Below are 72089 nucleotides of genomic sequence, written 5' to 3'. Positions count from 1 at the left end.
TATTGAGTTGCAACCGGGCACCTCACCCATTTCCAAGAGACCGTACCGGATGCCACCTGCAGAGCTGGCAGAATTGAAAACTTAGATACATGAGTTGTTGGAAAAAGGTTTCATTCACCCAAGTACATCACCTTGGGACTGTCTAGCTTTGTTTGTGAAAAAGAAGGACGAGAGTCTGCGTATGTGTGTGGACTATCGACCTCTCAATGCGGTGAAGATAAAGAATAAATACCCATTACCCCACATTGATGTTCTGTTCGATCAGTTAGCTGGAGCCAGAGTATTTTCCAAGATTGATCTTCGTTCCAGCTACCATCAGATCAAGATCTGACCGTGTGATATTCCTAAAACTGCTTTGTCTACACAGAATGGGCTCTACAAGTACCTAGTCATGTCATTTGGGCTTACTAATGCGCCGACTTATTTCATGTATCCCATTTTTGTGTTCATACCCGAACTTGACAAATTCATCATGGTATTCATCAATGATATCCTGGTACACTAGAAGAATGAGGAACCCGTGTGTCGCTTCCTGTGTCGGCCTTCCCCATCAATTTCCTAACTCGTGTCGGGCCCATTTCCTTTGGTGCAAGGTTCCACAGACCCGGCCTCTGCCGTTCTGTGACCACACTTGCCACCACGTGTGGCCGCAGGGGAACTCCGTTCCAAGGACAATGGGGCGACCGCTCATGTCTAGGTTCAATCCGGTACTAGGCTTCCCCATCCCATACTGAGTATGAGGTTAGTACTTTCAAACACTTGATCACGAACACCACCACTGTCGGGCCTTAACAGATTCCATAGACAGACGGGGCGATCAGCCGACCACCAAAAGAGTTAACCACAACCCTGCCCCATCCATCGTCCTTATAGTTGTAACAAAAGGAGAAACAACCAACTCCTATAACTTGCGAGTGACAGGAAATCACTCGACTTTTACCGATTCCCTATTTAAGCATAGCAACTACTCGGTCCAACAAACTAGTGTTCAGATCAAAGGAACTACGTCATGCATCTACGGTTGCAAAAAAATCATATACGTAAATGCACAAACATGATGAAGAAAGCATGTGCGAGTTTAGGAAATTGGGGTTCATGCTTCGGGGCTTGCCTTCAAGCGAGGAGGAAGGGAACTGGTCTTCTGCTGGGGCGGCTTCGACTTCTAGGAGCGGTAGCTCGGCTACAGCTCTGTCTTCGGGCGCCGGGTATAGCTTGTAGACGCCGTCAACGAGATGCAACTCTACACGAATGCAAAAGCAGGAGTTAGCACTTAGACGGTTAAACCAACAACGCTTGTAGTTAAAGCTCGGACGCTGGTAGCAAAGCTACAGAATAGGTGGGGAAGTGTACTTGGGTTGGTGGAGAGCAAAATAAAAGGGTCAGATGGGAAGAAACTTATGATCTGACCCTTAGACTAGAGGAATAGCTGTGCTGGGGGTCCTCAGACTTAGCGCAGAGAAGTTCCTGATTTTCACACATATACCCTCGGGGCAAGGAAAACGATACAGCCGAGTCCTCGTGCGAGGCGGAAAAAGGGGTCGGACGAACAGACAGGGTCGGGCGAGACGAAGAAAGGGGTCGGACGAACAGACAGGGTTGGGCGAGACGGAAAAGGGGTCGGACGAACAGACAGGGTTGGGCGAGACGAAAAAGGGGTCGGGCGAACAGACAGGGTCGGGCGAGACGGAAAAGGGGTCGGGCGCACTGACAGGGTCAGGCGAGGCGGAAAAGGGGTCGGGCGCACTGACAGGGTCAGGCGAGGCGGAAAAGGGGTCGGGCGGACTGACAGGGTCGGGCGAGGCGAAAAAGGGGTCAGGAACCTACCTTTGGTTTATAGGTGAAGCTTGGAGTTGGGAAGGAGCAGACTTGGGCGGAAGGATTGAAGCACTAAGACTTGGGCAGCGGCGATGTCCGGTGGTGCTCCGGCTGAGGCGGTGCTTCTTGTGGACAACAAGCAAGCTCTAGCACAGCGCGGAGGAGCAAGCGGCTGGGTGGATTGGGAAGGGCGGGTGTTGAGCGGAGAGGAGAGTTCCTCAGGAACTTAGGTGGCAGCGCTCGAGCACGAAACAGAGGAATGGCGGTAAGGCAGCGATGGCGAAGGAACTCCGGTGGGACTCTGGCATCCCCTTTTATAGCGGCGTGGAAGGGAGAGAGTTGGAGCAGCGCAAAGACCGGGAAGAAAAGAGATGGAGTGCGCTGCCATGGCGGTGATTGAGCAACGATGGGCGGCGGAATAGGACTTCAGGGATGACACCTTCGGCCATTGGGCACTGGAGACAGGGCGGCGCAGGCGCGGTTTTGCCGGTGGTTGCGATTTGGCGGAGGCGACGTCGTCGTGTGGCGGATCTGATGGGTGTGACAGGGGGAACGACGCTGTGAGCGAGGTTGCACAGGTGAGAAGACAGGTGGGTTGCTGCTGCACGGGCGAGCGCGAAACAGCGGCATTGCCGAGGCATAGTTCTGGCAAGGTGGAAAAGGAGCTGTCGCGGCCGGGGTCGGGGTTGGCGAAGGAGGAATCATCGCATAGCGCATTTAGGGCGGCGCGACTGTGGAGGGGCGGCGGAAAAGCCGGGAGGCATCGGGCCTTGCAGCCGGGGGTCCGGCGAGGTGATGATGGGCGCGAGCTGCGAGGCGCTGCAGAAAGGGTTGTAGAGGGGCTTCCACTGCGATTGGGGAAGGGGGTGCGGGAATCCATCCGGTCGTGGCCGGCGACGGGGCGGAGCGGCGGGGGTCGGAGGAGTTGAGCCACGCGGTGGAGAAACTCTGGAGCGAGCATGCTACTCGAGTGCGTCTGCCTCGGGAGATCCGGGGAAAAGATTGCAGGTCCACCAGTTAGTCTCGGTTTGTCCTCTGCTCAAGATTGAAGGAGACACTGTGGGTGCGACTTTGAAGGATCCGGCGGGGTGGGTTGGGGGTCTTCAGGGGTCGGAGCTGGGAACCGGCGGAGAGGGGTCGGGTTCTCAGGGGTCGGGACGGGAACTAGAGGGTGAGCACTTAAACTCAGGGAAGCTAAGATAGGGGGATCAGGGACTCAGATAAGATTAACTCGAAAGATTTGGGGTCGGTCGTCACAGCCTACCGCCCTTAAAAGAATCTCGCCCTGAGATTCGGGTGTAAGAGTAACCAGTGGGGGTGTGCAGTCCTTACCTCCTTGGCTGGAAAGAAAACCTTGGAAATGCTTGTTCAGATACTCTTCTGTCTCCCATGTTGCTTCATCCTCTGTGTGGTTATTCCATAGGATCTTATACATTTTCACCACTTGGCGTCGGGTGCGCCTCTCCTTATGGTCAAGAACTTTGGCCGGGTACTCAGCATAGGTCAAGTCAGGTTCCACGTGAAGTTTCCCTTGTTCTAAGATCTCGGTTGGGACTTGGACACATTTCTTCAGTTGAGATACATGGAAAACATCATGTATGGCCGAGAGCTGTTCAGGAAGTTGGATCCGGTAAGCAACGGGTCCACAAATTTCCACAATCTCATGAGGGCCAATGTAACAGGGAGCCAATTTCCCTTTTACTCCAAACCGTTGCACTCCTTTGGTCGGGGAGACTCGAAGATATACGTGACCACCAATGTCAAACTCCAGGGGCCTTCTTCTCTTGTCGGAGTAACTCTTCTGTCGAGATTGGCGGCCTTGAGATTTGCTTGAATTATCTTCACTTGTTCTTCTGCTTCTACTACTAAGTTAGGGCCATAGGTCTGTCTTTCGCCAGCTTGTGACCAATTCAGCGGCGTCCGACATTTCCGACCATATAGGGCTTCAAATGGTGCCATCTTCAAGCTAGTCTGGTAGCTATTGTTATAGGAGAACTCTGCCAATGGTAAGCACTTATCCCATTTTTTGTCATAATGGATGACACAAGCTCTCAACATGTCTTCAATGATCTTATTTACTCTTTCGGTCTGACCATCAGTTTGAGGGTGATAGGTAGAGCTACGAATGAGCTTGGTGCCCATTGATGCTTGTAGCTATTCCCAAAAACGTGCTACAAACTGAACTCCTCGATTAGAGATGATCGTCCTAGGCAGATCGTGCAGGGAAACAATGCGGTCAAGGTACAACTCCGCATACTTCTTGGCCGTGTAGGTGGTGTGGACAGGAAGGAAGTGGGCATACTTGGTCAGGCGGTCCACTATTACCCATATGGAGTCATGCCGCTGCGATGTAAGGGGTAGTCCAACAATGAAGTCCATGCTGATGTCTTCCCATTTCCAAGAGGGAATAGGTAGGGGCTGCAGGGTACCTGCTGCCTTTAAATGAATGGCCTTGACGGAGATCATGATACATCTTATTGCTGCCAGGATGGATTGAGAACTTGGAGAGATGAGCTTCATCTAGGATATTCTTTCTCAGATTAGGGTCCGATGGTACAACAAGCCGGGTTCCATAATACACTTTCCCAGTCTCATCCTGTCGGAAATGCTTATACCCTTCATCCTTCAATGAAATCTTCCTTTTGATTCGCCTCACTTCCGCATCCTCTAATTGTGCTGACCCGATTTGGTCTTCCAAAACAGACTCAAGGGAGATGTGACCGAGGGTTCCAGGGGAAACAATTTCCAACTTAAGTTTTCCCATCTCATGACATAGAGTCTCGGTTAAGTTGGTTGTCGACAAGCAATTGCAAAGGGTCTTGCGGCTAAGAGCATCTGCCACGACGTTGGCCTTGCCGGGGTGATAATGCACTTCCAAATCATAATCTTTAATCAACTCCAACCATCTTCTTTGGCGCATGTTGAGGTCAGCTTGAGTAAAGATATCCTTGAGGCTCTTGTGGTCGGTGTAGATGTTGCAGTGGGTGCCCATCAAATAGTGTCTCCATATCTTTAAGGTATGAATCACTGCTGCCAACTCAAGATCATGGGTTGGGTAGTTCAGCTCATGAGGTCGTAACGCCCGTGAGGCATAGGCAATGACTCGGTTGTCTTGCATAAAAACACACCCAAGTCCAGTGGCAGAGGCGTCACAGTACACGTCAAACGGCCTAGAAGGGTCGGGTTGAGCCAACACCAGGGCTGAGGTCAGCAAGTGCTTCAGGGTCTTGAAGGCTTCTTCACACTTGTCGTTCCACACAAATCTGACCTCTTTCTTCAGCAGCTCAGTCATCGGCTTAGCTATCTTGGAGAAATCTGGTATGAATCGCCGATAGTAGCCTGCTAGTCCAAGGAAACTTCGGATCTGGTGCACTGAGGTGGGAGGCTTCCAGTCCATGACTTCCTGTACCTTGCTGGGGTCAACAGCTATGCCATTTCGAGAGATAGTGTGTCCCAAGAACTTGACACTATCTAACCAAAATTCACACATGGAGAATTTGGCATAGAGCTGATGATCTCTCAACCACATCTCGGTTTCCTTGGGTAAGAGCCAGGAACTCGTTGAGCTTGCGTTCTAGAAGACCTTCTGGAATGTGATGCCCTCTGAACGCGGTCTTGAACTCGTTCCAGCTGACAGCATGGTCAGCCGGCAACATAGCATGGTAGTGATCCCACCAAAGCCGGGCGGAACGACGCAGCTGCTGAGCCGCAAACCGGGCTTTGTGGGCACGGGGCGGTGAGGAGCTCGAACTTGGATTCGATCGTACGAACCCAGGCGCCGGCATCGAGCGGGTCTTGTGTCTTCTGGAACAAAGGGGGCTGCGTCCCCAAGAAATCCTCATAGCGAGCAACATGAGGCTGCAACTGAGCCCTTCCCCCATGGGGCTGCTGCTGTTGTCCTTGTACAATATGCCTCAGCAGCTCGGTTTGAGCCGCTAAGATCGCCTCCAGTGAAGGCGGGGGCGGGGGCGGGGGAAGATCCTGCCTCTGCTCGCTGCTGCTGGGCACAGAGCCAGATCTGGTGCGATGCGCCATCTGCAAGAGTCAATGTCCCATTAATTCCATAACCTCAGAAGTATTCCAATTATGTGGGAACGCATATGTTAAATCCTCAAATGCAGCTCTTGCCGATAAGGTGACACAACCACAACTCTTATTAAGGAGATACACACTTCCCCTTGCCATCTTAGTTAGCAACTATCTTAGTTCTGCACACAACTTCGGGCGAACCATAACCATATCCCAGGAGTTCCATTATATTCGACCTTAGGCCAAGGGGTCGGCTAAGCGAAACAGCACAAGAAGGGGTCGGGCGAAGCAAACCACACAAGAAGGGGTCGGGTGAAGCGAACCGCACAAGAAGGGGTCGGGCGAGGTAGAGAACTGCCTCGAGGGGTCGGGCGCATCCGACCTCGCGACCCGGGGTCGGCCAAACTTTGGACAGACCCACAGAAATGAGTGTCTGGTCACAGCACAAACTCACACAGTCTGGCATCCCAAGCGTGTCGCAAAAGAGTCAAAGGTCAAGCTAAGATCTGATTTCACTGAGATCCTTACATTGTTGTTCCCCAAAACACAGGGGAATACTCAACTCAAGGCTAACCTATTACACCACTATCCAAAACTCAGGTTGCCGAGGAGTACAACAAAAGATTGGCTCCCTACAACTCTCAATCTATGAGGGTACACTGTTAGTCAGCGAAGGGGCGTCGCCGTCCTCAATGTCCATGCTGGATGCTCCTATGACTTCCTCGGGATCTTCTTGCTCGTCCAATTGCATCTGAAGGGCATGCATAGCATCAAACTCGGCGTGGTGCTCGTCCAGATGAGCATTAGCAACTGCTAGCTCCATCTCGACCTCCATCTTTTCTTCGGAAAGCTCAATCATGCCATCCACCAGGTCTGTCACTTCTCCCTTGAGTTTGGAGATTCGGTCTTGCATGTCGTGGATTTGTATGCCTCTCCAGATGAGTTGATAGGTTTGTCCCACCAAGTCTCTCTTGGCAGCGTTGAAGTGCCCCTGGGTGTCTATGGCTATCCGAGCCAAGACAGCCATGGCTCGGCCTTGAAGCTCGATCAGCCGATATAAGGCTGACATGCATCTGATGGTGGTGGAGATGGTGACCAGCGAGTGGGATGTGGCCAACACCTCAATGTTGTTGACACGATCAAGCCAAGCCGGGTCCATCCGGTCTGTGGCAGGAAACAGGCCGATTGGGTCCAAGGTGACCTCAAGCGGGTGTAGTTGATAGAACTGGGTGAGGATCTGCAAGGCAGCTGATTCCCACGTATCCTCCAGAGCGTGTCCGTAAGCCGAGACTCCGAGCTGGGGCCACTCGGGCCACACAAGGGGTGGAGGTACCACCGCCTGCACGTTGCACCTCTGTACGACGTGCTCCTGGTACAGCCGTCCCACATACAAGGGCGGGGACTGATACCCGAACCACCTTGAGGTGTCCCACAGAATAGCAGGAAAACCCTCATAGTGTAAGCACGTCGAGTGGGAGAAGCCATCGGTGCCGTACAACACGTGTCCGGGGGTGGCCATCTGGAACCAAGAATCAAAACATCATGAGATAGAAACTCTAAGAAGAAAGGGTTGGACAGAAAAGTACTCGGATTTGACCGAGCACAAGCTGGAAGAAAGCTAGAAATCCTTAAAACCGAAGAAGAGCTTTTCCAAGGCAAGGTTATTTTAGGGAGGTGGTTTCACAGATTTTTGTTGATGACGCATGCACGGCCTACCACATCTTCTCAACCAAAACAACTGCCAAACTTTGGTCTTACGCAGTCAGTGCCGGTGGCAAGGCAACCAGTACTGTTGGAGGTATGCCCTAGAGGCAATGATAGAGATGATGATATTCCATTTGTATCCATGATTTGTATGTTGTGTTCATTGAATATCCATTAAAGGCTACTTGAATTGATTTGCAATTACGTGAATTGTATGTGAAACTCTTTACTTGTATGGTTATTCTAAAGTTGTCCCTAGTCGGAGTTCATGTGAGGACACACATGAATATTAGACTAGCACAAGTATTAGTTGATGACTATGTTTCACAAGTCATGGACATGGAGATGTTGAACTAATAATGTGGACACATGTGGAGACATGTGCTAGGACTGACCCAACACGAGAAGTAGTTCTCTCTTTAAACAACATATACGCTTTGTCCTTAGACCTGAGATTGTCGCATGTATTCTAGATGTGGATCGACCTACTTAGGGGCTATCAAACGCTACGCCGTAACAGGGTAGTTATAAAGGTAGCTTTCAAGTTTGTCAAGAAACATGCTATGAGACATGGTCAATCAAGATGGGATTTGCCCCTCTCTGATTGAGAGTGATATCTCTGGGCCCCTCGAGTGATCGGATCCGAAAATGCATGGCCATGCTACGTACGGTTAAGAGTTAACCTACAAAGGGATTTCGAATCACAGGATCGAGAAAGAGCGGTCGGCTTGAAGCTAGACCAAATATCGTGAGGCAAAGGGAATAGCATGTATATTATGTTGTGATGGTTCGTCTGATATGATCTTCGTGTGCGTATAGGAGTTGGCACGTCTTGCTAGAGGCCGCTACCGACTATTGGGCCGAGTAGGAGTACTCGGGCCATGTCTATACGTATCCGAACCCATAGGGTCACACACTTAAGGGGCTGGAAGCCCAATTCAGATCTGATCCGAGTTGGATTAGGTTTAGAAGTACTAATGGGCCTCGGATCCAGAGGCCCGTCAGGAACCTCTATAAATAGAGGGGTGGGGGCGCCCTAGGGTTTACACCTTTTTTGCGAAACACACCTGCCGTGCCTCCCACGCCCTCGCCTGTTGCAACTCGCGGATCTAGCAGTCCGGCTTGCGACGCTTTCTCCCTGCACGTGTGGATACCTTGGAGGTGTTGCGCCTGCAGCACTTGGACGAGCCGCCGACGAGCCGCCGACGAGCCACGACGAGCCAACGACGAGCCGCGGTACCGGAGGCGATCTTGCTGCACGTGGACGAGCTGCTGAGGAGCTGCTGGACGTGATCGACTACGTACGACTACGTGATCGTCTTCACTGCATCGACGCATATCTACATCTTCCGCACCAGTAGTGCGTCGAGTGGTAATCCCATGATCCTTATACGGCAGTTCTTCCTGGTTATACGCGGTAGAATTTTTGAATTGCGCTAGTGTAGCCTACCTCGTATCCCGACAGTGGTATCAAGAGCCGTAGCTGCTTAGTTTTGGATTTGGGATGTGTGCATATGGAGATATGCGTGTTTTCCGTTTGATCTATGTCCTGGTTTCGTGCCCTTGCTGCAATGGTAGTGTAACGACATACTCCTACCGGTCGGTTTCCGCCATCGGAGTTAAGTGATACACGTAAATCCAGTTGCAGTGAGCGAAGATCAATATGATTGGTCGAATCGAGATCCAGGGTCATACGCCAGGCGCATTAGATGTGCAATAGTAGATGGGATCTACTGCCGGGGTCGGGATTTTTGCCGTATGCGCATGCTTCGGTAAATCAGCCGTAACTTTTCGGTACGATCTCGGATCGGGGCGAATTTTATATGAAAATTGATCTACAGAAAAAGTTACACATGAAATTCAACCGCTTTGCCATTTTCGGCGAAATTAGATTTCCCAAATTCGGCTTGGAAGATGGAGTTTCGGGTCTCCGAAGTTTGGAACGTTAGGACGCTTAACTCTGTTTTGCAGGATGTATGTGTGTATCTTGTGATCAGTATGGCCCCCTTGTGTATGTGATGCATGTGTGTAACTCATTCGTGACCTGCGTGTCGCGCGTACAGCAACACGGCAGGAGCCATATATGTTGTCACTTTATTGTATTTAATGGTCTGCGTACCAATCTGTGATGATCCAAGCAACTATGTAATCTTCATTACTAGCTTCTTTACTAGCTATTAGGCGTAATAGCATGTTCTAGTTCTTGGAGGACTCATCACCAGGAGGATGGCGCACATGGAACATGGAGATGGAGATCACCATGGTGAACAGGTTCTATGGAGATGGAGATCACCATATGAAAATGGGCCATACTGTGTCACAACTATGTGAATGCTATTCTGTTTATGTTTTACTTTCTGCATGCTGTGATGTTAGAAGTAGAACGATCCCTCACAAAGTTTAAGTTAGTATGCCCTCCCAACTAAAACTTGCACCATCCCATATCTTGTACAATTAGTGGTGGGTCTATGAAATTAGGGTGCCACTAGTTTTCCTTGACTAGACGGGTTTGTGTCGGACACTTACACGCATAAGGGTTGTTTGCTTAACAAGGTTAACTTAACGGTTAAGGACCTTGGGGCATAAAGGTTGGGCGCCGAGACATAGAGATGTCACCCAACAACAGGAGTCATATGTGATATGATTAGCAAAAGTTGCTTACCGATCTACCTCGTTTGCTAGCGGTGATGCTAAAGCTCACTAGTGGACTTGTTAGTTGTGGATCCTGAATCACAAAGTTTCAATAGAGGGATATTGATTTTAGTGGGAGTAGATTCTGTTAAAATAGTTTAATGTAATTTGCTCTATCATGGATACGTTTGTCTTAGTGTATTTTGCATTACTTTTGTTGTAGATTAAATGGCACCTAGCAACACCACCACATCGTTTGCTTTGCGTTCGGTCCTTGAGAAGGACAAGTTGAATGGAACAAATTACTCGGATTGGATCCATAACCTGAGAATTGTTCTCAGGGCTGAGAAAAAGGAAGATGTTCTAGACACCCCACTACCACCATTACCTGTTGATGATGCATCTGCTGCCGTTAAGGCTGCTTACAAGAAGGCATTTGATGCTAATCTTGAGGTAAGCTGCCTTATGCTTGCTTGCATGGAACCCGAGCTGCAGATGCAGTTCGAAACAAATCATGAGGCACACGATATGATCGTGGCGCTCAAGGATATGTTCCAGACACAGGCTAGGACCGAAAGGTTCAATGTGTCCAAAGCCTTTCTGGAGTGCAAGTTAGCAGAAGGCGCAACAGTAGGACCACATGTAATCAAGATGGTTGGTTACACTCAGCGATTGGAGAAGCTGGGCTTCCCAATGGGCAAAGAGTTGGCCACTGACTTCATTCTTTCATCTCTTCCGCCTAGCTATGGGAACTTCATCTCGATCTACCATATGCATGGGACGGAGAAGGGTTTGAATGAACTGTGTGGTATACTCAAGACAGCAGAGGTAGACATCAAGAAAAACGCTAGTACCAGCCATGTGATGGCTATACAGAACAAGCCTAGCTTTAAGAAGAAGGGCAATTCTTGGAAGAAGAAGGGCAAGGATGGAACGTCCAAGCCAAACCCAGCGCCCAAGGTTAAAGCTGGACCTGGACCTGCTCCAGACAAAGAGTGCTTTTACTGTCATGAACTTGGTCACTGGAAGAGAAACTGCAAGCAGTACCTAGCTTGGTTGAAGAATGGCAGAAGTAAGAGTACTTCTACCTCAGGTACGCTTGTTGTTAATGTTATAGACAACATATTTCTCGCTGATACAATTATTAATTCTTGGGTATTTGATACCGGATCGGTTGCTCATATTTGCAATTCGATGCAGGGAATGATAAGAAGTAGAAGCGTGGAAAGACGAGAAGTTGATTTCCGCATGGGCAATAATGCAAGAGTTGCTGCGTTGACCGTTGGGACGATGCAACTCCACCTCCCGTCAGGATTTATTATGGAGTTGAATAATTGTTATTTTGTTCCTAGTTTAAGTCGAAACATTTTGTCTCCTTCATGTTTGATGAAGGATGGTTATTCATTTGCGAGTGAAAACAATGGTTGTGTGATCTCTAAGAATAATATGTTTATGGCTTTTGCACCCATTGTGAATGGATTATTTGTTTTAAATCTTAATGGTTCACCTGTCTGTAATGTAAGTGCTAAAAGGCCTCGGCCTAATGATTTGAGTCCTACCTACTCGTGGCATTGTCGTTTGGGTCATATAAGTGAAAAGCGCATGAAGAAGCTCCATTCTGATGGACTTCTAACTTCGTTTGATTTTGAATCATACGAGACATGTGAGGCTTGCTTGCTAGGCAAGATGACCAAGACGCCTTTCACAGGATTTCCTGAGAGAGCAGTAGACTTGTTGGAACTCGTACATAGTGATGTATGCGGATCAATGAGCACGACGGCTAGAGGAGGATTCCAATACTTCATAACTTTCACTGATGATTTTAGTAGATATGGCTATGTCTACTTGATGAGGCACAAGTCTGAAACCTTTGAAAAGTTCAAGGAATTTCAGAATGAAGTTGAAAATCAGCGTGGCAAGAAAATTAAGGCCTTACGATCTGATCGTGGAGGCGAGTATTTGAGCCACGAGTTTAGCAATCATCTAAAGAGTTGCGGAATTGTTCCACAACTTACGCCGCCTGGAACACCTCAGAGAAACGGTGTGTCCGAGCGACGTAATCGAACTTTGTTAGACATGGTTCGATCAATGATGAGCCAGTCGGACCTACCGTTGTCATTTTGGGGATACGCTCTAGAAACAGCAGCTTTCACACTTAATAGGGTACCATCTAAATCCGTAGTTAAGACACCATATGAGATATGGACTGGAAAGGTTCCTAGTTTGTCTTTTCTAAAGATTTGGGGATGTGAAGTGTTTGTCAAGCGACTTCAGTCGGACAAGATCACACCCAAGTCGGATAAGTGCATTTTCGTGGGCTATCCAAAGGAAACTTTGGGATATTATTTCTACAACCAATCAGAAGGCAAAGTGTTTGTCGCTCGGAATGGGGTTTTCCTAGAGAAAGAGTTTCTCAAAGGAGAAAAGAGTGGAAAGACAGTGCATCTTGAAGAAGTTCAAGATGAGCCGATCGGGCAAGAATCAATGAGTGATGCTAACGTAGCAGAACAAGTTGAGATACCCATGGCAAGAGAAGCACCGCCACAACCACGAAGGTCAGCAAGGCTCCGCGAAATGCGGGAAATATTATTGTTGGACAATGATGAGCCTGCGACATATGCAGAAGCAATGATGGACCCAGACTCCGAAAAATGGCAGAATGCCATGCAATCCGAAATAGAGTCCATGGGAGACAATCAAGTTTGGAACTTGGTTGACCCGCCTGATGGTGTTAAAGCCATAGAGTGCAAGAGGATCTATAAGAAGAAAAAGGACATGGATGGAAATGTTCACATCTATAAAGCACGACTTGTCGCAAAAGGTTTTCGACAAGTTCAAGGAGTTGACTACGATGAGACCTTCTCGCCCGTAGTGATGCTTAAGTCCATTCGGATTATTCTAGCTATAGCTGCATATTTCGATTATGAGATATGGCAGATGGATGTCAAGACAGCTTTCCTGAATGGAAACCTAACTGAGGACGTGTATATGATACAGCCCGAGGGTTTTGTCGATCCGAAAAATGCTAGAAAGGTATGCAAGCTTCAGAGATCCATTTATGGATTGAAGCAAGCATCTAGGAGTTGGAACATTCGTTTTGATGAAGTGGTCAAAGGGTTTGACTTCACCAAGAACGAAGAAGAGTCTTGTGTTTACAAGAAGGTTAGTGGGAGCTCTGTAGTATTTCTAATCTTATATGTGGATGACATATTACTAATTGGAAATAACATTCCTATGCTTGAGTCCGTAAAGACTTCACTGAAAAATAGTTTTTCGATGAAGGACTTAGGGGAAGCGGCATATATTCTGGGCATTAAGATCTATAGAGATAGATCGAGAAGGCTTATAGGTTTAAGCCAAGATACTTACATTGACAAAGTGTTGAAGCGGTTCAGCATGGAAGAGGCAAAGAAAGGGTTCTTGCCTATGTCACATGGCATACATCTCAGCAAGACTCAGTGTCCTTCGACTGCTGATGAGCGGGATCGCATGAGTAGAGTGCCATATGCCTCGACTATTGGATCTATCATGTATGCAATGATAAGTACTCGCCCAGATGTTTCATATGCGCTAAGTATGACAAGCAGACACCAATCTGATCCAGGTGAGAGTCACTGGACAACGGTGAAAAATATTCTTAAGTACTTGAGAAGGACTAAAGATATGTTCCTCGTCTATGAAGGTGAGGAGGAGCTCGTTGTAACAGGTTACACGGATGCTAGTTTCCAAACTGACAGAGATGATTCAAAGTCACAATCAGGATTTGTGTTCACGCTAAATGGTGGTGCTGTTAGTTGGAAGAGTTCCAAGCAGGAGACGGTGGCCGATTCTACGACAGAAGCCGAGTACATCGCGGCTTCGGAATCCGCGAAGGAAGGTGTTTGGATAAGGAATTTCCTCATTGAGCTTGGTGTGTTCTCGAATGCGTCCAGCCCATTGAATCTCTACTGTGATAACAATGGGGCAATTGCGCAAGCAAAGGAGCCAAGGAACCACCAGAAGAACAAACACGTAATGCGGCGATTTCATCTCATTCGAGACTTCGTTAACCGGGGTGAGATCAAGATATGCAAAATACACACGGATCTGAACATTTCTGATCCGTTGACAAAACCACTCCCGCAGGCTAAGCATGATGCGCATGTAAGAGCTATGGGTATTAGGTACCTTCTAGATTGACTCTAGTGCAAATGGGAGACTATTGGAGGTATGCCCTAGAGGCAATCATAGAGATGATGATATTCCATTTGTATCCATGATTTGTATGTTGTGTTCATTGAATATCCATTAAAGGCTACTTGAATTGATTTGCAATTACGTGAATTGTATGTGAAACTCTTTACTTGTATGGTTATTCTAAAGTTGTCCCTAGTCGGAGTTCATGTGAGGACACACATGAATATTAGACTAGCACAAGTATTAGTTGATGACTATGTTTCACAAGTCATGGACATGGAGATGTTGAACTAATAATGTGGACACATGTGGAGACATGTGCTAGGACTGACCCAACACGAGAAGTAGTTCTCTCTTTAAACAACATATACGCTTTGTCCTTAGACCTGAGATTGTCGCATGTATTCTAGATGTGGATCGACCTACTTAGGGGCTATCAAACGCTACGCCGTAACAGGGTAGTTATAAAGGTAGCTTTCGAGTTTGTCAAGAAGCATGCTATGAGACATGGTCAATCAAGATAGGATTTGCCCCTCTCTGATTGAGAGTGATATCTCTGGGCCCCTCGAGTGATCGGATCCGAAAATGCATGGCCATGCTACGTACGGTTAAGAGTTAACCTACAAAGGGATTTCGAATCACAGGATCGAGAAAGAGCGGTCGGCTTGAAGCTAGACCAAATATCGTGAGGCAAAGGGAATAGCATGTATATTATGTTGTGATGGTTCGTCTGATATGATCTTCGTGTGCGTATAGGAGTTGGCACGTCTTGCTAGAGGCCGCTACCGACTATTAGGCCGAGTAGGAGTACTCGGGCCATGTCTATACGTATTCGAACCCATAGGGTCACACACTTAAGGGGCTGGAAGCCCAATTCGGATCTGATCCGAGTTGGATTAGGTTTAGAAGTACTAATGGGCCTCGGATCCAGAGGCCCGTCAGGAACCTCTATAAATAGAGGGGTGGGGGCGCCCTAGGGTTTACACCTTTTTGGCGAAACACACCTGCCGCGCCTCCCACGCCCTCGCCTATTGCAACTCGCGGATCTAGCAGTCCGGCTTGCGACGCTTCCTCCCTGCACGTGTGGATACCTTGAAGGTGTTGTGCCTGCAGCACTTTTACGAGCCGCCGACGAGCCGCCGACGAGCCACGATGAGCCAACGACGAGCCGCGGTACCGGAGGCGATCTTGCTGCACGTGGACGAGCTGCTGAGGAGCTGCTGGACGTGATCGACTAAGTACGACTACGTTGATCGACTACGTACGACTACGTGATCGTCTTCACTGCATCGACGCATATCTACATCTTCCGCACCAGTAGTGCGTCGAGTGGTAATCCCGTGATCCTTATACGGCAGTTCTTTTTGGTTATACGCGGTAGAATTTTTGAATTGCGCTAGTGTAGCCTACCCCGTATCCCGACAAGTACGTCTCTCCCTATAATAGCTAGTCGGGTTCTAGTAGCGTCTCCTAAGCGAGCGCGGTTAGTGTACATGCAGAAAACACAACCACATGAACCTTTTGTGCCAGCACCCACGAAAGCGTCCCCAAGCATTACCGTTCACTATAGGAACGGCACCCATGTGTTCAAGGCTGCATGGACAGCACAACAACCGTGGAAATAGTTCCCCTTTGAATGGAACCATATAACCCTTCGCATACTCGTGATGCGGAATCAGCGCACGTATAATAGACGTGGGCGAACAACCGTGATGATAGGCTCGTTGGAATCGAACCATACCACCCTTCGTATGAATTAGCATACGAACCTGCGCACGTATGATAAACGTGGGCAAAACAACCGCGATGATAGGGTCCTTTGAATAGAACTCCCTATCAACCCTCGCATACTCGTGATGCGGAACTTGGCACACGTATGATACACGTGGCGAAGTGCTGGGGGTTAGCAAGATAACCAATAAATAGTAGCCACCTGAAACAACCCAAAATCCCCTAGGGCCTCTCGTGCTAAAGTCATCCTTAACGACCATACGAGATTTTTCAACATTTTTCTTGCAATTTTTATTTAAAAGAAAGTGTTTAGGACCTATTGTGTTCTCTGTCTTGCTAAACCAGCTCTAGTACCAGCTGTGGCGGAACCACCTCGGATTAACTCAACTAAAGCACAGTTAAGTCGCTTTAGATGCGATACTCATGCCTTAATCGTGCTAACTCGAGATGCCGTCGGATTTCATCCGATTTAACCACTTTGACAGGACTGAGTTTAGCAAAACCCACACGAAGGTGAGTGGTTCCAGAGAATACAATAGGTCCAACAGTAGATTACAAGTTGTTACACACTTGGTTAAAATCAGAGTTTTACTGGTTCCGAAGAAAACGACAGAAGGTAAACACAAGCGGAAAACTAGCGCCGGGGTCGGATGTCCTTGATGAGGCCGATCAGGACATCAGTGATCCCTTTCCTCACCGTCCGAGGAGGGATCCCACTCGACCGTCCAACCCGGAGGGAGTTGGGGCGGCCAAGTGCCAACCGGAGCAGACTCAGGAGCTGCGACTTCATCTGAAAAGAAAGCCACAAACAAGGCTGAGCTACTAAGCTCAACAAGACTTAACCGACCGGGAGTAAAACTACTCCACCACTTCTAGACATGCAAGGCTCTTTGGCTGAGGGGTTTGTTTGCCAAAAGCACTAAGTAGATCCTTATTTTCAAAGTTTTAGCTCAGATTCTAAGTTCATTAACCGGTCTAAGTCGGCAACTTATTCTAAGCAACATAGATCAAACCAAAAGGGTATATAAACATCATCAAGACCATGTCATCATCAGATTCCTTTATTACTCAGTGTAGCATAGCGATCAAGCAGTCTCAAACTGTGAGAGGCAGATGAATCAATTCGAGTTCTTTAACCATGCATGGTGATGAGGACACCACGAGTACATCTACACCAGCAGCACCTCAGGCGCCTCCAGTTGCTCCTCCACCTCAGGCGCCTACAGTTGCTCATCCAGTTGGGCCAATCACTCGAGCCCGTGCGAGAGAATTAAACTTCATCATGCTGTTAAGGAACGAAGGCCCATCGGAATAAGAAGATGGCCCAACAGGGCAGCCCAGGTGGGGCGCCTAGGGTTGGGCGCCGTGACCCCTTCGGACTCCAGGGGCTGCGCCCCCTTTATTTAGTCCGAGTCCTTTTTGTTTACGACTTGAGTTTTGTTTTACATATAGCTTTAGCTACTCTTGAACACGCGCAAATACGCGCTGTCCTTGTGATTCAGAACTCCACCTTCGAGTGATATTTAGATTGCTCGCCTCTCTTTCTTGTTCGTTCTTCGATTGCGGACAGGAATCGATCTTCGTGATCAGGCTGATCTCGCACCAGCGAGGTTGGTAACCATCGGGAGTTGGTTCAGCGATTGCATTGGCGCTTCGGGTTCGCTCGTCGTAGTTGGATCGTGAGGGTCTACTTCCACCAAGTCGAATTTATCTCCACTCACCGAAAGATCGGGCACTCCGACTCTATCAAGTGGTATCAGCTTTCCAGGTTGATCGGTGAGTTTTACCGAGTGTTTTTCCCTTCCTACAGTCCACAAAAACCAAAACAAATTTTTTCAGGTTAGATCCTTTGTCCCAGCAACCGTTTAGCCTCGCACATTCTTTCAATAAGTGTCTTTGTTGAATTTGTGTGCCTACTCGTTCAATTGTTGCTGGTTACTTGTGTTTAATCTTTTGTTTCTCGTTTTTCATCTAACCCTAGTTTTCGCCGCCGCCGCCGTTCCGCTACTTGCCAACCCTACCAGCCGCGCCCACCGCACCTCCCCCCGCGACAACCGCGCCGCGCCATCCCACTACTCCGATCGCCCCTCCCCTGTCAAAAAAAAAAGATCGAAAGCAATCAAAAAAAAAAGGAAAGTGCAAAAAAAAAAAAAGGAAAGAAGCAAAAACAAAAAAAAGACGAAGAAGAATCCAACAGGGAGAAGGAAGGTGATTCGGATTTGTTTCGGTGGAACCTCCCTTTGCGCGCGCCGTGACTCCTCCTGGGTCACGACTCTCTGGTGTTAATTCCCCCCTCCCCCACGCATTCCGTGCCAGCCTTTCACATCCGTATCTCTCTTTCTTGGTCCTTTATTATTCTGAGGTCCGCCTTACTCTAGAGAGAGAGAGAGAGAGAGAGTGCCGCCATTTGATATTTGAGATCCTCTGTGTTCATATTATCAGTTTTGGGGCACCCTCTGTGAAAAAAAAAAACAGAAATAAAAAAAAAAAGAGGTGCGCCCTCTCCACCTTGCCTCTGTTCTTTCGATTTTTCCTTGTTACCAGCAACTCTTGTTACGTGTTTGGCACTATCTTTCAACTTTGCATTATTGTTTGATTGTGCTAATCCTTCATTTGAGTGCAGCCTTCCCAGAACTCCACATAGTTCTACGACGAGCATATTTTGTTTCTCCAGGCAATCGCTCCTCCAATCTTTCGTGAGTTCCACCGGTTGGTTGCAGTTCGCCCCTGTGTGCGTGGTAAGAACGGATAAGAATTTGATAACAGCACTAGTGTGAGCGCCTTGTGAGCTGTTACACCCCTATTTTGTCGTCGCTTGTGTTCTTGTCTTTGCGCTAACCATGGCAGATGATGTCGACGCGGGGGCTAACCAGCTGCAGGGCATACGGGCGCAAGTTGAAGGGCTTGTCACCGACATTCAGACGATTCATGAACGGCTGGACTCGACGATCTCCTCGACGACCGAGCGGTGTGATCAGCTCGACCTTGCACAGACGGCCGCTAAGGCCACACTCGACTCAGTTGTGGCAAGACTCGATGCATTGCACACTACAGTCGCAGAGTTGCAGCAGGGTTATGGTGGTGACTCGGACCAGGACGATGGCGACCGCCGAGGCCGTGCCCGCCGCGTGCCACGCCGTTCCGGTGGTAATGATTCCTTTTCCAAGATTAAATTTAAAATCCCACCTTTTAATGGCAAATATGATCCTGCTGCATATCTTGATTGGGAATTAGAAGTTGAACAGAAATTTTCATGCCATGATATTCTTGCTAATTCTCAAGTTAAAGCTGCTATTAGTGAATTTACTGATTTTGCTTTAATTTGGTGGCGTGAATATAAACACAAACATCCCAATACCATTCCAACCACTTGGGAGCAATTAAAAACTGCTATGCGCCACAGATTTGTGCCTTCTTATTATGCTCGCGATTTGCTTAATAAAATGCAACGTTTTCAGCAAGGTTCCAAATCTGTTGAGGAATATTTCCAGGAATTACAAATAGGCATGATTCGTTGTGGGTTATTGGAGGAAACTGATGCTGCTATGGCACGTTTTCGTGGTGGTTTGAACCGCGAAATTCAGGATATACTTGATTATAAGGACTACACAGATATGACAACATTATTTGAATATGCTTGCAAAGCTGAACGTGAAGTGCAGGGACGCCGCTCGAAGACATATTCTAACTCTTTTGCAGGAAGAAGCTCGACATCCAACTCCGCACCCGCTCTCCCTGCGCCACCCACGCCCACCACTACACCGCGCGAGCGAACGGCCAAACCTGCAAGCGCTGCCCCTTCCACAGGCGCCGCCCCTCCCACAGGCCGTACACGGGATATTCAGTGTCATCGTTGCAAAGGATTTGGCCATGTGATTCGGGACTGTCCGAACAAGCGCACTTTGCTTCTTCGTGATGATGGTGAGTACTCTTCCGCTAGTGATTCTGAAGATACTCGACATGCGATGCTTGCCACTGACCATGCAGCTATGGAGGTACATGTCAACCCGGGTGACGCCGATAGGTATGAAAGTCTTGTTGTGCAGCGTGTTCTTAGTACACAGGTCGCACCGTCCGAGAAGAATCAGCGACACACTCTTTTCCATACCAAGGGCGTTGTGCAGGAGCGGTCGATTCGCATCATCATCGACAGCGGCAGCTGCAACAATTTGGCGAGTACCACGCTGGTTGAAAAGTTGTCTTTACCCACTCGTAAGCATCCACATCCATATCACATTCAATGGCTTAATGATGGTGGGAAAATTAGAATTACTCGATCAGTCCGTGTTCCTTTCTCCATGGGTGCTTATTCTGATTTTGTCGATTGTGATGTTATTCCCATGGAAGCATGCTCTCTGTTACTTGGGCGACCTTGGCAATATGATACTGATAGCTTGCATCATGGTCGTTCAAATCACTATTCTTTCATGTTTAAGGGTCAGCAAATAATTATACATCCAATGACACCTGAACAAATTCTTAAAGATGATCTTGCTAGAGCTGCGAAAACTGCTAAACAACTTGAACCATCGACATCTCTTAATTCTGAAATCAAGTTGAATGCTCCTGTTTTGCTTGCCACACGTGCTGATTTTGATGAGTTACGCGATGCTCCTTTGCCATGCTATGTCCTTATATGCTCTAGTGTGCTCGTTTCACTTGATGATGCACCATCTTTGGATATTCCCCCTGCGGTTGCTAACATTTTGCAGGAGTACGCTGATGTCTTTCCAAAAGATTTGCCACCGGGACTTCCACCACTTCGTGGCATTGAGCACCAGATCGACCTCATTCCCGGCGCACAGCTTCCGAACCGCGCACCGTACCGTACAAATCCGGATGAGACGAAGGAAATCCAGCGCCAGGTACAGGCGTTGCTTGACAAGGGTTATATTCGTGAGTCTCTTAGCCCTTGCTCCGTTCCTGTGTTACTTGTTCCAAAGAAAGATGGCTCATGGCGTATGTGTGTAGACTGTCGTGCTATTAATAACATTACCATTCGCTACCGATACCCTATACCACGCCTTGATGATATGCTAGATGAGCTTAGTGGTGCCATTATTTTCACTAAGATTGATTTGCGTAGTGGCTACCATCAGATTCGCATGAAATTAGGTGATGAATGGAAAACGGCTTTTAAAACGAAATTTGGGTTATATGAATGGTTGGTTATGCCGTTTGGTTTGACAAATGCTCCCAGCACATTTATGCGTTTGATGAATGAAGTTCTGAGGCCCTTCATCGGATTGTTTGTAGTTGTCTATTTTGATGATATCCTCATTTACAGCAAGTCTATGGAAGAGCATTTAGAACATTTGCGTGCTGTTTTTGATGCATTGCGTGCGGCCCATTTATTTGCTAACCTCGAAAAATGCATGTTTTGCACACAACGTGTCTCGTTTCTTGGCTATGTTGTTACTCCACAGGGCATTGAGGTGGATAGCAGCAAGATTGATGCCATTCGGGAGTGGCCTACACCGACGACGGTCACACAAATTCGAAGCTTTCTTGGCCTTGCAGGTTTCTACCGCCGGTTTGTTCGTGATTTTAGCTCCATTGCAGCGCCTCTACATGAGCTTACAAAGAAGGATGTTCCCTTTGCTTGGAGTGATTCGCAAGAGGTTGCGTTCAGCACCTTGAAAGATAAGTTAACCAATGCTCCTCTCTTGCAGTTGCCTGATTTTACTAAAGTGTTTGAGCTTGAATGCGATGCTAGCGGTATTGGGCTAGGTGCTGTTTTGTTACAAGAAGGAAAACCGGTTGCTTACTTTAGTGAGAAATTAAGTGGTGCTAGCTTGAATTATTCTACTTATGATAAGGAGCTTTATGCTTTAGTGCGCACTTTGCATACTTGGCAGCACTACCTTTGGCATCGCGAGTTTATAATTCATTCTGATCATGAGGCTTTAAAACATATTCGTACCCAAACAAACCTGAACCGTCGTCATGCTAAATGGGTAGAATTCATTGAGTCTTTCCCTTACATTATTAAACACAAGAGCGGGAAGGAAAATGTCATTGCTGATGCTTTGTCTCGTCGCTATACCATGCTGTCACAGTTAGATTTTAAAATCTTTGGCTTGCAAACTGTGAAGGATCAATATGTGGATGATGCTGATTTTAAAGATGCTTTCGCCCACTGTATTCATGGCAAACCATGGGGCAAATTTCACATCCAGGACGGGTTCCTGTTTCGCGCTCACAAGCTGTGTGTTCCAGCTAGCTCGGTTCGTCGTTTGTTGTTACAGGAAGCGCATGGAGGCGGTCTCATGGGGCACTTTGGCGTCTACAAGACGCATGAAGTGCTGGCTGCCCACTTCTTTTGGCCCCGGATGCGCGCTGATGTTGAGCGCCTTGTTGCCCGCTGCACTACTTGCCAGAAAGCTAAGTCACGATTAAACAACCATGGTTTGTACATGCCTTTGCCTGTTCCTACTTTCCCTTGGCTTGATATTTCTATGGACTTTGTTTTGGGATTGCCTAGAACTAAGAAGGGGAGGGACAGTATTTTTGTGGTTGTTGATCATTTCTCCAAAATGGCTCATTTTATACCTTGTCATAAGACTGATGATGCTAGCAATGTTGCTGAATTGTTCTTTCGCGAGATTATTCGTTTGCATGGTATTCCAAATACAATAGTCTCTGATCGTGATGCTAAGTTTCTCAGTCATTTTTGGAGATCACTATGGAATAAAATGGGAACTAAATTGTTGTTTAGCACCACTTGTCACCCTCAGACTGATGGACAAACTGAGGTGGTTAATCGAACCTTGTCCACTATGCTTAGGGCTGTTTTAGATAAACACTTGAAACGTTGGGAAGATTGCTTGCCTCATGTTGAGTTTGCTTATAATCATGCAACGCATTCTTCTACAAAGATGTGTCCTTTTCAAGTTGTTTATGGTTATATTCCTCGGGCGCCTATTGATTTGTTTGCACTTGATGCCGAGGACACCCCACACATAGATGCCGCTGCACATGTTGATCAAATGATTAGCTTGCATGAGCAAACTCAACAAAACATTGCTGCTGCTAATGCTAAATATCAGGTTGCGGGTAGTAAAGGGAGAAAACATGTTACTTTTGCACCGGGTGATCTGGTTTGGTTGCATTTGAGGAAGGATCGTTTTCCTACCTTACGTCGTTCTAAATTGATGCCACGTGCTGCTGGTCCTTTTAAAGTGCTAACCAAGATTAATGATAATGCTTATATCCTTGACCTGCCTGCGGAGTTTGGTGTTTCCACGAGTTTTAATGTTGCAGATTTGAAACCATATGTGGGCGAAGATGAGGAGTTGCCGTCGAGGACGACTTCAGTTCAAGAAGGGGAGGATGATGAGGACACCACGAGTACATCTACACCAGCAGCACCTCAGGCGCCTCCAGTTGCTCCTCCACCTCAGGCGCCTACAGTTGCTCATCCAGTTGGGCCAATCACTCGAGCCCGTGCGAGAGAATTAAACTTCATCATGCTGTTAAGGAACGAAGGCCCATCGGAATAAGAAGATGGCCCAACAGGGCAGCCCAGGTGGGGCGCCTAGGGTTGGGCGCCGTGACCCCTTCGGACTCCAGGGGCTGCGCCCCCTTTATTTAGTCCGAGTCCTTTTTGTTTACGACTTGAGTTTTGTTTTACATATAGCTTTAGCTACTCTTGAACACGCGCAAATACGCGCTGTCCTTGTGATTCAGAACTCCACCTTCGAGTGATATTTAGATTGCTCGCCTCTCTTTCTTGTTCGTTCTTCGATTGCGGACAGGAATCGATCTTCGTGATCAGGCTGATCTCGCACCAGCGAGGTTGGTAACCATCGGGAGTTGGTTCAGCGATTGCATTGGCGCTTCGGGTTCGCTCGTCGTAGTCGGATCGTGAGGGTCTACTTCCACCAAGTCGAATTTATCTCCACTCACCGAAAGATCGGGCACTCCGACTCTATCACATGGTGAACCTAACCTCACGTCATCCGCGCACCACCGAGGGTCGCTTCCTGTGTCGGCCTTCCCCATCAATTTCCTCACCCATGTCGGGCCCATTTCCTTTGGTGCAAGGTTCCACAGACCCAGCCTCTGCCGTTCTGTGACCACACTTGCCACCACGTGCGGCCGCAGGGGAACTCCGTTCCAAGGACAATGGGGTGGCCGCTCACGTCTAGGTTCAATCCGGTACTAGGCTTCCCCATCCCATACTGAGTATGAGGTTAGTACTTTCAAACACTTGATCACGAACACCACCACTGTCGGGCCTTAACAGATTCCATAGACAGACGGGGTGATCAGCCGACCACCAAAAGACTTAACCACAACCCTGCCCCGTCCAACGTCCTTATAGTTGTAACAGAAGGAGAAACAACCAACTCCTATAACTCGTGAGTGACAGGAAATCACTCAACTTTTATTGATTCCCTATTTAAGCATAGCAACTACTCGGTCCAACAAACTAGTGTTCAGATCAAAGGAACTACATCATGCATCTACGGTTGCAAACTACTCCTATACGTAAATGCACAAACATGATGAAGAAAGCATGTGCGAGTTTAGGAAATTGGGGTTTATGCTCCGGGGCTTGCCTTCAAGCGAGAAGGAAGGGAACTGGTCTTCTGCTGGGGCGGCTTCGGCTTCTGGGAGCGGTAGCTCGGCTACAGCTCCGTCTTCGGGCGCCGGGTACAGCTCGTAGACGCCGTCAACGAGATGCAACTCTACACGAATGCAAAAGCAGGAGTTAGCACTGAGACGGTTAAATCAACAACGCTTGCAGTTAAAGCTCGGACGCTGGTAGCAAAGCTACAGAATAGGTGGGGAAGTGTACTTGGGTTGGTGGAGAGCAAGATAAAAGGGTCAGATGGGAAGAAACTTATGATCTGACCCTTAGACTAGAGGAATAGCTATGCTGGGGGTCCTTAGACTTAGCGCAGAGAAGTCCCTGATTTTCACACATATACCCTCGGGTCAAGGAAAAGGATACATCCGAGTCCTCGGGCGAGGCAGAAAAAGGGGTCGGACGAACAAACAGGGTTGGGCGAGACGGATAAAGGGGTCGGACGAACAGACAGGGTCGGGCGAGACGGAAAAGGGGTCGGACGAACAGACAGGGTTGGGCGAGACGGAAAAGGGGTCGGGCGAACAGACAGGGTCGGGCGAGATGGAAAAGGGTCGGGCGGACTAGTAGGGTCGGGCGAGGCGGAAAAGGGGTCGGGCAGACTGACAGGGTCGGGCGAGGCGGAAAAGGGGTCAGGAACTTACCTTTGGTTTATAGGTGAAGCTTGGGGTTGGGAAGGAGCAGACTTGGGCGGAAGGATTGAAGCACTAAGACTTGGGCAGCGGCGATGTCCAGCGGTGCTCCAGCGGCGGCGGTGCTTCTTGTGGACAACAAGCAAGCTCTAGCACAGCGCGGAGGAGCAAGCGGCTGGGTGGATTGGGAAGGGCGGGTGTTGAGCGGAGAGGAGAGTTCCTCAGGAACTTAGGTGGCAACGCTCGAGCACAAAACAGAGGAATGGCGGTAAGGCAACGATTGCGAAGGAACTCCGGTGGGACTCTGGCATCCCCTTTTATAGCGCCACGGAAGGGAGAGAGTTGGAGCAGCGCAAAGACCGGGAAGAAAAGAGATGGAGTGCGCTGCCATGGCGGTGATTGAGCAACGATGGGCGGCGGAACAGGACTTCGGGGATGACACCTTCGGCCATTGGACACTGGAGACAGGGCGGCACAAGCGCGGTTTTGCCGGTGGTTGCGATTTGGAGGAGGCGGCCGTCGTCGTGTGGCGGATCTGATGGGTGTTACAGGGGGAACGCCGCTGTGAGCGAGGTTGCACAGGTGAGAAGACAGGCGGGCTGCTACTGCACGGGCGAGCGTGAAACAGCGGCATTGCTGGGGCACAGTTCTGGCAAGGCGGAAAAGGAGCTGTCGTGACCAGGGTCGGGGTTCACGAAGGAGGAATCGTCACGTAGCGCATTTGGGGCGGTGCGACTGTGGAGGGCGGCAGAAAAGCCGGGAGGCATCGGGCCTTGCAGCCGGGGGTCCAGCGAGGTGATGATGGGCGCGAGCTGCAAGGCGCTGCAGAAAGGATTGCAGAGAGGCTTCCGCTGCGATTGGGGAAGGGGGGCGTGGGAATCCATCCGGTCGCGGCCGGCGACGGGGCGGAGTGGCGGGGGTCGGAGGAGTTGAGCCATGCGGCGGAGAAACTCTGGAGCGGGCATGCTACTCGAGTGCGTCTGCCTTGGGAGATCCGGGGAAAAGATTGCGGGTCCACCGGTCAGTCTCGGTTTGTCCTCTGCTCAAGATTGAAAGGAGACACTGTGTTGCGACTTTGAAGGATCCGGCGGGGTGGGTTGGGGGTCTTCAGGGGTCAGAGCTGGGAACTGGCGGAGAGGGGTCGGGTTCTCAAGTGTCAGGACCGGAACTGGAGGGTGAGCACTTAAACTTGGGGAAGCTGAGATAGGGGGATCAGGAACTCGGATAAGATTAACTCGAAAGATTTGGGGTCGGTCGTCACAGTGAGCTTGTTCCTCCAAATTTTTGAATTAAACTCAATAAAAGTCCTGAATAGAAATTGGAGTCCTAAGATCGAAGAACAATTCCTTCAAAATCACCTTGGTCTAATTCGACTCATAAGCTAACCAAAATTTGTGTCAAGACAGCCAAATTCCTGAAATTCCACCAAATCGGCTGAAATGTTCTAAGTCAGGGATATCTAGTTTTCTGCAAACTTTGGCTCGAGTTATCTCCAAATCCATTCAAAATCTGGAGAAACAACTTTAGTAAAGTTTGAACTTAGACCATAGGACTACAAGTTTGGTAAAGGGGTATTCGAACGCTTAGTTTGAAAATTTTGAGTAAAAGGCCCCAAAAGGCGACCACGTTCCTGCCCTGCCTTGCCTCGACGCCAGAGCGTGCCCGCACATTCGCCAGCGCTCTGACCGCCATGTGGTCACCGTCCACCAGCAAGCTCGCCGTCGCCCAACCGGCCGTCGCGACAAGACCCCTCATGCGCCCGGCTGCCCGGTAGGCGAGCGCGCTTATCCCACCCCTGGCGTTACGCATATCTTCGCCCCGTCCCGAGCAAGCTCCACCCACCGGAGGAAGCCACGCTGCTGCCTCGAACCAGCCAAGCTCTGACCGCCTATCGCCACCCGGACAGCTACCACACACACGACTCACTCCGCCAACCCCCGCCTGCAGCAAAGCCGCGCTTGCACGAATTGCTTTCCCCAAGGCCAATGACCGGGAGATCCTATCCCACAGTCTCCGCACCCCAACCAATGGTGTCGCCGCCAATGGAGCTCCAGCCCGTAGCCCACTGAGTCCTCTGATCCTATCCGCCCGTGCTTGAAGCTCTGCCCCGCTCCCCCACACTTCCCTGTCCCTGTATAGGACTTGTGGCGCCACCTACGCTGCCCTATATAAGTGCATGATTGCGTGTCAGGTGACTTAAGTGCATTTTAGTTAGGTTAATTTGGGTGGTCTTGCCACACTAACTTAGCAACTGTTGGCTCACAGGTCCTAGGATCGAAACCTGGCTCTGATACCAGTTGTGGCAGAACCACCCAAATTAACCTGACCAAATTAAAAATTCATCAAAATTTTTGGCGAGGTCTTCCAACGCTTTGCACTAGAGCTTGATCATTGAGAGCTTCTTCTCTAGGGCTGATGCGATGTAGCGGTGGAAACTTCCGGTGCCATCCACCACGCAGATAGAAGAGCTGAAGACGAATGTCGCCCCCTCCTTGAATGCGACGACGGGATTGATGACGACTTGTGCCATCAAGTTCGCCAGCGGATTCTCGGTGAGAGCCCCTACCAGTTACACCAGCTAATGGTGTTTAGACCCAGCAACCTACCGAGGGGGGTGCCCGAGGTAGTGTTTTGGTTGGTGGCACTCATCAAGATCAGGAACTCGAAGGTAAATGCAGACACACAATTTAGACAGGTTCAGGGTACTGAATTGCTTTGGAGAGGGTCCCTGCGTCACCTTATATAGTCGGGGGCAGGGTTACAGGTCAGTTGATTTACAAGAATACTAGTCGGATACGATTAGAGGAGTTCTACTCTTATTACAGTGAGTACTTTACTAATCCTCGACTAGTTCTTATCTTTCCATGTAGACTACGCCACCCTGCACCATGGTCTCCATATCAGATGCGTCTCGGTGTTCAACCCCATATTTGGGACTGTCCAAACCTTCGGGTGGGTCCATAGATGTATGTATGACATCGTCACCCCCGTCCCCATGGCACCTCCCCACCGTCCCCGTCCCTGTTGCCAACCGCCGCCACCCCGGCCCCTCCGGATCTGTTACCAGCTCGTTGCCACGCCTCTTCCCTCCCCATCGTTGACCAGCGCTGCCTTGTCCCGGTCCTGGCCCATCCCCATCGTTGATCGCTACCACTTCTTCCCCATCGCCGTCCCGTACTGCCCCGACCCCTCAGTGCCACACCATTGCCCTGTCACCGCCGCTGCCCCGGCCCCTTCGGATCCATCGCCACCCTGTCGCCACGCCTCTGCCCTCCCCCAGCATGCTTTGTCTCTCCCTCCCCTGCCGCCGCGCTTCCCCAGTAGGCTCCGCTAGATCCAGCACCCCTTCCCACCACCAAGCCACCCCTTCCCCAGTTAGTTTTTCTTTTTTTTCATAATTTTTATTTTGATGCATTAAAGTATTTTTTTAATAATATCATGAATTTCTGCTAATATTAAGTCATATGGCAACAATAAAGTTTTCGTCAAAATTATTATGGTGGTCTATTAAGGTTGAATAAAAGATTGTTAATCTTATCCTACGGGATATAGTGGGTCACTAATCTTTCTAGCTAGTGGTGTGTGTATATGACAATGTATCATTAGTATGTAACTGTATATCACCGATGGGGAAAATTATATGGTTGCCATATGTTCTAATTAGGGGGCAACCATATCGTGATTTTTAATAATATTGTGAAGTTCTGCAAATATTAAATCATATGGCAACCATATGACAGAGAGTGCAAATAATATGATTTTACGGCATAATTATTATTGCTATCTTATTACAATTTTGTTTGGATAGTTTGGGCAACAATTTGATTGGAATGAAAAATGTTATGGTGATATGATTAGTTATCAAAATGTACATGAGATCTAAACCAACAATTGTAAATTTCTTCAGTTATTTATAGCCTATCTTTTATTCTTAGAAGTATGGACGATCTTTAGTTTGAACAATTTAATTTTTTACTTTGTAGGATTTCTTTTATTCTTAGAAGTTTGGGCTAACTATGGCAAGTGGACGTTCTTTTTTCCATGGTGGTGGCGGCTGTGGAAGTGGCAGGGGACACTACATTTTAGAGGAGCTATTGTTGGCTTATCCTCCTGGACCTCACTTCCCTAATCGCATCATTAACTTGCTAGAAGGTGATCGAAGCGACATAGTAATATTGTTTCCTTCTTGTAATTGGTTTTTTTATACACATAAATAATTCCTAAATTTTACTTACATACAATGTAGCTTATCAACCCTATTAAATGGCTCAATGATATCGAAGATATGGGTGGTACTTCTCCATTAGTGTAATCCGAGGTTATTGGTGAACCTCATTTTAAAAGAGGACATATCTCTTTTCAAGTACCTGTTCGAGAAAGACAATTCACCTCGATGTCACCAGGACAGGCCATCCCGATGGTTTCGATTGTCGCATAGGGTCAAGTAGCACCAAATAGGGTAACTTTGTTAGGACTGTCGTGGAGGCCTACCTACAACAGCTTAAGGATCATAGGTACTTTGAGCCAGACTTCTCATATTTTCAAATAAAGCAGCTCGAGGAGGGAGAAAGCAATGTGATTGTAACTACTGAGAGGCTGTGTCGACTGAATCAACATGACATGGTATGGAACATTCTTTTATCATTCTAATCATTCTTTTATATATCTTTAGTTATGTTACATCTTTTAACATTCACCACGTTATTCTCATCTACCATTGCATCAATGAGCTTTCATGCGATTGTGGCTCAAGTCTTAGATGTGGTACTACCATTGCATCAATGAGCTTTCATGCGATTCTGGCTCAAGTCTTGGATGTGTTGAATTTGAGTTACATGGGTGGAAACCCGATACGCACCAGAGATTTTAAGCTCCAGGCTCATCTCACTCTCTACAGGCTACATTAGTTTACCTCTCCTTGTTCGAGATTTATGGTAGTGTATGTGACCATCCATGTGAAGCAAAAGAGAGTTTACTCATCCATACTGTATCTTATATTGATGAAGTTCTAGGCTTTAGAATTGGACACCTTAACTATGTTCCATATCTAAGGAAGCAAAGCGGAGTAGTATGAAGTGTCATTAATAATAAGAATGGTCAGAGTGTGTCATTTGTACCTGTTAGAGTGTGGCATTCTACGGACTGTGGGTCTATGCCTATGTTTGCATTGGTGTCATTTGTAATAAGAACGGTCATGTTTATCGATGTTCTAAGACACATTGTTGAATTTGTAATTGGTACATTGATGTTGCTTAAGATATCTTCTTGTAACAAGTTGGAAATAGGTAGTGGGGAAGGGGGAAAGTCTGTTGCCCAGATTGTTAATAGACCAGATGATAGCGCAAGCAATAGGCCTTCTTTGTCTCACAACAGTTGTGTAAAGCATCCACAATTGAAAAAAAACTTTTGTGAAGAAGGGGGAAAGTTTGTTGTTCTATTTTTGAGCTGACTGGATGAAAGTGCAAGAAATAGGCCTTCCTGGTCTCAAAACAGTTCTGCTAAGTTCGACAAAGGGAAAAGTCTGTTATTTAGTTTTTGAACAGACCGGATGAAATTGTTACCAATAATAATGCTACTTAATTAAACCCATCTTACTAGCAAAAGAAAACTGCATCGCAAAAGGATCTAGATCCAAGATGACAACAGATTATTACCACTACAACTACTACCACTAATTCTTCTTCTACTACTACTACTAATTCTTCCTATTCTTCCCCCACTAATTCTTCTTCTTCTTCTACAACTACTACCAGTGTTACTACTACTACTTCTACTAGTACCACTAATTGAGGCATCGCTTCTTGGTTGATGGTGTGTCTGAGGCCTTGATGCAGCAGCCTGACGATGAGGCTGTCCCTCCATTGCCACTGCCCGTGGAAGATCGCAGACCTCCTTGGCCGCCGCCCACAAATGAGGCCGTCCCTCCATTGCCGTTGCCCACGGATGATGATGCCACTCCATGGTTGCCAGTCGAGGACCATGACAAAGGTCCATGGCTGTAATAACTCTACCTTAATTAGCTGTAGTTAAACTTAAGAAAGTCATTAGTCACTAAGTAGAGGAAGTCAAAGGTCCAATTTGCCCCTAACAAGCTCTTTTTGGAGTTAAATAGGAAACTTGAGTTTTTGTATACAAACTTGAATTTTTTCCCAAATAGGAGTTGTAAAACTTTTAATTTCAAACAACTTTTATAAATAATACTTTAGCTAATTTGGAGTGGGAGAAGGTCAAAAGTAAGAATCAAATCAGGAGTACATAAAATTCCTACAAATGACCAAAGTCGTGAAATTCATGTTTTTCCTCAACTTTGCAACCTGTTATCTCACAATTCTATATCTAAACTCAAGTCAGACACCTAATAGAAGTTGTAGTGCTACGAGTGTGTTACAACTTTGTTATACTGACCCAAGTCTAATTCACAACCAAACCTATTCAAAATCTTGGTCAAAGTCGCTCAAAATAGTCAAACCAGCACAAATGCTTTTCTGCGCTAAGTCTGGAAGGACACCCAGAGCGCGCATCTTGGCAAGCCCGTTCCTCCTTTGAACTGAACCTAAGAAAATTCCTTACTAGGAGTTGGAGTCCTAAGATCGAAGAACAATTCCTTTAATTGCATCTTGGCATGATTCAAATTGGAAGCCACTCAAAAACTTAGCCAAAGTTGGCCAAAATGCTGAAACGCAATATTTTTTTTTTGTCTAAGTCCCAGGAGGCTGGCATTCTGCCGAACTTTGCAACTCCATAGGTTCAAATCTAGTTCTAATTTAAGCAAACTCTTTTTGTAAAGTTTGGAGCTGGACATTAGGGCTACATGTTTTACTTTTGGAGTTTCACGAGTTCTTTTGAAAAATTTTGAACAAAAAGCCCCCAAACCCGGCCTTTTTCCCCTACCTCGCGACGCCCTCGGCCAGAACGCACCGCGATGCACATTCCCGCACGCTGCCCGCCGCCTGGCCGTTGCCCACTAGTGACTCGCCGGCGGCCAACCGGCAGCCACGAGTTGACCGCACGACGCCCCCAGCCACCCAGTCATCGCACAAGCATATCCTCCCTCTGCCACGCCATCTTCGTCGACCAACCGAGCGCTCCACTCCGCCCGCTGGAGGACGCCACGCTGCCGCCTCAGACCAGCCAAGCTCTACCAGCCTACCGACGCTCGGACAATGACCGCACGAGCGCCTCGCTCCGCCAACCCACGGCCACGGCAAAGCCGCGTTTGCACGCTCCGAATCCCCCAGGCCAATGACCGAGGGATCCTATCCCACGGCCTCCGCCTCTTCGGCCTATGGCGCCCCACCGCCAATGGAGCTCCGGCCCGCAGCCCCACCGCTCCCTCCAGTCTTATCCACCTGCTCCCCATCCCCGCCTCCACTCCCCCACTCAATCCCCACGACTATTTAAGCCGATGCGCTGCCACTCACCCTTCCTCCCCTCTCACCAAAGCCACACCACCCTCTGCTTCCAAGCGCCGCCGCTTGGGTCTCCCATGAAGCCCCCACCTCCGCACCGCCCTGCACCTCGCCGACGCGCCCAGCCGCTTTGCCGCCACCTCGCGGAGCTGCTGCACCCGCCCGTCGCCTCCGCCTGGCCCCAGCCCCGCCAGAACACGTCCAGAACGCTGATGTCGCGCCCGAGCCTGCCGCTGCATGCCATCCTTCACCGTTCCACCCCCTGGCCAAGCCTCCCCGACGCCCCAAGCTCGTTAAATAGAGCCCAGGTGAGCCTGTGAACCTTCCTAGCTGCTCCCCGCGCTGAAACCGCCGGCGCATCACCAGGATTTTCCATCCCGCCGCCGCTGTCATTGCCCGAGAGCACCCTTGCATTGATTGAGTTTTATCCAGGGGCCACAGTGCAAAAATTAGGGACCCTTGCATGATTAAACCGTAGACTTGAGGCTTAGATTGCAAGTTTGCCTCAGTTTATTATTTTAAATTGGTAGAAAATAGAATAAACTTTGTAAACGCACCATAAATCATAGAAAAATCAGAAAAATTCCAAATAAATTTTGTTGGACTCAGTGAGTTGTATAGTTTCATATAAAAATAATCTTGCCCATGTTATTGGAAACAATACCCTATAGTTTTATCTCTTGCTTAGTGTGGCGGAACCGCCCAAATTAACCTGACTAAAATGCATTGAAGTCTGACACGCGATTATGCACTTTAAGCAAGTCAACTTGGTCGACCGTCGGATTTCATCCAATTAACCACATAAACAGGATCGAGAAGCATCGCTCACGCGAAGGTGAGTAGCACAGAGGTTACAACATTCTGTCACGACAACATAGTTCAACATTTTATTACATCAGAGTTTTCGAAATTCAGACCGAAATGCGAGGTTCAAAAGTCAAATAAAACCAGCGGAAGCTAAACGTCGATACATGACATCACGACGGAGCCGATCATTGTTGTGATACGAGGTAGGCTACACTAGCGCAAATCAAAATTTTCTACCGCGTATAACCAGGAAGAACTGCCGTATAAGGATCACGGGATTACCACTCGACGCACTACTGGTGCGGAAGATGTAGATATGCGTCGGTGCAGTGAAGACGATCACGTAGTCGTACGTAGTCGATCACGTCCAGCAGCTCCTCAGCAGCTCGTCCACGTGCACAGCAAGATCACCTCCGGTACCGCGGCTCGTCGTCGGCTCGTCGTGGCTTGTCGGCGGCTCGTCGATGGCTCGTCCAAGTGCTGCAGGCGCAACACCTCCAAGGTATCCACACGTGCAGGGAGGAAGCGTCGCAAGCCGGATTGCTAGATCCGCGAGTTGCAACAGGCGAGGGCGTGGGAGGCACGGCAAGTGTGTTCAGCCAAAAAGGTGTCAACCCTAGGACGCCCCCACCCCTCTATTTATAGGGGTTCCTGACGGGCCTCTGGATCCGAGGCCCATTAGTACTCCTAAACCTAATCCAACTCGGATCAGATCCGAATTGGGCTTCCAGCCCCTTAAGTGTGTGACCCTATGGGTTCGGATACGTATAGACATGGCCCGAGTACTCCTACTCGGCCCAATAGTCGGTAGCGGCCTCTAGCAAGACGTGCCAACTACTATACGCACACGAAGATCATATTAGACGAACCATCACAACATAATATACATGCTATTCCCTTTGCCTCACGATATTTGGTCTAGCTTCAAGCCGACCGCTCTTTCTCGATCCTGTGATTCGAAATCCCTTTGTAGGTTAACTCTTAACCGTACGTAGCATGGCCATGCATTTTCGGATCCGATCACTCGAGGGGCCCAGAGATATCACTCTCAATCAGAGAGGGGCAAATCCCATCTTGATTGACCATGTCTCATAGCATGCTTCTTGACAAACCCGAAAGCTACCTTTATAACTACCCTATTACGGCGTAGCGTTTGATAGCCCCTAAGTAGGTCGATCCACATCTAGAATACATGCGACAATCTCAGGTCTAAGGACAAAGCGTATATGTTGTTTAAAGAGAGAACTACTTCTCGCGTTGGGTCAGTCCTAGCACATGTCTCCACATGTGTCCACATTATTAGTTCAACATCTCCATGTCCATGACTTGTGAAACATAGTCATCAACTAATACATGTGCTAGTCTAATATTCATGTGTGTCCTCACATGAACTCCGACTAGGGACAACTTTAGAATAACCATACAAGTAAAGAGTTTCACATACAATTCACATAATTGCAAATCAATTCAAGTAGCCTTCAATGGATATTCAGTGAACACAACATACAAATCATGGATACAAATGGAATATCATCATCTCTATGATTGCCTCTAGGGCATACCTCCAACAATCATGACATCAAAAATTCCTTCCTTCGCCGTCCGAGGAGGGATCCCACTCGACTGTCCATCCTGGAGGGAGCTGGGTAGGCCAAGTGGCACCAGCAGCCAAACTATTGACATTACCTGAAAAAGATTAGCCACAACAAGGTTGAGCAACTAGTACTCAGCAAGACTGACCCGTCGGGGAAAAACACAACCAAGACCTAGACATGCAAGGCTTTCTGGCTCTGGGGTTTTCTTTGCCAAAAGCATCTAAAGTCAGTCCTTACTTTCAACATTTTAGCTCATGTTCTATGTTCTTTATCCAGTCTAGATTAGCAACTTTTACTGGGACTTATTAAGCATTGCAACTACTCGACCTTAGCAACTAGTATTCAAATCAAGGTACTAAGTTCATGCATCTACGGTTCCAATCAACTCCTACCAACATAAATGCACAATCATAAGCATCAATAAGTGGCATAAAAGTAAAACAGGGAATTCATGCACCGGGGCTTGCCTTCAAGAAAAGTTAGTGGGTCCTCGGGGTCTTGCTCCGGTTTGGGCTCTCCTTCGAAGGGGTGAAGCTCCTCAGCGGGGTCTTCTTCCGGTGCCGGGTGGAGCTCGTACGTTCCGTCGGCGAGATTTAACTCTACACGGAAATGCAATGCAGGGGTTAAACATTTTAGATGGTTATTTCAACACACTCGCATGTTTTAACTCAGACACTTGTAGCAAAGCTACAGGAAAGGTGGGGGAGTCCAATTTTAGTTGGTGGAGGACAGGATAAAAGGGTCGGATTTGGAGAAACTGATGGTCTAACCCTCAGATTTAAGGAAAAACCGTACCAAGGTCCTCAGACTCAACACAGAGAAATCCCCGAAAAATTTCACCGATACCCTCGGGTCAAAGAAAAAGATACAACCGAGTCCTCAGGCGAGGCGGATAAGGGTCGACGAAACTGACAGGGTCGGGTGAGACGAAAGGAAAAAGGGGTCAGGCGAGACGAATAGAAAGGTGTCGGGCGAACCGAAACAAAAGGGGTCGGGCGAGCAGAACAGAGAGGGGTCGGATGAACCAAACGAAAAGGGGTCGGGCGAACCGAACAGAGAGGGGTCGGGCGAACTGAACGAAAAGGGGTCGGGCGAACCGAACGAAAAGGGGTTGGGGGAACCGAACAGAGAGGGGTCGGGCGAACCGAACGAAAAGGGGTCGGGCGAACCGAACAGAGAGGGGTCGAGCGAACCGAACAAAAAGGGCTCGGACGAACCGAACAGTGAGGGGTCGGGCGAACCGAATGAAAAGGGGTCAGCGGCTTACCTCCAGGTCTGCCGGTGAAGCCTTGGGGTCGAAAAGGAGTAGACTTGGGCGGAAGGTCGTACGCACTAAGGCTTGGGCGGTGGCGAGGCTTTGACGGTGCTCCGGCGGTGGTGGTGCTTCTTGTGGACAACAAGCAAGCTCTAGCACCGTGTGCTGGAATAGGCGGCTGACGGGTTGGGAGCAGCGACTTGAGCGGAGAGGGGAACTTCCTCAAGAGTGTGGCGGCGAAGTTGTCGGACTGCGGGATGGCACAAAGGGGTGAGCTCCATGGAAGCTCAGCAGCGGCGCAGAAGAGAAAGCGGTGGCGCGGGTGCGGGCGGTGGCAAGGGGTGGCATTGTAGATGAGGAGGTCCCTTTTATAGAGCCGTGGTGGGGCGGAGGGTCGAGGCGGGGCTCCGGTAGGGAAAGGATAAGGTTGGGAGCGGCAAGTGTGCGGGCAAGGCGGCCATTGGCCGGTGGCGCCATTGGGCAGAGGAGGCGGAGCTCCGGGTGGTCTTCGGTGGCGATTGGCCTTGGGCGGCGCGCGTCTTGGGCTTCCGATCTATCGGGCAGGCGAGGCGGAGGGCTACCGTGGGGGTTGGGCGAGCAGGCGGAGGCACGGGACGTCGTGGGCGTGCCAGCTTTCCCGGCGGACAGGCAAAACGGGGTTGGCGGAGCAGAGCCGTGGCAGGCGGAAGGCGGCACGCGCGCGACCGGTGGTTGGCTAGCCCAGCGTTCGCCCTGTTCTGTCGCGGGCGTGGGTTGGGCGCCGTGGCCTTCGTCCTGTCGCTGTGGCGCTGGTGATAGGGCGCTAGTGAGCTGCCGGTGACCGGCAGCCACGCGGCGTGCGGGCGAACATGCTCTGGCGCGCGGGTGTCGAGGCTCCCTTCGGGTAGCAAGCCCGACCAGCTTTGGGGAGATCTTTCTCCCGATTTTTCAACACAACTTCCAAAACTCTTTTAAACAAACTTGCTCAACTCTAGACGTCCTTCGAACTTTGTTTAAGGTGTCGGTTTAGATTGTGAAAGGATTTGAAGATATTTCATGCCAAAGTTAGCCAAAAATCTGGAATTCCAGACTTAGAATTTTTAGGCATCAGGGGTGAGTTGACTGTTTTACCTCGCTTTGACCGGGGTTTTGAACAGGTTCGGGACCAATTTGGATCTGGGTCAGTGTAATAAAGTTGGAACACACTCAAGGTACTACAACTTTCATTCAGGCCCTGACTTGAGTTTAGATAGGAATTTGTGATATAAAAGCTTGCAAAGATGAAGGAAAACTCGAATTCCAGGACTTAAGAGATTTTTAGGGTCCTTTAGTAAACCGGTTTTGGATTGCTGTTTTTGACTCCCTTCCGCTCCGAATTAGTCAAAGTGTCTTTAACAAAAGTTATTTGAATTAAAAAGTTTTACAACTCTTATTTGGGCAAAAACTTATGTTTGTATATAAAATTTCAAGATTTATTTCAAACTCCAAAAAGAGCTTCTTAGGGTTATAAGGTCATTTCACTTCTTTAATTAGGGATTTATCACTGGTTTATAGTTAGAAGCACTTAATTTAGGTAGGGTTGTTACAGCCTACCCCCCTTAAGGGAATCTCACCCCGAGATTCAAGTGCAGAAGGAACTAGTGTGGCTGGTGCAACGTACCTCCCTGATCGAAAAGAAAACCGCAAAAGTTAGCGTTGAGATACTCTTCCGTCTCCCATGTCGCTTCGTCTTCCGTGTGGTTACTCCACTGGATTTTGTACATTTTTACCATCTGTCGACGAGTATGTCTTTCCTTCCAGTCAAGGATCTTAACAGATTACTCCTTATATGATAAATCAGGTTCGATCTCCAATTCTTCCGGGGCAATGATTTCAGTTGGAATTCTGATGCACTTCTTGAGTTGCAAGACATGGAAAAGATCGTGTATTGCTGCGATCTTCTCTGGAAGTTTAATTCAGTACACTACAGGTCCACACACCTCTACGATCTCATAGGGACCAATATAGCGCGGAGCTAACTTTCCCTTTACTCCAAAACGTTGTACGCCTTTGGTCGGTGAAACCCGTAGGTATACAAAATCCCCAACCTTAAATTGGATGGGTCTTCTTCTTTGATCGGAATAGCTCTTCTGTTGAGACTGGGCGGCCTTGAGATTTTCACGGATAACTCTCACTTTTTCTTCGGCCTCCATGACTAGGTCAGGTCCATACACCGTTCGCTCTCCGGGTTGCGACCAGCTCAGTGGGGTTCGGCATCTACATCCATACAAGGCCTTGAAAGGTGCCATTTTCAGGCTAGCTTGGTAACTATTGTTGTAGGAGAATTCTGCTAATGGCAAACACTTGTCCCAGTTCTTGTCATAATGAATAGCACAGGCGCGTAACATATCCTCGAAAATCTAATTAACCCTTTCAGTTTGCCAATCAGTCTGAGGATGATATGTGGAACTACGGATCAATTTAGTGCCAAGTGAAAACTGCAACTGCTCCCAAAAGCGTGCTACAAACTGACTACCTCGATCAGAGATGATCGTTTTAGGTACACCATGCAAGGAAAAAATCCGATAAGGGTACAGTTCTGCATATTTCTGTATGGCATGGGTGGTGTGTACTGGAAGAAAATGTGCTATTTTGGTTAGTCGGTCCACTATAACCCATATGGAGTCATGCTTGCGGGAGGTATTGGGTAGTCCGACTATAAAGTCCATGCTTATGTCTTCCCATTTCCACGAGGGAATAGGTAGCGGCTGCAAGGGGCCAGCTACCCTCAAGTGGCTTGCCTTAACTCGCTGACAGGTATCACACTCTGAAACATATCGTGCAATGTTGGGTTTCATCCCACTCCACCAGAAATTTTGTCGGAGGTCGTGATACATCTTGGTACTATCGGGGTGAATCGAGAACTTGGAAAGGTGTGCTTCGTCCAGAATTTGTTTCTTAAGCTCGGGATCATTTGGAACTACAAGTCGAGCTTCATAATGTACCACTCCTTTCCAATCCTGTCGAAAACGTTTATATCCCTCATCCTCCTGTGCAAGTTTCCCTTTGATAAGGTTTATGTCTTTGTCCTCTAGCTATGCTAGAATTATTTGGTCAAGCAGGGTGGGTTCCAGAGAAATATGACTTAAGGTGCCATGGGGAACAATTTCCAAGTTGAGTTTAGCCATTTCGTGACACAGGGTCTCGGCATAATTACCCGCCGATAAGCAGTTACAATGAATCTTGCGGCTGAGGGCATCTGCAACTACGTTGGCTTTACCTGGGTGATAAAGAACTTCTAGGTCATAATCCTTGATTAATTCTAGCCATCTCCTCTAACGCATGTTGAGGTCTGCTTGCGTGAATATATACTTAAGGCTCTTGTGATATGTGTAGATGTTGCATCGGGTTCCCATGAGATAGTGCCTCCATATTTTCAGAGCATGAACGACTGCTGCTAACTCAAGATCATGAGTAGGGTAATTCAACTCATGTGGCCGTAACGCTCGCGACGCATAGGCAATGACTCGGCTGTCTTGCATAAGAACACAACCAAGTCCAGTGCCAGAGGCATCGCAATACATGTCAAATGTCCTAGTGGTGTCGGGTTGAGCTAAAACTGGCGCAGAAGTCAATAATTGTCTCAAGATGTGGAAAGCTTCTTCACATTTGTCGCTCCACACAAACTTACTTCCTTTCTTCAGCAGTTCCGTCATTGGTTTATCTATTTTTCAGAAGTTAGGGATGAAGCGACGGTAGTAATCGGCTAAACCAAGAAAACTTCAAATCTGATGAACTGAAGTGGGCGGCTTCCAGTCCATTACTTCTTGCAGTTTGCTTGGGTCTACTGCTATACCATCTCGGGATATGGTGTGTCCCAAGAATTTAACACTGTCCAACCCGAAGTCACACTTAGAGAATTTGGCATAGAGTTGGTGGTCTCTTAAACATTGGAGTACAGTATGTAGGTGCTCTGCATGTTCTTCCTCATTCTTCGAGTACACCAAGATATCATCAATGAATACCATGACGAATTTGTCGAGTTCGGGCATAAACATTGAATTCATGAGATACATGAAATAAGCCGGTGCATTAGTAAGCCCAAATGACATGACTAAGTACTCGTAGAGTCCATATCGTGTAGAAAAGGCAGTCTTTGGAATGTCGCACGGGCGGATCTTGATTTGATGGTAGCCAGAACGGAGGTCAATTTTGGAAAACACTCTAGCTCCAGCTAACTGATCGAACAGAACATCAATGCGGGGTAGTGGGTACTTGTTCTTTATCGTCACCGCATTGAGAGGTCGGTAGTCCACACACATACGCAGACTATCGTCCTTCTTTTTCACGAACAAGGCGGGGCAACCCCAAGGTGATGTACTTGGGCGAATAAAACCCTTTTCCAACAAATCATGCAACTGAGTTTTCATTTCTGCTAGTTCGGCTGGTGGCATCCGGTATGGTCTCTTTGAAATTGGGGCAGTACCTGGTTGCAACTCAATGGCAAACTCGATATCTCTCTCAAGCGACATACCCGACAAATCATCTGGAAACACATCTGGATACTCGCATACCACTGGAATATCTTCCAACCGGGCTTCAGACACGGGATAGGCACAAGAAGTTTGGCACTCTCGGGGAGGTAAGTGTATAGTTGAGCTACCATACTTGAGTGAATTTATATGGATTGCCCTGGCAGGGATATCTAGGGTCACTTGGTTTCGGGTCATCCAATCCATACCCAAGATAACATTTATTCCTTCTATCCCAAGGGTAAGCAGGTCTTCCTTAAGAAGGGTTCTCCCTAACTGGATAGATACTCTACGGCTCACTTGGTGTGAAGCTACCTTTCCACCCGGGGTAGAGATTATGTAGGTACCTTTGGTGTCTTGTTACAGGGGCAGTCCTTGGCAAAGTGTCCTGGGTTCCCGCAGGTGAAAAAGTGATTTCCAGTGACTGGGCGCGGCGGCATCGGAAGAGCAGGTTGGGGCCCTTGCGGCTGGAATCCGGGGAAACGAGGTGCTGCCTGCAGTGGAGGTCGAGCAACCCATCTCCCAGGCTGTGCGGGCCTGCGAGGCGCTTGTGGGGGAACCATTCTGTACTTCTGGGTAGGTGGGCCGGGTGCCAGCATTGGGGCCTTCCTCTTCATGTCGGCCTTGAGGGCCCTCATGCAATCTTCCTGGGAAATTGCCAGGTTCACCAGTTCATTGTAGGAATCCACTTTGATGGGATTCAACCTTTCCTTGAGCTCCAAACTCAAGCCTCTACGGAAACGGTCCCTCTTCTTCTCATCGGAGTCCGCATGATAGCCTGCATAGCGACACAGGTCATTGAAAGCCTGCGCATAGTGAAGGACATCGTGGCCTCCCTGGGTGAGAGCCAGGAACTCATTGAGCTTGCGCTCCAGAAGACCCTCAGGGATGTGATGGCCTCGGAATGCCATTCCTCCCAACCGACGACGTGGTCGGCCGGCTGCATGGCGTGGTAGTGTTCCCACCACAGGAGAGCAGAACCACGCAACTGTTGCGCGGTGAACCGAACCTTGTTCTCATCCGGGCAATGGGCGGTGAAAAGGGAGAACTTGGACTCGATAGCGCGAATCCAGGCATCGGCGTCAAGTGGGTCCTCCATCTTGTGAAACAGAGGAGGCTGGGTCCCCAGAAAATCCTCGTAGCAAGCAACATGGGGCTGTTGATGGGCCCTTCCTCCGTGGGGCGGATGCTGCTGCCCCTGAGCGATGTGCCTCAACAGCTCGGTTTGAGCTGCCAAGATCGACTCGAGGGTGGTCGGAGGCGGAGGTGGGGGAGGCACCTCACTGCCACTGGGAACGGAGCCGGAGCGTGTGCGATGCGCCATCTGCAAGATTCACCTTTCCATTAGTCACATAGCCCCAAAATCTTGTTCAACCATAAGGAAACATTATGTGCGGAAAGGATAAACGCTAGTCTTGCTGATGGTGCAAAAGCAACAATCTACTTTATTGAGCAGGTGCATATCTCTTCTTTGAAGGGCACATGGTTCTCATCCTTAAGCGAGGGTTAGCATATGTCATTCACAACCACTTTCATGTTACGCTTGTTGACTGAAAAGGTTGCTGTCCAGCTGATTTTTCAGCAAGCTGAGCAGTGGGATTTTGGCTCCAGCGGGTGGTTGACAGATCCGAAAGAGTTCAAAATTTATGAGTAATTAGGACAGAAGTTTCCGCACGACTTTGGTATTCAAACTTTGGCTCAAAAACGAGTGGAGATAGGGTTAAAACTAAGGAGAAACCGTCACTGCAATTCTGCCATAATTTTAAGACATTACACCAGAGGTAGCAATGACAATCCTACATAGAATCAGTTTTTCTAATACCCAAATACTCAACTCAAGCTAACCTATTACATCACTGGCCAAAATATAGGTCACCGAGGAGTAAAAACAAAAGAGAACCGCTCAACCTAGGTCGACATAACTAGAAGTCGTCAAGGTTGCCCACGGAGGCAAAGCTAAGGACCGGAGAATGAGCATCACCAACTGGAGGCTGCGGAGAGGCATCCTCATAGTCCATGCTCGAAAAGCCTTCGATCTCCTCGGGCTCCTCCCCCTGGGCCATCGGCTCATCCTGCTGCACCTCTAAGGCATGGATGGCATTAAGCTCATCGTGATGCTCCTGCAGGGGCTCATTGGCGTTCGCCAGCTCCATGTTCACATCATAGAACTGATCAGCCAAGATCTCCATATCGTGCTCCATATCCACAATCTCCTCCTCCAAACGAGTAATCTTGTCCTACATCTCAGCAATCTGGACATCCTTCTGTACCAGCTCGAGCGACTGGTCCACCATGCCACTCTGCACGGTAGACAAGGCAACCTGGTTGGCCACTGCCATCCCGATCACCGTAGCCATCGCTCGGCTCTGCAGCTCAACCATCCTGTAGAACACATTTAGGCAACGAGCTGAAACAAAAATCGTGTGCTGTGGATCCATAAGCCCAAGAAAGTCCATATGCTCCATACGATCCAACTAGTCCGGGTCCCTCGTATCCCGGGCAGGGAACAACCCAATCGGGTCCAGCACGATCTCAAGAGGGTGTGCCCGGCAGAACTGTGTCAAGGTCTGCAAGGCTGCAAACTCCCAGGTGTCGTGGAGCGTGTGTCCCTCGGCCACCACCTCCAACAGCGGCCACTGTGGCTGATCCGGAGGCGGGGGTACCCGCACATGCACGTGGCTCCGCGGAATCCCGTGGTCCTGGTACGCACGTCCCGCATAGACCAGCGGCGACTGGCGGGTTGGGAGCAGCGGCTTGAGCGGAGAGGGGAACTTCCTCAAGAGTGTGCGGCGAAGTTGCTGGAGTGCGGGATGGCACAAAGGGGTAAGCTCCACGGAAGCTCAGCGGCGGCGTAGAGGAGAAAGCGGTGGCGTGGGTGCGGGCGGTGGCAAGGGGTGGCATTGCCGGTGAGGAGGTCCCTTTTATAGAGCCGTGGTGAGGCGGAGGGTCGAGGTGGGGCTCTGGTGGGGAAAGGATAAGGTCGGGAGCGGCAAGTGCGCGGGCAAGGCGGCCATTGGCCGGTGGCGCCATTGGGCAGAGGAGGCGGAGCTCCGGGTGGTCTTCGGCGGCGATTGGCCTTGGGCAGAGCGCGTCTAGGGCTTCCGGTCTTTCGAGCGGGCTAGGCGGAGGGCTACCGTGGGGGTTGGGCGAGCAGGCGGAGGCACGGGACGCCGTGGGCGTGGCAGCTGTCCCGGCGGACGGGCGGAACGGGGTTTGCGGAGCAGAGCCGTGGCAGGCGGAAGGTGGCACGCGCGCAGCCGGCGGTTGGCTAGCCCGGCGTTCGCCCCGTCCTGTCGCGGGCGCGGGTTGGGCGCCGTTGCCTTCGTCCTGTCGCTGTCGCGCTGGTGATAGGGCACCGGCGAGCCGCCGGTGGCCGGCGGCCACGCGGCGCGTGGCGCGCGAGCGAACATGCTCTGGCATGCGGGCGTTGAGGCTTCCTTCGGGCAGCAAGCCTGACCAGCTTTGGGGAGATCTTTCTCCCGATTTTTCAACACAACTTCCAATACTCTTTTAAACAAACTTGCTCAACTCTGGACATCCTTCGAACTTTGTTTAAGGTGTCAGTTTAGATTCTGAAAGGATTTGAAGATATTTCATGCCAAAGTTAGCCAAAAATCTGGAATTCCAGACTTAGGATTTTAAGGCATCAGGGGTGAGTTGACTGTTTTACCTCACTTTGACCGAGGTTTTGAACAGGTTTGGGACCGATTTGGATCTGGGTTAGTGTAACAAGGTTGGAACAACTTTCATTCAGGCCCTAACTTGAGTTTAGATAGGAATTTGTGAGATAAAAGCTTGCAAAGATGAAGGAAAACTCGAATTCCAGGACTTAAGAGATTTTTAGGGTCCTTTAGTAAACCGGTTTTGGATTGCTGTTTTTGACTCCCTTCCGCTCCGAATTAGTCAAAGTGTCTTTAACAAAAGTTGTTTGAATTAAAAAGTTGTACAACTCTTATTTGGGCAGAAACTTAAGTTTGTATATAAAATTTCAAGCTTTATTTCAAACTCCAAAAAGAGCTTCTTAGGGTTATAAGGTCATTTCACTTCTTTAATTAGGGATTTATCACTGGTTTATAGTTAAAAGCACTTAATTTAGGTAGAGTTGTTACACTTAGGCCTTTTAAATCATAGTAAATCAAAGAAAAATGCTAAAAAGGTAAATCCAACTCTGTGGTGTATGTTTTTGAGTATGGAAGCTTGGAAAAATAGTGAAGACCCTGGAGTAGAACTTTAAATCACTGTTTTAGCTTTATATTTGAAATCTAGGGTTAAACCTTTCTTTTTGCGTAATTTTTAATCCAGACCTGAGAAAAATATGAAACCACTTGGAGTAGCTTAGTTTTGAAGTGTAGTTCACAAGAAAATATGAAACCGTGATTGAAACTTAACAAAACCCACCTTCCTTTTTAGAGCAAGATAAATAGGAGTAAAATAGGGGAAATAGTTGTCCTTCACTGGAATCATGAAAAATTCACGAAAGTCTCTGTAACACCTTCAACCCATTGTTAAAGTTTCACCCTCAGAATCACTGTAGGTTTTGAGATAAAAATGGTTAAGTACATGCTACCCTTGGTAATAAAATAATTTTATTTCTTTTTGTACTAATCCAATGGATCCCAAATTTTTACAGTAACTCATTGATGACATGAGTGAGGTACTGCTATTTTCTCAGTGTCATACATTACTGTTTGATTGTGGAAACAAATTTTGGATGAGGAATCGGTTTAAATGAATAAGAAATGTAAGTCCTAGTAAACTTAATTGGTAATATTTTTTGGAAGAGGTACAAAAAAACATTCAGAAATAAATGACTCTCCAAATGAACCCCAAACAATCCTAAAAGCACCCCACCTTCCTTATGAACTCTAAGTTGTAAGGATCTTAAATATGTACACAATCACCATCAAAGTCAACCTCGAGTTTTAAACCACAACACACCTTGCTCCATGAAGATAATGAAAGTTTAGAACCTTGTTAAGGTGAATGTGGTTGAAATGCAACTTTCATTTCAGCAATAAGTCATGTCATGCATCCTTCATGTGAAAGCATGGAAAGTTTGCACTCTCTGCATGTGCATGTCATGTAGAAGCTAATATCACCGACGGAACCTACGAGCTCCACCCTATGCCGGAAGAGGAACCCTCCGTAGAGCTACATCACGTGGAAGTTGAGCCGAAGCTAGATCATGACCCCAAAGACCCGCTATCTTTTTCTGAACCTGAAGGCAAGCCCTGGTGCATGCTTCCCTATTTTAAATTTTTGCAATATGTTGATACTTATGATTGTGCATTTACGTTTATAGGAGTTGAATGACACCTTAGATGCATGAACTTAGTACCTTTGATCTGAACACTAGCATGAGAAGTCATGTAGATGCAATGCTAAATAGGACTCGATAAAACTCGAGTGATTGCCTGTCACTCGCGAGTTTTAGGAGTTGTTGTTTACTCATACTACAACTATAAGGGTGGCGGACAGGACCGGGAATGGTTCCGATGTGGTGGTTTGCCCCGTCTGTCTAGTAATAAACTTGCTAAGGTCGAAATGTGTCGGCGTTCGTGATCAAGTGTTTGAAAGTACTAATCTCATACCTAGTATGGGATAGGGAAGCCTAGTACCTGATTGAACTGGGGCATGGCTTATACTCCTACTGTCCCTGGAACAAGGTTCCCATGGTGCATCATGTGGGTGCAAGTGCGGTCACAGTATGGCAAGAGATCGAGACTGTGGAGCATTGCATGCCATGGGAAGTTTGGCCCTGTCACGTGCTTGGGGATCGATGGGGATGGCTGACAAATGAAGCGACCCTTCATGGTGCATGGATGTCGTGGGATTAGGTTCGCCATGCATGGTTAATAAATTCGAATCAAGTCATCTGCCTCTCATAGTTTGGGACTGCTTGATCGCTATTCCACACTGAGTAAAGATGGAATATGATGATGATTTTAATCTTGATGCTTGTTCTTTAATTGTTTGGAAACTATGCTTGTTTATAAGTTACTAATCTAGACTGGTTAATGAACTTAGAACTTGAGCTAAAATATTGAAAGAAAGGACCAAATTTAGTCGCTTTTTGCAAAGACAAACCCACAGCGAAAAAAGCCTTGCATGTCTAGGAGTCGGTGAAGTAGTTATCGCCTATCGGGTCAATCTTGCTAAGTATTAGTTGCTCAGCCTTGCTTGTGGCATAACTTTTCAAGTAATGTTGATAGTTGTCTGCTGGCACCACTTGGCCTACCCAGCTCCCTCCGGGTTGGATAGTCGAGTGGGATCCCTCCTCGGACGGCGAGGGCAGGGGTCATTGATATCATGGTCGGCTTCCCAATGGTATTATGTATCCACGTTTAGCTTTCTGCATATTTTACTTCTTCGTTGTTTACAACCTTGCGAACTCTATTTGGATTTTGAAAACTCTGATGTAATAAATTGTTGAACTATGTTAATGTGATGGGAATGTTGTAATCTCAGTGCCACTCACCTTCGTGTGAGCAATGCTTCTCGATCCTGAGTAAGTGGTTTATCGGATGAAATCCGACGAACGACCAAGTTGACTTGCTTAAAGTGCACGATTGCGTGTTAGGCAATGTAAGTGCACTTTAGTCAGGTTAATTTGGGGTGGTTCTGCCACAATGGCCACCGCTCGATGAGGATGGTAGAGATCGACTGCCACCGACCGACAAGTATGGTGGTTGTCCCTTCCTGCCTCCTCAGGCTGCGCACATGAGGACGGTGGCACCCTAGCGAGGGGTTGTGCTTTCGCTATAACAACTCTAGTTAAACTAAACTTGGTTAAGGTTGAATAGGAGGCTTAGACACTAATCTAGCAAGTGAAAGGTCAAATTTTCCCTTAAAAGCTCAATTTGGGGTCATTTTAAAACTTGAAATATTATATAGGAACTTGAATTTTTATCAATCTAAGAGTTGTAAAACTTTACAAACCCAACAACTTTCCTTATTAGAACTTTGATTGATTTGGAGAGGAAGAGGTTCAAAACCGAGAATCAAAATCAGTAGCAAGTCAAAGTCACTTCAAAACTCTAAGTGCTGAAAACAGTGAAAATCCTCTACTTGGCAGTCCTGTTTCTCACAAATTTGTATATGAACTTGTTGGTGTTTTAGACCGGCAACCTGCCTAGGGGGTACCCTAGGTGGTCTTTTGTGAAGTGGGTGTCGTCGAGAATCAACGAGTCGATGGTGACACAAGGGACACGATTTAGACAGGTTCGGGGCGCTAGATCGTGTAATACCCTACGTCTTGTATGTAAATTGTATTGAGCTTGTTCCTTGTTGTCTTGGAGGGGGTCCCTACCTGCCCTTATATAGTCGGGGGAGAAGGGTTACAGGGTGGATTGTGTATGAGTCCTAGTCGAGTATGTTGTAGAGTCCTACTCTAACTCGGTAGAGTAGTTTCCTTTTGATCCAACTAGTCTTCAGAGAGTCCATGAAGCCTACGCGCCCTGCAAAGTAGTCTTCTTGTCCAAGTAGGTTTTGCGTACGGCTCCTTGAGTGGGTCCGTATAAGCCTTTTGCTGGGCCCAGGGGTGCCTAGCCGACAAGCCCCTGAGTACTTTGTAGTCGAGTGAAACAGCTCAGAGTTCTTGAAGATGTCACTCGAGTTCTTCTTGGTGCTCTTCGAGTACTTCTCGATGCAGCCAATCCTTCGAGTACTGGAACTGTCTCATGACTGGAAGTTATAGCAGTACCCGATGTTTGCTTCGAGTAGTCTTTGCCTTGAAACTCCTTTTTTTGGTATGGTAGAGCGATGAAAATCGCACTCCATATTAAGTAGCCCTCGAGCCTTAGGTTGAATTGAAGAATCAGGTTGAGGGTCAATCTTGTAATTTTGCTTTCAATTGCCTTAGTCTTCGGAAAAAGAAAACTTTATCCAACGGGTACGGTATACGCAGCTCCCGAGCACTTGGACGGCTACTTTTAGTCGGTGAAGGGATTAATCTTTTGGTCAGAGTAGCCGTTGGTCATTATGGTGGTAAATCTGAGTCGTATCTGACTATTGCTTGATTAACGGGTGGATTCCGGAGACTTTGCGGATATAATGGGGGGGGCCAGTGCTAATTAGCGATATGCTTGTTTTAACAGATCTGTAATTTGTGCCCCTTTCTTGCGACCCTAGCGCCGCTGCTTGTCCTTGCGCTGCCACCGCCATTGTTGCTCTTGCCTGATCTTTAGGAGAGAGATTTGCTACAACCCTTTCCTCCCTCCTTTTTTCTTAAGATCAGTTGATGCGTGTCAAGAAGATGGGAAAGAAGCTTGAGAAGATCCAGGGGGAGGTGGCGGCCACCAGTAAGTTAAGATCCAGATCCAAGAAGGGCAAGGAGCCCATGTTGCCGGCACCTAAGTGTGGCCCAACGAATCAGACTGCACCGCCGCATCTTGGGATCACCTGGTAGCATTCCGTGATGAAGGAGCCGACGGTCCAGGCTTTGGTTGACACAAAGCTTCTTCAGCCAAGGGTTGAGCTTGAGTAGAGGCCCGCATACGGGAATGCGTGGCAGTTCAAAAAGCACCCCAAGGAGACGGTGATGCTTGCTCATTTCATCGAGAGAGGATTGGTGGTGCCTACTTCTGACTTCTTCAAAGGTATTCTTGGGTACTGATTTGAATCTGAATAGTGTGCTACACATGGCTATTTTTGTACACTTGTGTCAAGTGTACTTGGGTGTTTTGCCTAGTCTTGATCTGTTTAGAAAGTTGTTTCGTTGTAAGCCGCAACCCAGTGCAACTAGGACGGAAGTTTTTGGAGGGGCCAGGTTTCAGCTAAGGAACTCAAGTGCTTATCTTGAGTATGATCTGCCCGATTCCCATGTCGACTGGAAGAAAAGGTGATTTTATATTGGCAATCATGATCCTATCTTGCCGGTAGTCACCGGTCATGCTCCAAAGCATGCGGATAACTGGGTTGCTGAACCCGAGGATACCCCTGAATCACTGACTTGTTGATGCAAATTGCCGAGTTAAGATCTTTGCGTTTAACTGGGATCAATGTGGTCACCAGTTTCCTTAAGCGGAGAGTTCAACCCTTGCAGCAACGTGCTCATTCGGGCTTCGAGTATTTGGGTTTTGATGACCCGTCGCGTATGTCCCCTGAAGACATATCCGGTGACGATATGGAGGCGTTGTTGGGTAAGGAACTATCAAGGGGTGCCAATACTCCCGGGAGTCCTTCGTCAATTTGACGGTTGGTATGGGCCAACAGAGGTATTTTCTTCTTTCCTTTGCTTACTTTCGGTAGTCAAAGGTGTAGTAGTACTTTCCGAGTAACAATTGTTGTCTTGTGGTTTGTAGTCCCAGGTGCTTTTTTGTTTCTTGCCCACGTTGTTTGAGGGTAAGGAGATAGCTGTGGTTGATACTGAAGATGCTGTCGGGGATACATCCCCAATACCCACAAGGAAGGAAGAAGTCAAACTCCTACTAGGATTCCCCTGTAATCCTACTAGGACTCATCCCACGTAATCCTACTAGGACTCATCCCGTGTAATCCTACTAGGTCTCCTCCTTGTAATCCGACTAGTACTCTGCCCCCTGGAGTATATAAAGGAGGGCAGGGGTACCTAGCTCGGTAGGTCACACCTCAACACCCAAGCGCAGGGCGCAGTATACAAACACCCCCAAACAGGACGTAGGGTATTATGCTACTCCGGCGGCCCAAACCTGTCTAAATCCGTGTCTTGTGTCCTCGCTTTTACCTTCAAGTTCCAGGTCCGGCGATCCCCCGCTACACATTCTGCTTCCTCGGGTACCCCTTGGTAGACGGCCGGTAAAAATCACCGACATTGGCGCCCACTGTGGGGCAGATCGTCAAGATCATCGGGCGAGCTTGAGGGACCTCATCTTCAAGCCGGCATTCGCTTTCAAAGCGGGCGCAACCTTCGTCTTCGACTCCTGACTTTGCATCACCAACGGCACTGGGTCCTTCCAATGATGCATCATCGACAATCAAGAGAAGAAGCGCCTCGATGGGAACTCTCTTCCACAAGAAGCAGAAAATCTCATCGAGAAAATTGACAAATTAAACCTCGGATCAAGGTTCGACTTAAAACTCGTACTCTGACGGTGACTTCGGGTTCGACCGCGATTCGAACTCGAACTCCCATGGTGACTATGGGTCCGACCATGACTTGAACTCGGAGTCCGACGGCAACTCCGGGTCCGACTACAACTCGGAGTCCGACGGCGACTCCGGGTCCGACTTTAACTCGGAGTCCGACAGCGACTCCGGGTCCGACTACAACTCAAAGTCCGACGGTGACTCCAGGTCTAGCTACAACTCTGGGTCCAACGACGACTCCAGGTTTGACCGCAATGCGGAGTCCGACAGCGACTCCAGCTTCAACTCCGACTCGAAGTCTGACAGCGACTCTGAGTTCGACTACAACTATAAGTACGACTGGTGCTAAAGCCTTGGCACTGGTTGTTGCAATAGAAATGGGTGAAGTCGGTGCAATAAGTATGTTCCTTTGAGTGTAGATGTTTTTTGGAAGGGTACTCTCTTGTATCTAGTAGCCGATCATGGTTTTTCTTCAGGGTCTGTTGTGGGTAGAGAGTTGGAGCCTGAAGTTGCCAAGAGTACTGGTGGTCCGGTACTCGAATTGCCACCAGAGTCGGAGATTAGGAGATATCCAAAGCTTTCAGGTATGTCATAGCTCATTATCTATCTTATTGTGTTTTGACAAGTCTTGATGGCTTGTTTTGTGTTGTTGAAGAATCTGTATGACAAGGCTCAGAGAAATACTCGGGCTCTTCAGGAGCGCAGTAAAGCTGCACAGTAGGTAGCACAACTGGAGCAAGAGTGTCGCCGCCTTGCAGATTCCCTGAGAGTTCATCAGGAGGCTACCAAGTCTTTTGCGATCGAGAAGAATGATCATGAAGTCCTCCAGGTGTGATTAGAGAGTTGTTATAGATCCCTGAACTAGAGATATCAGGGTGAGTACTCATAGTTCTTGAGTATGTTTGATTGTAGTCGTAAATTATGATTTATGATGCTTTTGGCGCAGGCCTTAAAAGCAAAGAGGCCGTTGCGAGTAGTCAATTGCTTGATTGGAGAAATGCTCATGACCGGGTAGCTGACAAGGTTGCCCATCTTAAGACAGCATTGGTTGAAACTCAAGTGGCCTATGAGTGTGAGAAAGATAGGAAGATTCGGAACAGAGTGATGCTGGTGTTGGCTATGGTGTCTTGCAGAAGCCATGGTAGAACTATTGAGCGGCTGGAAGGCGATCTTCAGGAATTGACTACTGCTGCTTAGGATGTAGTCAACGACGTTGCTCCACTAGAAGATGATGCTGAGCCTCGCTCGCTAGTTGAGAGACTAAGAGCTGCCCCGGGTAGAGTTGCTGGAATGTGTAAGACTGTCTGCAAGCAAGTCCTTGCAGTGGTTAAGTCGTATTACCCGGGGGTAGACTTGTCGGTGGCTGGTGATGGAGTTGCCCAAAGCTGCACAGAGGATGCCTATGTGCAGTATCTTGAGGAGGCTGAGCCGATTGCAGCCAAGATGTCTGAGTTTGTATCTTTGGAGGAACCCTGATCTTTTGACCTCGAGTGATATTTTGTTGTCGAGTACTTGTTGGTGTACTCAAACAAATTTCCTTGTAAATCTTGTTTTATTTGAGAAGTCTGAGTTCTGATTGTGATCAATGATCTTTGTTTGATTTTGTAGTTGGAAAAAACAAATCTAAGTGATCGAAATAGTCGTAGTATCTATTGCGGTCTCCAGTTGTTGAGGGTACTGTGGCTATTATTGCATTGTACTTGGGGATGCACGGGTATAATGTTCACTTTTGTCCGCTTTTGCTCAGTGCAGTCACGGGCATGTAGTTAAAGCGTCTGCCTGGACTTTGTTAGTGTCTCAGGCTGATCGTCACGAGCAAGCAGTAACTCTGAGTAGTTGGTGGTTGTGGCCCTTCAGCTATAAATAAGCCCTTGGGTACTCGTCCAGGATCATGCCCTTCAGTATAGTGATGGCTTGCTTTAGGTTACTGTTGTTTGATAGTAGAGAGCTTCCAAAGAGTGCCCCGGTGCTGGAAGATTCCTCGTAAATTAGATCCACCTTCCCTCCATAGACTCTTGCGCTCATAGAGATTGCCGCGATGCTAGAAGAATCCTCGTAGGAGGGTTTGCCATGTGCCTCATCTTGCAAGTTGCGATCCAGCTCAGTCCGCGCTGGAACTCGTGGGTGAAGGGTCATGAGCATTGTGGTCTTTATCCAGCTCTCTGATCAGAGGTGGAGGTGTGGCATACGGTAAGGGTCTGTGCACTGAAGCTGTCTAGGGAGCAGCTCGGGTAGTGCACTTCGTATTCTTGGTACTTTTCTTCCTAATCTTGTGTCAGCGATTCATCTTTGTCGCCGTCGAGGGAGCGGCGTTGAAGGAGTTCCTAGTGTTGTTTGGGAAGAGGACCAGGATATGGCTACGTATTGCGCAGCTTCCTCTTGTGCAGGTCCTACCTTTTGACACTGCTTGCACCTTGGTAGTCGAGCAGTCACCAGGCTTGTGTATCCTTGTGATATAGTAAAAGCCTGGGACTTCTGACTGCCAGTAGGCAGTTGCTTGTAGTCGTTGTTGTGCCATTGTGTTGTATTTTGTATACCCTATCATCATTGAATAGTCTAATGTAACTATGTGGAGCTTTGTTAATGCAAGAATGCAATTATGAAGTAAGCTTGAGTACTCCTTGCCTGATAATTGCGAGTCTTGTGCTTTCCTTTGAAGAGTAAGAACGACTAATGCCATAGTCGTGGCTTTGTGAAGCCGCTTTAGTCTTGTAGAGACAAGTTGGCAAGAGTGTTGGAACTTTAGCTGAAAAGCTCAAGTGCCTTGACAAGTTGTGATCACCCAAAGAGACTTGATGGAATCAAGTCGAGAGCAAAGCACTGGGGCTCGCAGAGCTGTAGAGCTTGAATGGCTTGTGAATAGCCGACAAGTTGTGATAACTTGAAGAGACTTGATAGAATCAAGAGGAGTGCTGGGGCTCATAGAGTTGTAGAGCTGAAGTGGCTATGAATAGCCGACAAGTTGTGATAACTTGAAGAGACTTGATGGAATCAAGTCAAAAGCGGAGCGCTGTGGCTCGCAAAGCTGTAGAGCTCGAGTGGCTGTGAATAGCCGATGAGTTGTGATAACTCGAAGAGACTTGATGGAATCAAGTAAAAAGCGGAGTGCTAGGGCTCGCAGAGCTGTAGAGCTTGAGTGGTTGTGAATAGCCGACGAGTTGTGATAACTTGAAGAGACTTGATGGAATCAAGTCAAAAGCGGAGCGCTTGGGCTCGCAGAGCTGTAGAGCTTGAGTGGCTATGAATAGCTGAATGGAGGCAAAGTGTTTGCCTGAGAACTTTGTTGTTTAATAAACTGTGGGTGAAGAATCGAGTACATGTTCTGCAGTCTGTTATGGGTAGTAGCAACACAAATGCTCTATATTCCAAGATTTTGGTATTTTTTCACCTGAGAGTTCCTGTAGCTGGTACGATCCAGGCCCTGTGACCTTGGATATGACGTAGGGACCTTACCATGGCGAGTTGAATTTGTGCAACCCTGATGTGTCTTGGATGCGTTTAAGGACCATGTCACCTATGTTGAAAGAACGTTCTTTGAAATTACGATCATGATAGCGTCGTAATCCATTAAGATATCTGGCAGACTGAACCAGTGCTACACATCTTGTTTCTTCTAGGCTATCGAGGTCTAGGCGTCTTATTTCTTCTGATACTCCTTTGTCATACAGCTCAACTACGGGAGACTTCCACATGATGTCTACAGGGAGGATGGCCTCTGACCCATATACGAGGAAGTAGGGAGAGTGCCCAGTAGGCTTGCATGGTTGAGTACGCAGTCCCCAAAGAACACTGGGTAGTTCTTTGAGCCACTTGCCTTCTTTCGTGTTGCCAATCTTGTGCAACTTTTTCTTGAGACCTTCGAGTAACATACTGTTGGCACATCCGACTTGGCCGTTAGCCGTTTTGTGAGCGATGGAGACGTATCGTACGTCAATTCTGTTGTTCTCGCAGTATTCCCAGAAGTCATGATTGTTGAAGTTGGATCCCAAATCAGTGATGATTCTTGTTGGGTAGCAATATCGATGCACAATCTCATCCAGGAAGTCGAGGACTCAGTCAGCTTTGGGACAAGTGATAGGCTTGACCTCAATCCACTTGGTGAATTTGTCGATGGCTACGAGTACTGGATTGAACCCTCTTGGCGCAGTTGGGAGTGGACCTATCATGTCAAGCCCCCAACATGCGAAGGGCCATATTGGAGGTAATGTGATGAGCTTGTAGGCGGTGACATGCTATTGCTTGGTAAAGAATTGGCAGCCTTGGCATCTACGAACTAGCTGTTTCGCGTCGGCTAGTGCCAGAGGCCAATAGAAGCCTACTCTGAAAGCTTTTCCTACAATTGTTCGTGAAGAGGCGTGATTACCACAAATTCCTTTGTGTATTTCTTCCAAGATTTCTTGGCCTTCTTCTCGGGTGACACATTTCATGAATATTCCAGATGATGCGCTCCTTCGTAGAGCTTGTCTCCGACTAGAACATAGCTCTTTCCTCATTGTGAGACTTGTTCGGATTGGTTTTTGTTAGATGGTAGCTTTTGTTCCTTAATGTAGTCAATGAATGGTGATCTCCAGTCGACTTCGATCATCATGATCTCTCGGCTGGGTTCTGGTGGTTTTGTTGTTGTGGTTGCTAGAGTAATTTGTTCTGGTATAGAGGGCTTACGAAGCTCGTGTACAAAAATTCCTATTGGAACTTCTACACGAGTTGAGCCCATTTTTGATAACACATCGGCAGCTATGTCGTTATCGCGGATGACATGGTGAAATTCAAGGCCTTAGAACTTGTTTTCTAGTTTGCGCACTTCGTTGCAGTAGGCATCCATGTTTTCCTTGTTACGATCTCAATCGTCATTGACTTGGTTAATGATGACTAGTGAGTCACCATATACCAGCAGTCGTTTGATTCCGAGTGATATTACGAGTCGAAGACCATGTAGAAGTGCTTCGTATTCAGCTTCATTGTTTGAGACTTCCCAAAAGATCTGCATAACGTATTTGAGTTGTTCTCCTTTTGGAGAAATTAAGAGTACTCCTGCGCCAGCGCCTTCAAGTTTGAGGGAACCGTCGAAGTACAGAACCCAATGTTCTGGCCTTTCGACTGGTGTTGGTACAGAGTTTGCTTACCACCTTCAAAAGAATCTCTTTTGCCTAGGTTGGCAACATTGTTACTTCCATCTCAGAATGTTGCAGAGGTAGCTCATCAGAGGGGAAAGACTTGACGATGATCGGCTCCCTAGGAATAACCCGTAATGTACTTGGACCAGCCTCCTGGAAAAGGAAAGGGAAGGCATTTGTGAGTATGAAAGAATACTGGATCTAAGTGTAAGTGTCAATTTTTCTACCTCTGGGATGCGCATGGCCGGCGGTGGCACAAGGAGAACGGTTGATGTATCTGGAGCATCCTGTGCCAAGAATCGGCCGATTTTAGTTATAAGAATTGAGGAGACTAAGGGAAGAGCGTGTTCTTTACCTCGACCTGAAGATTTGTAGGTGTCACAATTTTGGCTCGAGGATCGGCCGATTGAGAAGCAATCTGTTCTGGGATAGGTTGCGCGGCCTCTTGAGAAGAAACAAATTTAGTATTGGTGATACATATGAGGAAGTCAGAGCAGAAAGATTACTTGTATGGCCTCTACCAAGAGTGATGCAGTCGCTGATCTGGCTTCTAATGCTGCCAGGGGATCAATGTCCTAAGTTTCTGATGGGACATCAGCTTGGATTAGTGCTGCTGAGAGCTCAGCCGATGTTGCTGCCGATTGATAGGCTGCCCGAGTTGACGCCAATTCAGTACGAGCTCGTACTCTGCGACTCGTCTTCTTTGTGGTAGATATTTTGAGCTTATGCTTCAATCGGCCGACGTCTTCCTGTGATGGGGCGTGATAGCCGATGAGAGGGTACGGCGTATACGGATGATGGACCTCTATCAATCTGCCGCTCCGACTATCCGTTGGAGATACTTGGTTACCAACCTGCGCAGAGAAGAGGGACAACGATGAGAAAGTTCTGCGGTATGTGAGAATGATAAATAAGAAATCGGCAGGATAGAATTGGTACCTCTGCATTTGGATGAGCGTGAGCGGGGTCTAGTTGATTGCAGTACATTGCAGGGGCCGCACAGAAAAGGTATTGTTTCCACTCAGCCCACCACAATTTGAATTGCTGAGTGGAGAAAGGGACCACTAGCCAAGTGCTCAGATCAATAGTATCGAAGTCTGGTATTAGATTACATAGTCTGTTATACTCCAATCCTTTTGAAACTGGTTACCAAGGTTTCACTCGGTCGACGAAGTACACTCCGATCAGCATCTGTCCCAAGCCAAATTGCTGAGCTGCTACTGACGGGTTATAGAATTCATATGTTGGAGAGTCCTTCCTAGAGAAGAAGTTTGCCGGTAGAATCCCAGGCTTGATCAGAGTGTCCATGATTCCCTCATCAAAGGTGTTGGAGATTGAGTTGAAGTAGTCAGGATTCTCAAAAGTTGGGTTCTCTCTCTGATACGGATACCAGTTTGTAACTTCTTCTCTAAAGCTGTTATAAAAGCATCAAAAATGCTCAGCTATTCTTGAGAGGGCGAGTTTGCCACCTGGGAAAAAGGATATAGCTTCACCAAAGGAAGTGCATCGGCGTCTTGCCAATGGATCGGTCTCTGATTCAATATTGGGGAAGGTCTTGGTCTCAATCTGTTCCTTGAAGATTTTGCTCATATATAAGTCAAGCTAGAGGTTAACAAACCACCAAGAGCCACAAGGATTCCTGATAGGTTCTCCGGATGATAGCTTCATGGCGACGTGATGCAACATATAATACAACGACCCTAGCAGGTGCTTTCACAAAGGGATTGCAGCGCCTCTGACTAATGCTTTGGTCAAAGCCTATGTACTGAATGTAGGACCGGCCTATTGGCCACAGAAGACATATTTTTCCAGCCACATCATCAAGAAAGCCGTGTGTTCCTTTTCTATAATGGGTCCGGTCTTCATATTCTTCTCGATATAGCCCTTCCATCCGCCGATGGATTTCGTCTCCAGCTGATGGGTAGGTTTGATCAAGAAATTAAAAGGTGAGTCGATGGAAGAAACATCGAGACCAGTCAGCATCAGGACATCGGCTAGGGTTGGAGTCATTGGCCCATGGCTGAAAAGAAAGGCATTAAGAGCGTCGAACCAAAAGTAAGATGCCCCGATGAGCAGAGATTCATTCTTTTCCATATGGGATAAAGATAGGTTTATGCAATGGCCGGTTTTCCATTCGTCCCAGAAGACTCTGTTGGAATCTGACATCCTAAAAAACCAATCTCTCCATTTGGGGGTTTTATTCGGCCAAGACTTGAAAGTATTTGCCCAATTATCTAACTCCATGGTAGAGTGCTTAAAAAGGATCCTGTGAGTTTCTAAACTAATCAAATCAGTCGGGTTAGGATCTTCCATAGGACCAAGGCCGATGAATCCAAGGGTGTCGGCCATAGGGATGGTGATTCTCTGCCTAAGTTCCTAAGCAAATGCGAAGAATAACTAAGAGCGGACTTAAAATCGCGAAAGGATGAGGAGGGCCAGGAAAACTTACCTTAGGGATGAAAGCCATGGTAGCCGTGGGTGCCACCATTGGGAACCTGGGAGCCGGTGCGGCCGGTGGAGGACGTGGGCAAGTCACTAGAAGTGCACCGGGATGCCCCAAGAAGCAGCACGAGCGAGGTCGCTAGGATGCACCGGGGGATGATTCGTCGGAAGGAAACCCTTTTTGCTCGGAGGAAGAAGAAGCGGCGGAAGGGATGAATATCTGTGGAATGGCCCAGGAGAAGGGTAAATATGGAATTTTTACCATGCTGTCTGTGCTAATTTCGAAAAGAGCGGATACCTACGGGCGCTCTGTTCGAAAAATGCAATCATCAAGGAGAGGATTTCGGGAGCAAGAAGGATTTTGCTACATTTATTGTTGCATCTCTTCTGGGGGAAAGAATCAAAGTTGAGAGAATTTCAGAGCAAAAGATATGTTTTACTCCAAAATTGGGGGGCATGTGTTGCGTCGGTTTTTGACACGTGTCAGGGTCGGCGTCAAAGAAGGTGGCTGATGCGACTAATCAAGAAGCTGTGGCTAGAGAAATCAGTTGGTGAAGCTACAGTGTTTCGATCGATTAGCCGATGAGATTGATAGGGTCTGGCTGATGAGGAGTCAAAACAGCTTGGTCCACGCATTGATATGGGCCTAAATGGGCCAAGGCGGCAATGAAGTGAAGATAAGATTGGCTCATAGAGGCTTGGATGGTGTCCGACTCCGGTGCGAGTTGTATCTGTGTGTAAATATTTGTTATTTTGAATAAGAAGTAGAATATTGAGTCGTAGTCGATTAGGAAACGAGTTGTAATAGGTGCCTCATGAGGCTGGCAAAGATCATCAAAAAAATATCAATACAAATCTACTTTTTCACGCAACTTTACTTTCAAGTCGGTGACTTCGCCAAGCTCTTTTTCTTTGCACGAGTTTGTGCGAGTTGGCAGGGCTGCATCAACTTGATCTTCGGCCAATTTGTAAGTTCTGCATCAACTCGTAAGATCGCCTTAGGTCTCCCCGTAGCGTTAACTTGCCTTTGGGTCCTGGCATCTTGAGTACCAGGTAAACATAGTGTGGTGTTGCCATAAATTTGGCCAAGGCTAGCCTCCCGAGTATGGCATGGTAAGAGGTTTCGAAGTCGGCGACTTCGAATCTGATATACTCGGTTCGTTAATGTTCCTTAGTGCCAAAACGGTGAGCAGTATGGCTACATTTCCTGGGACAATCCCATAAAATGGTGAGTCCATTGGAGTGAGCATGTCTCTGATGTCGAGGCACATTTTCCTTAATGTTTTGGTGAAAATGACATTGAGTCCGCTTCCGTCGTCAATGAGTACTTTGGTCAATCTTGAGCCTGCAACAGCAGGGTCGAGTACTAGAGGGAATTGACCTGGTTCTAAAAAACTTGTCCATTGATCCTTTCTACTAAAAGTTATGGGTACCTCAGATCATTTGAGTGGTGTGGGAGCAGCTGGCTTGATAGCCATAATTTCTTTGAGTACTAGCTTGTTGGACCGCTTGGACGCAGTACCCGGGATTCTGCCAAAAATGACGTTAACTGTCTTAGAGGCCGTCTGAAATTCTCCTTCACCTTCTTCATCCTTATTGATTTTTCCTTTAACCTTATCCTTTTTCTGACTATAGTCCTTGGAAGGTGGTGGTGCGGGTAGATCTTGCATTACTTGACGGATGTTGTAGCAATCTATCGCGAATGTTGTAGCAATCTATCGCTGAATGTTTGCTGTTTGGATGACATGGATATTGTTTCTTGAGTAACTCGATGAAGGTGGGCCCTTCATCGCGTTTGCGGGACCCTTTCTTCCCTAAATTTTTCATAGTGGCAACAGTGTTGTCAGGTTTGCGTTTGCGGTTCAAATTACCCGAGTAGTTGTTTCGAGTATCGGTATTCCGGTTCCTATCTTGTTCATGACTGTTGTTATTGTTGTCGCGACCATGGTTGCGATGGGAGCTGAATCGCTCATGCTTTTTATCTTCTTCGTCTGCCCATTGCTGGACCATGACTTTGAGATCTTTGACGGTGGTAGGACGACATCTACCAAAATCTTGGTATGTTCGACAATCATAGAGGCTATTTTGAAAGCACTCAATGACGTCTAATTCTGAGATGTTGACTATTGTAGCCTTCTTTTCAAAGAAACGACGTAGGTAGTCATGGAGTGTCTTGCCCTCCTTTTGTTTGACTTGGCTTAGATTGATTTTATTGCCTGGTCGGGATCCTCCCAAGAGTCAATGGTTCTAGGCTTGAGTGACTCAAGCCATGTTAATGGCGCAGGTTCCATGCATATAGGAAAATGAATGATCTTTGTGTCGTTGTTGCCTCCGGCTACTTGAACTACCAGTGAGTAGCATTGTAGCCATTGAACTGGGTCTTGCTTGTCATCGTACTTGGTGATCCCTGTTGGCTTGAACTTCTTGGGTAACCTAGTCCTCATTACCCGTGCGGTGAAAGCAGGAAAATGGTTATAGTTGTCGATTCCGTGTTCGTGTTTGTGACGACTATTGATTACTTCCTTTAGATCACTGAAAATTGACGCTTCGCGATCCTTTCTACAAGGGCGAGGGCTTTTCACAGAATTGGTGCAGCTGGCATCTCCAGTGTCCTTATTTTGCCTTAGGGCCTTGTATTCATCTTTATTTTGTCCCTGGCTATGTTGCCTTGGCTCGTTGACTACTTTGTTGCTTTTTCTTTGTGCCTCATGATCGCCACCGTGGACCGCGACGTCTCTGCTATCGTCTTGATGGGCCGAGTTGCGAGGAATAGATGGGATTGGGGATTCTTTATCGAGTAGTTTGTAAGCTTGCTCTACGAGTTGTGCGATTAACCCCCGCTGCGCAAGTTGAGCTATTAATTCATTGTCTCTGTCATGAGGTATGAGAGTTGATATAAGATTGATTGAGGCAATGGCTACGAGTGGAGTGTTGTGTTCTCGAGCTTGTACTGCGTCAAATGCTCTTTCGAGATTCATGATAGGGATGTTTGTAGCTAGTAGTCGGCGACGATCCGCTCGGACAGCATTGCATGCTCTTCGTTGATTCCTCTGTTCAGAGGTTTCATCTTGTGGGGCGTTAGTTGATGACTCGTCATCCGAAATATTATCAGGTTGCATAACTTGTTGAGGAGTTCTCTGAAAACTAGTACCCACATTATCGTTTTGTGTCATGATGACGAAAATTTTCTTGTTTGGGTAGTAGCTTCTAGAAGTTGATGTTGCAATTTCTGTAGTGCTTTCTTCGTGGTTTGAAGTAAGTGTGATGCTTTCTTGATAGGGAAGGTTGTCTATGTGAGCGATAAGGTGCGACTCATAATCTTGATCGAGGAAGGATGGCTTCATCCCAGGCCAATAAATGAACCTGCCTTGCGGAGTTGAAGTAACTACCAAACCTTGAGCTGGGCCTGACAAAGGAATTTCTTGGACATAGTCCGAGTCGTAGTCGCAATCCTTGACTGCCCCGAGTTCGGGTTGGGTTCGAGTGAGGAAACCTTGGTGGACCATGGCTGAGTTGCAAAGTCCGTACGAGAATTGACTTCGAGTTGAAGTCGACTTGCAGGTAACTTGGGCTTCAGCTTGTGCGAACTAGTTCAAGTCGAGGTCGAGTCCAAGCCATAGTCGAACTCGTTGTTGTTGACATTGAAAACTTGGTTTTTCGCGGTGAAATTTTCCATTTCTTGCCGAAAAAGGCTTTCGTCAAGATGTTCCTTCTCCCGCTTGCCAATGATGCGATGTTGAAATGATCCAGCGCCATCGGCGATGCAAAGCTAGGATCCGAAGACAAAGGTTGCACCTGCCTCAAAGGTGAAAGGCTTGATGATGATTGATGCCATCGATCTTGTGCGGAGAAACTCGACGACTGCCCCTATCTGGTGTGCCAGCTGTTGGTGTTTTAAAGCGGCAACCTGCCTAGGGGGTACCCTAGGTGGTCTTTTGTGCGGTGGGTGTCGTCGAGAATCAAGGAGTCGATGGTGATGTAAGGGACACGATTTAGACAGGTTCGGGCCGCTACATCACGTAATACCATATGTCCTGTGTGTTGATTGTATTGAACTTCTTAGCTATTGTTTTGAGAGGGTCCCTACCCGCCCTTATATAGCCGGGGGAGAAGGGTTACAGGGTGGAGTCCTAGTCGAACACGGTTACAGAGTTCTACTCTTAATCAGTAGAGTAGTTTCCTTGTGTATTCCAACTAGTATTCAGGAGTCCGTGCAGGCTACTTACCCTGCGGTGTAGCCTCCCATGTCCTGCACATCCGAGTACGTCCTTGAGTGGGCCGTACAAGGCCTACTTGTGGGCCTAGGGATGTATACTCGACATACGCTGCTCTCGTGGCGAGCACAATGATCCTCATGAATGACGTCTCTAGGAAGAGGATCTACCATGGTCATTGGTTGAGATAGGGGGACCCTCTTGCCGATGCTCTTTTGTGCTCATCATGGAATGTTTTAATGTTATGATCATCCTAACAGATAATAGAGGGCTTCTCTAGGAGATAGGTCGGGTTGCGATCAAGCACCAGACATCCCTTTATGCGGAAGATGTGGTCATTTTCTTATGGTCGTTAGGGAGATCCTGGCCTACTTTGAGAAAGCATTGGGGTTGTCCATCAACTATTTCAAAAGACAGGTATTCCCCATTAACTGCTTAGAGGAACACGTCCTATTAATTAGGGAAGTCCTGTAGTGTTAGATCTCAAACTTTCCATACCCCTACCTTGGTGTACCTCTCTCAATTCGTTAGTTGCCCAAGGCACATTTACAACCATTGGTCGATAAGGTTGCTATAAGCATCTCCCAGCCTAGAAGAGTAGGCTACTTAATATGAGTGGGCATTTGACTCTCGCAAGTCCACTCTTTGTGCCATTCTAATCCACATCTCCATGGCTTTTGTTGTTTCATCATGGGCAACCAAGGTCAACAAGACCTTAATGATGGGGTTCCTTTGGTGTGGCACAGAGGTCGTTTTTTCTGGAGGAAAGTGTGCGGCTACCTGGATCAATGTCTAATGCCCTACTAAGCTTGGCGGACTTTGTATTCCCAATCTCCAAGTTATGGGGATGGCATTGAGGATGTGTTGGCTTTGGCTTGCTTGCACCGATGGCGTGAGAACTTGGGCAGGTTTCCGATCTACTAGTATCTGACTTGCCACAACATTCTTCAACGCATCCATTTCGGTCCAGGTAGGCAACGGTGAGGACGCCCTTTTTTGGATGGACCATTGGATCAATTGTTGCTCCATCTAATCTTTGGCCCCAAATCTTTGGGTAGTAGTTTCGGTATCCGTGAGAAACAAACACGCGGTTCGGGAAGGCCTTGCAAACCAACATTGGATGCGTGACATCTCTCATACGCTTACGGTACAGTTGATATGCAGTACCTCCAGATTTGGGACCTGCTTTGGGATTGGAACCTAAACCAGACATCGGACGGATTCATTTGGTGCTAGTCAAGTTCTGGAGAGTTTACTTCGGCATCAGCATGCCATGCCTTTTTTTCTAGGTCTGGGTCGGTCCTAATTGCTAGGTGCTCGCCAACTTTGAAAAGCCTAGGCGTTGGGAAAATGCCATTTTTTGGATGGTTGGTGCTCCATGGTCGGTGTTGACTTCTAGCCGTTTACGACATGATGAACTTCCGGGTAGGGATGATTGTGCATTGTGTGCCTAGGAGGTCGAAACCTTGGACACTTGCTGACGGGCTATGTGTATAGTCGATAGACTTGGTTTCGCATCCTTCGACATGTTCGTCTTCAGTGGTTGGCATCATAGGCGGAGGGTGCATTCACCCACTAGTGGTTGGAAGCACAGAAGAGAGTGGTGAAGGAGCATCGCAAAGGCTTCGACTTCCTAATTTGGTTAGTCGCATGGACACTTTGGAACCGTAGGATTCATGACCGCGTAGTCTATAGCCAGTGAAGTCATTATGGAAGAGGCAAGGTTGTGGGCCCACGTGGGCTTCGAGGGCTTGTAGTTTTTTTAGGCATGAGGTTGTAGTTTTCCTCTCGGTCAGTATTCTTTGTTTGCTTTCCTTTAACTCAACTGGATATAACTCTATTGTAAGTTGTTTTCTCTCCTTCTTAATGAAAAACATGCTCTGCATGTTTAGAAAAAACCAACCAGCAGCTGCAGCACACTGCTACTATCTCTCTCTTACTCTCACACACACACACCAATCTGTCTCTCCTCTCTGGCTTCATCCTGCTTGTAGCGCAATATACATCTTCTCTCTTCGCTCCAAATCAAATATACGGCTTCCATTGTCATCATCTCCACGTCAAAGAGTGCAATGTCTTGCCTAAGAACAGCTTCGAGGTATAACGATCGGAACCGTGTCGACTGCCTTTCTCCAACCACCGTCCAACAGGACATCTCTAGAGTAGGTAAATGTTTCAGCCAATCGTTTTGGATTTGAACTTGGCTTCTGTGGTGGAACCGCCCAAATTAACCTGACTAAAATGCACTTAAGTCGCCTAACACGCGATCATGCACTTTAAGCAAGTCAACTTGGTCGTTCGTCGGATTTCATCCGATAAACCACTTAGTCAGGATCGAGAAGCATTGCTCACACGAAGATGAGTGGTTACAGAGATTACAACATTCCATCTCATTAACATAGTTCAACATTTTATTACATCAGAGTTTTCGAAATTCAAATAGAATTTGCAAGGTTGTAAACAACAAGAAGTAAAATAAGCGGAAGCTAAATGTCGCTACACGATATCATGACGAAGCCGATCATGACATCAATGATCCCGTCCCCGCCGTTCGAGGAGGGATCCCACTCGACTATCCAACCCGGAGTGAGCTGGGTAGGTCAAGTGGTGCTAGCAGCCAAACTATCGACATTACCTAAAAAATTATGCCACAAGCAAGGCTGAGCAACTAATACTCAGCAAGACTGACCCGACAGGTGATAACTACTTCACCGACTCCTAGACATGCAAGGCTTTTTGGCTGTGGGTTTGTTTTTGCCAAAAGCAACTAAAGTTGGTCCTTACTTTCAACATTTTAGCTCAAGTTCTAAGTTCATTAACTAGTCTAAACTAGCAACTTATACTAAGCAATTACTCAGTGCGGAATAGCAATCAAGTAGTCCCAAATTATGAGAGGCAGACGAATTGATTCGAATTTATTAACCATGCATGGTGAACCTAAACCCACAACATCCGTGCACCATGAAGGGTCGCTTCACTTGTCAGTCGTCCCCATCGATCCCCAGGCACGTGTCAGGGCCAAACTTCCCTTGGCATGCAATGCTCCACAGTCCCGGCCTCTTGTTGTACTGTGACTGCACTTGCACCCACATCATGCACCATGAGAACCTCGTTCCAAGGACAACAGGAATATAAGCCACACCCCAGTTCAATCAGGTACTAGGCTTCCCTATCCCATACTAGGTATGATATTAGTACTTTCAAACACTTGATCACGAATGCCGACACGTTTCGACCTTAGTCCATTTTCATTTAGACACATGGGGCAATCCACCAACCACCAAAACAGTTCACAAGGCACTGCCCCACCTGTCGTCCTTATGGTTGTAACATAAGTCAACAAACAACTCCTATAACTTGCGAGTGACAGGAAATCACTCGACCCTATTAAGCATTGCATCTACACGACTTATCATGCTAGTGTTCAGATCAAAAGGGTACTAAGTTCATGCATCTAAGGTTTCAGACAATGCCTAGTAACTTATATGCACAATCACAATCAACATAATTCATTATAAAAGTTTAGAAAACTAGGATATGCTCCGGGGCTTGCCTGGAACCCACACTAGGTTAGTGTTTGTTAGACGACACTCGCTTGGTGAGCATCTCCCATCTTGGCACTTCCAGGATAGCTCTACCATACACCGTCTTCGGGTTTGGTTCCACCATCATGTCCTTCACGTGGTTTATCTAGCGTATCTATATGAGATGCAAGATGCAAAAGTATGAATACGAAGAACGGTAAAATGAGATGCATCACACAAAAGCATTCAAGGTAAACATAAGATCATGCAAGACATAGGCACCTAGAGTTATTTAACTATATATACATCACACAACCTATTATGGAGGGATAGCAAGTACATTAGGCATGGCATACAAGTGAACTTAAGTCAAGCTATTGCAAGCAATTAACAATCAAGAGCTAATTAAGCCTAGCATCATACAAGAACTAGGGTGATGGTGCTTATCAACATGGCATACATAAGTGCATCACACAACAAGCAAGTTGAAGGTGATCAAAGTATATTACACTTATTTTTAACCCATTCATACACAAGCAAGTCACACACCAACATCACTAAGGTTCTACCAAGCTATGCAACAAGGTTATTTTGTAGCAACATGCATACATGACCATTAATTAGTGAAGTGCTTGATCAATATTATATAACACATTTATAAGATTCTCAGGTAGATCAAGTTAACTCTAATAGTGATATGAGCTAACTAGCCAGCACACAAGGCAACATCAAGTTAAAGCTAATAACTTAAGCACATACACCGAATCTGGACAGCAGCACAGTAGTCACTTGTTTTAACTATAACTAGAGATATAAGCATCCAACAAAGGTAACCCTAGACTTTATATAAATCTTACAAAGTTATCTAAAACTTTGTTATTCACACCAATAGCTGATTCAACAATTAACAAGGTGAAAACACACCAATGAACAGATCTGTACAAACAAGGATAGAAAACTATATGCAACTTCAGACAGCAAGAAGTTGAGTTCTAGTTTTCACAACAAGGTGGTTCTAGACTTTTTAGAAAGCTTAACAAACTATGCACAACTTTGTTGTAAACACCACAAGATAATTGCAAAGTTCACCAGGTTAAACATCAAAAAGAAAACATCTTCGTCCAGATTAGGATAGATTCTGTCATTCTACTTCACAAGCTCATAACTGGAGATTTAGACCACCAAAAGGGGTGATGTTTAATAATTTGGAAAGCTCATGAAAAACCCTACACTTTTCCTATTATCTCCAAGGCATGATTGAAAGCTTAGCTAAGTCAAACAACACAATCATTCAGATCTATACATAGAGCATGCAAAACCTGAAAATGAACTTGTAAAATATGTACCTCCTAAACCATCAGGCTTATGGTCATGAACATTTAACATAAACTAGATTATGAAGTTACCTACAACTTTTGTATTCATCATATTTACATAAAATATCATTTGCATCATGAAAACATTACCACAACATAACTGCTCTAGCAGCCATTTCAGCACACATACAACAAGGTTCTTCATTTAGTTTTTTTTTAACAAGGTAACACATGCATAAGTTAAACACATAGCTCAGAACTACTATGGACATAGTTAATTAGCATTAGTTTTAGGTAACATGGAACACCCTAAACACCTTAAGCAAGAATTAAAGCAAAGACGAAGAACTTATATAAGCAGTTGTTATATTAACATGAGAGCATACATATGAGTTATATTCAAAGCTTAACCACTACTTATCATAACTTAGCATCATACATACCCCTCAAAAATAACTATTAAAAGCTTCACATGACTTAAGTATATGCATTTACTAGCAAACTTTCATTATCCAATTATATAGTAAACATATATATTAATTATAGGTGATGTGGCAAACATCTCATTTGGAGCTGAGATTTTTATGGATGATACATGTTATCAAAACATGGCTACTGTACAAATTCACATGCTCAAGTTGTATAAATTAATTGCTATGAAAAAGGCAAGATGCTAATGCAAGAAAACATGTAAAAGCAAGATAATTATAAAGATCATCATTTCTATAAACACATAGCCATATAATATGTTATTACGGTAGAACAACATCATAGAAAGGTAGTGAACTATATTTTCTATTTTTAGACACTCCTAATATTTATAACACACATAACAAGAATTAAACAAGTTAAATCAATAACTTAGTCATAAATGCACCAATAAATATGAACGTTTTACCACAGCACAAGAGCATCATTTCTACCCTACCATAAAAATTTCACAGAAATTGGAGCACCACAACTTTAGATATGAAAATGACAAGCAAAACAAGCTAAAATTGCCTATTAAAACAAAACATGATAAAAAAAAGTACACAACTAGCATGTTCAATATTTTTCTTAGCTAGAGAGTATCATCATAAGACTAACACAACTGGAATCACAATATTTTAACTTCTATAACTCAAGATATGCATCCAACCAACTTAAAAGGATTTCTAAAAGCACTTTACAAAGATAAATAAAAACATCCGAAACTTTCTACTAACACAGATCATATTATGACTCTACTGCATAGCTCTTCTCACAAGGATTCCAAAACATCTTCATTTGCTATTTTACGATTTTTTTTTCAATTTACTATGAATTTCCAAAGTTTCAGCCTTTTTAGATCCCAGAAATAAAGAACAACCGAGGCAAACTTTAGCCCCTGGATCTACAGGTTAATCGCACAAAACTCTTTTGATTTCACCCATAATCCTCTACACTTCTCTCACCTTATCCACACAAGTCCCTCACGCACAAATAGATAGCACGCACGGTTCACAGAGGCACGGCATGGCCATGGACTTGGGGCCATGGAAGAAGGGGCGTGCTTGGGGAGGGAGAGAGGAGGCACCTTGGGGCCAGAGGCTCACTAGCAGGGGCAAGTAGGCGGTGAGGGGAGGAACGGCGCCCTCCTGGAGCTACCAGACCGGTGGATGGAGGTGCCCACCGTGGGGAGCCACGCACGGTGAAGGAGAGAGCCTGGGAAGGGGCAAAACGGATGCGGGGCGTCAAGTAGGCGCTGTGGCTGCGAGGAATCGATCGGAGACTCGCTCACAGCGGTGGATTTTGCCAGCGAAGTTTGGGAAAACTTGGAGCTCGGGTTCCTGTTAATGGTGGAGGATGAAGGGGAGGGTTGGGGGCTTTATATAGGAGGGGGAGGACGAGGATAAGGATGGCGTGGTGACTCACCATAGGGTGCGCAGATTAGCGGGGAGGGGAGCTCCGGTGACCGCCGACCAGGTGGCGCCGGAGCTCTGCATGGCCAATCGGCGTGCGTCCTGGTGACAAGGAAAGAGAAGGTAACCTGACGAGTGGGCTCGACCACGAAATAAAATGTGACAACTTTGCTCCCTTATTTAACATAGCTACAGGTATTCAAAAATTCCCCAAAAATACTAGTTGGAAAGATAAAATCATCAAAAATCCAATGCAACAGGAATCAACTCCAAAGCTGTTACGGTTTGCACACAAATGATTTATGCATAAATGATCCTCATGACGGCCAACTATGCACAAAAAGATGTTCAAGGGCTTAAATATGCATGATGATGCTCATGATGCGTGTCGTGGCGAAGGTGTCATGTATAACATGTGTTTTCTCAGAAATTTGAATTAGGCAGTTGAATCTCCAAAAGTGAAAGTTTGAGAACAAGATATGTGCTATAAGTTTCATAAAGGCCACATATGAGAAACTCGATGGGCTTAGAAGTTGGATGCTGGGATCTTTGGTAGAGCATCGGCCAAAGTTGTTATGGAGTTGGATTTGAAATTTGACCGATCGTCTACTCAATTTTGGAACATCCTATGCTCAAAATCAGAAGAAGTGCTATGAGTGGAAGGTGTTCAACTTGAAAAGGGCTACCACTAGTATATTGGTCAAGATTTAAGTTCTAATATAAAATTTATTTTTATATGCTTCACAAGTGATTCTCAATAGGAGGGAGTTTTAACACTTGGTTCAAAATCTGAGGTATTTTTGGATCTTAACTCTCAGCAATTTGGAGTTAGTTTTGGTTTACTTCTTAACCACCCCATTGATTATTTGATTTAGGTTCTTAATTACTCGGGTTATCACAGCTTCTCTCTCAAGTTTCTCTCTCTAGCTCGTGCGACGCGAGCGCTCACCGCCGACAGCCAATCTAGCCCTGGCGTCCACCCCTCCCACCCGTCGGAGACCATCCAGGTCCTGGCGTCCACACATGCCTCCAGTGTTGTCATAGATCCACATGGACGGATCCGAATCTAAGGATGGTCGCGAAGGGGAAGAGGAGATAGATCTGGGCCTCTCTCCACTTACGGCCACTGCCATTGCAACTCAAGTCGCATCTTTGGTGGTGGGGACCTCCTCCCCACCACAGTCGCCCCTACACATCACCGCATCCCCGCTGAATCCCTCGGCCCCCCTATCAACGGTGGCTTGAGGGACCGTCAAGGGAGACCCCCGACTGGCTCAGGTACAGTGCTTTGTCCTCTTCCTGGTCAAATGGCCAACATTTGCTGCCAAGGTCACCCTCGGTTGCTCGGCCGAAGGGGAAGACGGCCGCAATGGACATCTCGCTGGTGCCTTCTCGCCAGGGTCCTTCCCCTGGTGGCTTCATGGCGGATGCCTGAAGGGGGTGGGATGCTGCCTCCGACGGCCAGGCCGATTGGCAAGGTTTGTGGCTTCCATAGGAACATGAGCAGGCGACCACGATCGTGGTCCGCTCCTTAGGTCGTGGTTCAGAGAATCCCACCGCCGGGCGTGACAAGCCCTCCAGTGATGGCTGGGTGGAGGTCCGCCGCAATCGGAGCCAGCACCGAGAACACCCCGTACAACGCCCCGCCCCCGACCGGTCCCCGCCGACCTTGTGGGCTGAAGCTTCAATTGTTTCGCCACCGACCATGTCACGGATACCCGCATGAACCCATCCCGCTATCTCCGCTCACCGCCTCCACCGCATCAGGCTCCAGCTCCGACAACAACTACAACGTGCCCTCAACATTGGACCAGGCGGGGACACTCATCACCTTCTATTGCTACAAGGACTGCACATTCCAAATCCACGGGACCTATCAACTACCTTCCTGTAATTTGTGCCCCCTCCTACCGCTGGGCCATGATGACATGTCCATTCCATCTTCACCGCCGTCACCAAGACCCTGTGGTGACCTGTCGCACCACCCGGCCAAAGAGATTTGTGTGATCCCCAGGTCACAGGCAATTAATGAATGTGACTTGCGCTTATCATCCTATGCGTTGGTCCTGATGATTGGAAGCAATTGACCAAAGGTGTCTACCTTACAAGTTAGCATGGTCCTAGAAAATATCTTAACCTTCTTCCAGAAGAATACAACATCTAGCGCTCTGACCCTGATGACTTTTTGGTGGAATTCAGCACGCTAGCTATTACGGAAAGGATCTACACTCACATCTGCCACTGAAGCTCCAATTCAACTGATATGGAGAGATGGCGTCGTCAATCCATAGTGAGCTGGCATCCTTGCGCTTCAGAGTTCTCATTGAATTAAGAGGAATTCCTGTATATGCGCGGAATGTGAATACAACGCAGATCATTCTGGGCACTGCTTGTTCTGAACTGGTAGAAGCTTCAGCTCATATTGACAGGAACAACAACAGCGCCATCATCCTGACCTAGTACCGGTGGAGAAATTGATTTTCATCCCAAAGCCTCCAACACAATATGTTGAATGTGGATTGTTTCTGAAGCCCCATGAACTCATTCACTCTAAACATGATAGACTTTGGTACATAATACACATCAGAATTGTTGAAGTGCAGGACTAGAACTTATCCAGTGACTCGTTTGATGATGGCACTCCACCTGATAATTATGGTAGTT

At 47.4% G+C, this 72089-nt stretch overlaps 1 protein-coding gene across 1 annotated transcript; it reads left to right on the top strand.

Annotated features, from left to right (window-relative positions):
* The first annotated feature begins 17248 nt into the window (after positions 1–17248).
* Positions 17249–52129, top strand: LOC140223192 (uncharacterized). Its single transcript, XM_072294737.1, has 2 exons — positions 17249–22590; positions 51879–52129. Exons 1-2 carry the CDS (start codon positions 18927–18929, stop codon positions 52127–52129), a joined length of 3915 nt encoding a protein of 1304 aa, XP_072150838.1. The 5' UTR covers positions 17249–18926.
* The last annotated feature ends 19960 nt before the right edge of the window (positions 52130–72089 follow it).

This window comes from Setaria viridis, chromosome 6, assembly GCF_005286985.2.
Source record: "Setaria viridis chromosome 6, Setaria_viridis_v4.0, whole genome shotgun sequence".
NCBI classification, from domain to species: Eukaryota; Viridiplantae; Streptophyta; class Magnoliopsida; order Poales; family Poaceae; genus Setaria; species Setaria viridis.
Note: the sequence above shows the minus strand (reverse complement) of the source record. Positions and strands in the feature narration are given on the sequence as shown.

Excerpts from the sequence above, each read along its gene's own strand:
- LOC140223192 (XM_072294737.1), top strand. The coding sequence starts at position 18,927 with ATGGCAGATGATGTCGACGCGGGGGCTAACCAGCTGCAGGGCATACGG. Across the intron at positions 22,591-51,878 it reads AACTAAGAAGGGGAGGGACA|GCCTTAAAAGCAAAGAGGCC; the intron begins GTATTTTTGTGG and ends CTTTTGGCGCAG.